Genomic DNA, 72089 nt, shown 5'->3' with positions numbered 1-72089 from the left:
TTATTAAGGAGATCTCCAAGATTTCTCTTCTTGGGAGGGGGTGCACAGACCTCTCCCGAATCATCTCCAGCAGTAGCAGCCTCCAAAGCACCACTGACTCCGCCTCCGTTTCCCTCATAAGCTGATATTAGTATTTAAACATTCTCTATGATTAAAAAAAAATTGTGAAAAAAATATTTTTATAACATGGTTTTGGCGGTTATAGAGTTCTAATGACGGTGTTCAACTATAACCGTCACACCCCTAGTTCCATGGGGGCATCCATCTTTGTAAATGTACAAAATCTGCTTCACCCTCGCTGTGCTGTCGTCATCGTGTAAAGCCCGCCCCAAAGTTTCTGATTGGTGCCGCGATTTCGACAGATTAGAAATGGGCTTGAATGAGCTCTTTGCCAGATTAACTTGCAGAGCAAATCTAAATTTGCAGGAAGTTGTCTGGGTTTTCCCAGGCTACAGAAACCGTGCAAATACCCTGAATAATTAAGACATGAGTATTTGCATGTTAAAACACAGATCTAGATGAGATGGGTAAAAATGCATATCTGTAGGACTTCAATAAATCTTTCTCTAGGTGGACTCATAGGTAAAGTATGAAAGGAATACAGCGCAACAACTCTCAGTAGCAGAGCCGGCCCGAGCCTTTTGGGGGCCCTAAGCAGAATTTGATTTGGGGGCCCCTCCCACTACGCGGAGTCACCTGTGCTTGACGATTATTGACACAAATATCACACAATAATGATACATTATAAATTAATACAGTGAGGTTATGTATAAATACAAAATAAATACTTAATAAAAAAATAGATAGCCTACTTATTTTTTTTTTTTACTTTTACTTCACTCTTTTACTAACTCTTTGAAACTTCTTAAAACAAACTGTCTCAAAGCCTAAATAATGACAACTGAGAAATCAAAAACATAATAAGAGCAAGGGTTCAACAATGACAATTATTGTTGAAAACTGTAAAAATATTATTATTTCTCAACTGTCTAAATACAGTGTAACTGTCCACAATTTTTTTTTTATTATTATTATTATTGTAACAGACTTTGTTAGATTGTACATGACAGAATCCAACAAAGTCTGTTACTATAATACCGGTAATGATGTACTGGCGCCCGTTGTATGTGTATGCAATGTATTTTTCCCCTCGGGGCTTGCCGTAGATAGGAATGGTTCAATTGCTGCACAAAACATACCGTAAGTAATCATGCAAACATACTTTTATCTTGCTCTTTTTTTCTCCTCCTGTGTCATTTTCTTCGTTCTATTTTTGGCACCAGAGGGATACGTCCTTTTTTGTGACATGGCTTAACATTACCGCGAGTCCGCGACTATGCGCAGTTGCGCACGAATTGTCTATGCACGCGCGAGGTGTCTAGATTATGCGCATGACTTAAACGCTGGCAGACACAGCAGCAGTTGTAGGGAGGTATATTGATCATGAAATCAGAATTTTCTTGTCTTTAATTATTCATTCATTCAATCATTCATTCATTCATTCATTCATATTAATTCATTCATTTATGTCACTTGTTTAAGTTATCTAAAAAAATATTTTTCGATTTTTCGACTCGATTGGGGGGCCCCCTGGTGGCCAAGGGGCCCCAAGCAGCCGCTTAGTTCGCTTATGCCTCGGGCCGGCCCTGCTCAGTAGACATCAACAAATCTATAACACTATAGCAGCTTAAGAATGATGACTGTCTAAGACATACAGCAGGACACACACTAGGCTATTCTTAATCTCTCATCATTCTCTCTTCTTCATTTCTCTTTCCCTTCTCTCTAATTTTCCTCTACTCTGCCTCATCCTCTCTGCTCTAGCCCGCTGTGGATAGCTCTGTGATGTTGGGCTTCGCTCATCATTGCAGCTCTCATAAAAACTTCAATAGGATCTGCTTTCCAGACAGACTTGGCATACTCTAAATTGGGTTCTTAAATTAGCTATGTTGTTATACTTATTTGCACATTCACTTCCTGTCTTTCAAAGTCACTGGTCTGTTTGCTTGGACTCATGCAAAAGCAATTCTACCCAAAGTGTGTTTTTCAACAATAAGCAGGGCTTGTTAATGGGGTGAAAGGTTAGAACGGTTTTAGAGCTGAGTTGACAGTAACAATTTCTCAATTTTGATCAATCTTCATTTTGAATGTTCAGTTGAAACATAATTTGTAGCACACCTGCCATCCAATAGTTTCTTTTGATAAGAAACAAAAACACAGCTATCAAATTCAGGCCATTTTAATCACAAAATCCAAACAATACATTTTGACGCTCTTTAATGTGGTTGACAGATCACTGTAGCCACCTCAGTTCAAGCAGCAGCAGCGCTGAGCGCATGTGAACCAAATCAAACTGAATTAAAACAAATGGAATCAAATTGATAATGATAATAATAATAAATGTTAACTAAACTGAAAACAAAACTGAAAGTGAACTTGACCGTCATGATCAATATGCATCAAAAAGCAGCTATGATATTTTGTTGTTTTGTGTTTCACAGGGGAAAAAATATTCTACAAATTTCAAGTAACAGTGACATCTTTTCAAATTTGGAAGAAAATTATCTGAAAATGTGTGACTTAAAGGGATACTCCACTTTTTTTGGAAATAGGCTCATTTTACAACTCCCCCAGAGTTAAACTGTTGAGTTTTACCGTTTTTGAATCCATTCAGCCGATCTCCGGTTCTGGCGGTACCACTTTTAGCATAGCTTAGCATACATCATTGAAGTGGACAAGACGATTAGCATTTCTAAAAAAAATGACCAAAGAGTTTCGATATTTTTCCTATTTAAAACTTGACTCTTCTGTAGTTACATCGTGCACTAAGACCGACGGAAAATGTAAAGTTGCGATTTTCTAGGCTGATATGGCTAGGAACTATACTCTCATTCCTGCGTAATAATCAAGAAACGTCACTGCCGTACCATGAGTGCAGCAGGCGTAATGATATGACGCAGCGCCTGAAAATAGTTCCGTTGTGTTGACAGAAGGTGGCCTATTTTCAGGCGCTGCGTCATATCATTACGCCTGCTGCACTCATGGTACGGCAGTGAAGTTTCTTGATTATTACGCAGGAATGAGAGTATAGTTCCTAGCCATATCAGCCTAGAAAATCGCAACTTTACATTTTCCGTCGGTCTTAGTTCACGATGTAACTACAGAAGAGTCAAGTTTTAAATAGGAAAAATATCGAAACTCTTTGGTCATTTTTTTTTTAGAAATGCTAATGGTCTTGTCCACTTCAATGATGTATGCTAAGCTATGCTAAAAGTGGTACCGCCAGAACCGGAGATCGGCTGAATGGATTCAAAAACGGTAAAACTGAACAGTTTAACTCTGGGGGAGTTGTAAAATGAGCCTATTTCCAAAAAAAGTGGAGTATCCCTTTAAGTCACTAAGTGTCTAAGTGACTTAGACTTAGATAATGGCATTGAAAAAGACAAATGGCTTTACCACTTAGTGAAAATTAAAAAACACATGCTTATGCTTATCGTTCCATAAAATCTAGAATTTTGATTTAAGTGACAAATGTAAGTTAAAATAGAGCAATTTATTACACAACACTGTCAGCAGCTTATCATATACATATTTGTCAAACTCAAGCTAAGATGCAAAACGCAGAGCATGACAAAATGAACAAATAAACCGTCATTGAATCGACTTAATTTACTACAGCCGTATGATCACTCAGTTCACATAATTCAGGTAAATGAAAAACAAATATAGAAATCATAGAAGAACAAAGATAAAAGCATAGAAATGAAATGGAAGAGCAAAAATAATTAAACTATTGAAAGAATGCACATACAACAAGGACTAAGATACAAACAGTTAAAACAATAACAAAGTAAATGTATTAATCACTGTAAAGAAAAAAGTTGCTACCTAAATATTAAGTACAATCAACTTGGCTGTATAAGTCATTTCAACTTAACGAGTTGAATCTTGTATAACTTATTAAAAAAAATAGAAAATTGCTTAACTTTTTTGTTGAGTTAAAGTAATGTAAAAACAAATGTTGTACTAATAATATTAAAAAGCACAGATCTACTCAAAACTGGCTGCTATGCAACGTTTGGGGAGACAGTTGTACAATCAATCTTCAAGGAAGCAAAGTTTTGTTACATTACCAGGTTGCTACAATTAACACTTCTAAAGAGAGACTGGTCACAAACTTTAGCATTGAAAAGTTTACCATAGCATTGAATCTTAGAAGAAATTCAAGAGTTTTGTTTGAAGCAGATTACCGAGACAATTGTATCACTGTTGAATTATAAACAACTCTGTGTAATGATGAATTATTTTCATTGATTTTTGTAGCACACTCTGTTCTGAGACCTAACAAAGTGTGTACAGCCCTGGAATGTGTGCAAGAACTCTCAAAAACTCACTGGGCAGCGTTTATGCTGAATCCAGCACTCTGACCATGTACTTTGTTCCACACTAACCCATTATTCTTGCACCAACTTTGTGCTGGTAACTGTTGCCTTTTGAACTGACTTTTAAAACCATGAAAGCAGGAACAACCTTAAAAGAACTGAGAGAGTGTTTTAGATTTAGAGAGCATTTTGTATTAGAGTGAGTTTGGATTTTCTCTCTTTCTCTGTCTTGTTACATTATTTCATTTGGCTGACATTTTTAACCTGTGAAAATCCATTTTAGGTGGTGTTTAGCAATTTTTTAGAAATGCACGGGAGGGAGTAAGAACACAGTTTCACCATTCCCCATGCATAATCAACTGGAAAGCTCTCTACTCTGAAGGTGCATGAGGTCAGAAATAGTACAGCCAAAATTAAGACAGTCACACACACGCTTTCACCATAGTGCCCTGGAGCAATACATGAAGGAAAAGTTGACTGATAAACAGAGATTATTCATGAAAACACAAGGAGAAAAGGGGAAAGCTTAAAAAATATGCAAATGACAAGTTATGGAATTTTTATGGTGCTTTTGCATCCATTTTTGAAGCTTCAATCCAACCTAGGCTCATTGGAAAAACCTTCTTCTACCTACATTTTTGCAGAACTCCTTAAACGTACTTATACAGTGCATACAATTGACTGCAAATGAACACATAGAGGCAGTAAAAAGGCAACAAATAATATTCCTTTTTATACAAATGATTATGCTCTATTATCGATTATTGAATAATAAAATAGTATTTTCATGCGGCTCTGTGCACAACACTGTTATGACCTCAAAACACTTTCAGTGCATGATTTGTAAACTAATACCTTTTGACATTTGCATCACATGAGCTCCCTAATGGCTTTGCTGATGTAGTAAACTTGCTCTGCTCACCTGATACTATACGCTCAAGTCCCGTGAAACATGATTCACCAGGAAAGAGCTCAAAGACTCAATGAAGCAAGCTAACCTGACATGTTTGCTTCAGAAAATGCATTTTTATCTCCTGTTTGTTTTTGTTAGGTGAGGGTAGGGTTTAGTGTAGGCGGTACATAATATTCAAACGCAATAGAGCATTAACCTTTAAGTTAAACTGCCTCGATACGCCATAAAACAGCCAGCATATAAAATGTTGCCATGATTCCCGTTCCCCTGTCATCCTAATCGCTGTTAATTTTAGAGAACAGTGAACAGCACCACCTCCTTTCTCTTTTTTTTTCATTCTTCAGATTTGCTATGATATGACGGTGAGTTGGGTTTGGACGGACTTTTGACTTGAGCTCGGCGACTTCTAAGGGCCCCCCCCCCCCTCCAGATTACTCAGATCATTAGGATCGCATCAGCTAGAAATAACAAGGGTTCACTCTAAGCAAGGAGAGTCTGCTTTTAGCTATTATGCCAGCCGCAGCTGGAACCAGCTTCCAGAAGAGATCAGATGTGCTCCTACAGTAGTCACATTCAAATCCAGACTCAAAACACATCTGTTTAGCCGTGCATTTACAGAATGAGCACTGTGCCACTGTTCGTCCGACTGTTTTTACTGTACTTTATTTTTTATTCTAAACTGTTTTAATTATTCTTATTTGTTTTGATTATTTTAATTTCTTCTATGTAAAGCACTTTGAATTACCATTGTGTATGAAATGTGCTATATAAATAAACTTGCCTTGCCTCTGTGACTTTACATTTTTTGACGCAGGTGTGTAAATGCGTTTTGCACCATATTCACTGCAGCAACTGTAGCAAAAATGTAAGTGTATGAGTTTCTCAATTTGTGATTTGTAGAATAGGATTTGTGTGCCTGCAATGAAGAATTTGAGAAGGTGTAACTGTTGTGTTGAGTTTGTGGAAGATAAAAAAAGTCTACAAGTTTGCAACTCTTAAAACATTTCTCTCCGTGATTTCCAATTTACTGATACACATGTGTGGCTATTCTCTACAACTACAAATTCCACTGTCACAGGCGTTCAATTGTTTTGCACCAAAAATACCTCCATAAGTAAATGACAGAATTTTATTTTTTGAGTTTGTTATATCATGACTTAGCCTACTCTCTACCTTTCTACCTTTTTCCTGCTGTCATGTTAAATATATTGTATATAACAGAAAAAAGAAGCGTGAAGTCTGCACACTGAAAATAGCTGCTCCAAATGAATTTATTAATAGCACAACGTTTCGACCATCAGGTCTTCATCAGGCACAACGTGCAGCATAAATCAAAACGGGATCCAACATAAAACAAAAGCATGTCATGAAACTCAAACCTTAACCATGAACATTAACATGGACTTACTAACAGTGGACACAGGAAACAATACTTGAGGAATAAGGCAAACATGAGGGTTTAAATACACAAGGACTAATGACAAGACAAGGAACATCTGCGTACAAATGAAACAATGAACCAATGACAACATGACAAGACAAGGAACATCTGCGAACAAATGAAACAATGAACCAATGACAACATGAAAACACAGAACACATGGCTGGATCACATGACTAGAACAGCGGATCACAGGACAGACATGAAACAGGAACATGAAATAAAATGACATATCCTCCCCTCTGGGCGGCTCCCGACGGCCAACATGAAACATAACAAACCAAAACATGATACAGCGTCAGCGACTCGGCGTGATACGGCGTGAACAGTCTCTGGCTCGGCAGGCAGGGCGTGAAGTGACTCAGGCTCGCTTGGCAGGCATGATGTGAAGAGACTCGGGCTTGGCAGGCATGACGTGAAGAGGCTCATGCTTGGACGATACTGTGGGATTGCGGGTCTCCTCGTCCGCAAAGCCCACAGTAAATGACGAGCCGCTCAACAAAAGGGCGAAGTCAATATATTCCTCTGCCGAGCCAGAGACTGTTCACGCCGTATCATGCCGACGCTGTATCATGTTTTTTGTTTTGTCCCCAGGCATCCGCATCTGTGAATGAATGGGTTCATTCAAACCCACTCGAAAAATGTATTTGACCACCACATCATTAAAGTTCACCAAGTAACAGAGTTGACAAAAATCTTCTACATAATGATGTTTTATTAACAAAGTTCGGGAGAAGCACGTTCAGATAATTAACACGGGTGGAGAGCACTCAGCAATCATGATTAAAATGTTTCATTAACAAAGTTCGGGAGAAGCACGTTCAGATAATTAACACGGGTGGAGAGCACTCAGCAATCATGATTAAAACGTGTACATATAGACTCAGCAGTCTCACCTCATTTCTCTGACAGTTAGCAGCGTCCCTCCACCACCCCTTCTCCACTCTTCTAGTCCTAAACCACTTACATACGGGGGGGAGTACTCTGGGTTCGGGCCGAATTCCGAGCTCGGAGCCCTCCCCCCGGACAGCACGCCAAATACGCATTATACTTTATTCCCCTTAATTGTATGTAAGTGTGAACTCGTGAAATCCTTTATGGCGCGATTGCCTTGAAAGAGGCGAACTGCTGTTCACTGTTAAGGTCAAGTATTCTGTAATTATTAGTCCACTGGAGGCAAGTTTGAAGAGAACCCAAGTGCAGTTTATTTACAAATCAAAACGTGATCCAACATAAAACAAAAGCATGGCACGGCATGAAACTCAAAACTTAACCGTGGACTAACATAAACATGGACTAGAACATTGACATGGACTTAATAACAGTGGATACAGGAAACAATACTTGACAAGGAACAAAGCAAACATGAGGGTTTAAATACACAAGGACTAATGACAAGACAAGGGACACCTGTGAACAATAAACCAATGACAACACAGAACACATGGCTGGATCACATGACTAGAACAGGGGATCACATGACAGACATGAAACAGGAACATGAAACAAAACCAAATCGTGACATATAATTTTGATTTTGATTTCTTATGCATGGTATTTTTTATTTCTTATGCATATGTTGTGATTTGATAATTATTTTAATTCCTTTTCTATGTAAAGCACTTTGAATTAACCTTGTGTATGAAATTTGCTAAATAAACGTGGCTTGTTTGCCTAGTGTAATTTTGTACATTTAGCTATGCACATTAAATAAACTAAAATTAAAAGAAAAATATATGAATTAAAAAATATTAAAATATTTGCAAGAATAGGAAACAGCATTCCAAGTTTCATCCAGAGTTGCAAATGTAGCCAAAATGAATATCTCATTCAGTAGGGACCAAATGATGTATCATAGTTATTGATCAACTTTCCCATACAAATTAAAGTATTTGTTCCTTTTTTTTTTCTACAATAGCTTGGTAACAGTGTTGGAGGGTTAAACTTGAATAATATCTGTTCATATTGCACAAAATGAAAATAGGTTTAATGAGATCCAATTTTAAACATTTTTGAAATGGGGAAAAACAGTGCGAAAACATTTAAAATGTGGGACAAGCCAAAATATATGAACAGAGTTTTTTTACTATAATGAATTAAGTATGAATTCAACAGAATACATACATTTGGTGTATTTTTTTCATGCTAGGTTACTTTGTTGTTATAGTTTAAGATATCTAATAAACCTGGATATCTAAAAAGATAATATCTTTATACTAAGAAAACAGGAGTGTGCCGTATAGTGTCCAGAGTGTACCATATTGTTGGTAAGTGCCATTAGATGTGTGTTTTGTGTATATGAGAGAGGGAGAGATGAAAAGTGCTCTGACAGCAGCTCTGTCAAAATGTTATTGAGTGTCCCTCTCAGTGTGTGTCAGCATTTGACTCTCTCAGGGCTATTTAGAAATACTCTGATTAATTTTTATTAATTTAGCAGAATTGTTTTGAAAATACTCTGCCTTGGAGGGTTTTAGTAAGGAAATATGAAATGCTATGAATGTGTTAACAAGGATAAAATTGGTGGCATGACCCACATTTCTGCCAATTTAGGTGTAAGATTACCACAGCGCACACTTCAAAAGGAAGACCGTCACACCAGTATCTGGAGCCCTGAGCTAGTCAGTTGCTAATACACGTGTGTTTGACACAATGCACTGCACACACACATATACCTGAACACACTGTCTACTGCACATCTATCTATCTATCTATCTATCTATCTATCTATCTATCTATCTATCTATCTATCTATCTATCTATCTATCTATCTATCTATCTATCTATCTATCTAACTATAAATAATGTTAGCTATTTTATACCTTGTTTATTGAATTTTCGAATCATTGTCAAATTCAGCATGACTATGAGTATAATATTACTTTTTAGAGTTATAATAGAATTTAATATTGAAGTGCTGTGATACTTTCATTAAATAGCTAACTTCAACTGTATTTTTCTTTCACATACAAATTTTTCTTTTTCTAGACATGTCTATCTGCATTTCAGGGGAGTAGTTAAAGGGTCACTTCACCCATTTGCATTAAGGTTTGTATTGTTAGAAACCCAGTCATATATTATAATGATGGTGGAATTTTGCTTGTTTTTTTTCTGAGATGGGAGAAAAAAGGATTTAAGTGTTTTACTTCCGTCCTATCGTGACGTAAATATCGTCATTTTGCGTCACGATAGGACGGAAGATAAATTTCATTGCATATTAAGAAAACTACAGCCTTTAGCTCATTATTATTCAAAGGCGTGGGACCCACTCACCCCACCGGCCTATTACAGATCAGTGGGTGGGACTAAACCTGAAGAAACTAAACTATTAATCCGCCATCTTGCTTGGAAGACAGCAAGCTAAGCTAACAAGCGCTCAAGGAGTTAGATTTACCATAATGCCTGAATTTACGACACACGATATGGAAGACGAGGATTTTGAAAATCTTTTGCTCGAAACTGATGTTCGTGGCTATTTATACGAGCCACAATATAGCGAAGAGCAGCTGAGGCTGATGGAGGAACAAGAGGCGGCGGCGTCGGCTGCGGCAGCGGCCGCCGCAGGAGACCAGCCCGGCGCAGACGAGAAGCCCGGGCTTGCTCGCGCTGTAGCGAATTGGTGGTGCTCGTGCTTTAACTGTGCGCCTATGGACACCGAGCTAGAGTCTGTCTGCTGCAAAGAATCTCTAAAATGCCAATTCCTTCTAGAAGAAATGTCAGAGGCAGACACGGACATGGAGTTTTGTGCACACGGACGTTTGTGTTGTGATGTGAACCATCCTAGTGTCGCACCGCATATGTTCTGACTGGAACATCCAGGTATCATGCAATAATTCACCATATAGAAAGAAATACAAACGAGGAGTAGCTGCTAATTCGCTAATGAGTTTGCCAATGTAACGGGGTTCGTTGTTGTGGGAAGAATGAGACGGGAATCGGAGAACATTTAAACATTTTAATAGTAAAATAAACAAATACAAAACAAAAGTATAAGCCAGCAGCCCCTCAATGCTGGCCACACACAACAGAAACAAAACACACCATAAAATCAGGCCTGTTCCTCTCTCGATCTGCCCTGTCACTCCTCGTTTTATGCGTCCGCTCCTCGGTGAGAGACGCGAGAGAGACCAGTGCGTCTCACAGGTGTCGTTCATTATCACTCACGCCACCGGCCTCGCGCCGCTCTCACGTCCCTCGTCCTGCTCGCCACAGCCAACTAACTATACATTTTGTGTGAAATGAATTTCTAACTCTGGTGGCAGCTAACGTTAGCCCTGTAGAGTAGACGGAAGAGTGATTTCTCTGATGTTTGCGACTTTGCGCTGTTCTGGATTAGTGGGAGTGGCTTGCGGAGCTGTGCAACGTGGTGCATTCTGGGAGTTGTGGTCTTACACACAAATGCGCCCTAAAGTTATTTTCTGTCTTTTCTCGGTCAAGAGGGCACCAAATTCAAAATTTCTTTTACATTTCGACTACATATATGACCCACTTTCAATAAAGATTAATGTTGAAATGGGTGAAGTGCTCCTTTAAGCAGGTTCCAGGGAATAAATATATTTGAAACATTCTAAAGAAAATGTTTTTTTCTTTCCTTACAAATATTTTTTTTTATTTGTAAGGAAAGAAAAAACATTTTCTAAATTTTAAAATATGAGAGAAACTTAAATAATAGATTTTTAAGATTTAAGTCATATGGTATGTCCAAATCATACACTTACTGTAAGTGATATTCAGAGATTTTATTAAGGTAGCATATAGCTATTATTACAGTGATATTTGCAAAGCCACTGTATTGTTATAGAGTCTGAGTTCTAGAGTTACAATGTTTCTACCAGAGATATTGCATCTTGATAAACATGTGAGTTATTGCCGTGTCAAGACTTGGAGTTTGCCAGAGGGTCCAGTGCATATGCTTTGCATGTGCATTCATGTGCCTGGTGCCTTTAATTGTGGAGATTGTGTCTCTGTTCATGAGCAAATACAGTAAAAGAGGAACAACACCACCCCTCTGTGCTCAGAAGACATCACTGCATGCATCCCTTTTATATTCAGTGTTAAAACAGTTACAACTCTCACCAATATCATTCTTAACAACGTTATTACTCCTTTACCAGCTGTAGTGTCACAATTCACAACAATTAATTTGGATTGGATGGAACAGTTTTTCATTAACAATCTGAGCATAACAACTGTAAGTCACATTACGGGTGCTATAATAACAGCAAGTTTGTTGGCAGGCAGGGATAAAATGTACAGCTGAATCTATTTTCCTCCACAGGAGACTCTTATTTTAGCCTTGTTTTCATTTCTACTCTAAGATGGAAGACGTAAGTGGTCATATACAGTACATCGAGGCGTCATACATGTGACGCTTTGGACATTTCGTCGAAATACGCACATGGCATAGCGTCAATATGAGACGCAGAACCCAAGGCGTCATTCAGGTGACACTCGTCTAAATCCGACGCACATGGCATCCTTTAGCGTCAATATGAGACGCAGATCCCAAGGCGTCATAACCGTAACTCTACCCCAGACCAAAACCTACCCATAACAGTGCGTGTTATATTGACGCTCTCAGGGGCCCATGGAAAATTTTAGATAAAAAATAAAAAATAAAGTTTAAAAAGAAGTAATAAAAAACAAATATGCATATTGGTTTGCAGAATGTTTTTTTTTAAATATCCATCTCTCCATTTTCATTCTTCTACATACTGTTCAATAGTTTGTATAGCCTACTATTTGTTTAGCAAACTACAAAATACTCATCACTGTCATCCTTTGTTAACTATATATATATATATATATATATATATATATATAGTTAACTTTTTCAAAAAGAAATGTATGTATGTATGATAAAAAAAACAGTAGGAGGCCTAACGTTACTTGACTTTGGCCAGTGTGTTGGCTCTCAAAATGGCTCTTCGACAATAAATAAAAGTAATATTGCTTTGTAGGAACAATATGAAATGAATAACTTACCACAAAATAAAAATCCTGTCATTACCTCTCCTTCATGTCGCTCCAAACTTGTTCTTGTCCCGGGATAAGAGCTTGACGATTCTGAATACCAACATCTCAAAAAACAAAAAGCACTTAAGCAGTCCATGTGATATGTCGGTCTGTGTGTTATTCCAAGTCTTCTGCAGTCATTTTTGTGCGAAAAAGACCAAAACCTAAGTCATTATTCACTCACAATCTTGTTTAGCCTTCTTTGAATTTGCTTGTGCTTGATGTCATAGGAGAAGGCGGCAGGGTCAGAGCTATTAATATAGAGATCTATGCTGCCCTACAAAGGCAAAAGACCTTAACTCACCAGAGTGTGAAACTGAGAAAAATGACTTTAAAGTTGTTTTGTTGTCCAGCCAATTGTATGATAGGTAGGACAATGAAAATTTGCCAAGTAGTTGTCATAATGAATATATTTATCTACATAAAAAAAAAATTGAGCTCAAACTTGACCTTTGACCCTTATTCGGAAGTTACCGTATTCTGCCTTTGCATTATCTGCAAAACAAAAATGGGTCATACAAAGGCAAAATACCTTAACTTCTAATTTATTGACCATTTTGACTTTTATCACTCTATACAAACATTTCTATGATAACAATGATAGCCTTAAAATAACATTTAGTAAGTTCTGTCTAGTAAGGGTTAATATTACATCAATAGTTACAAAATATTACAAAATAAAAAAATTATGAGAAAGACCTTAACTCGCTAGAGTGTGGAACTGAGAAAAATGACTTTAAAGATTTTCAGTTGTCCCTCCAAATTAATTATAGGTAGGACACTCTGTAAATCTGGCAAGTAGATGTTTTAGTAATGAAAATTATCTACATAAAAAAATCTTGAGGTCAAACTTTTGACCACTATTTTAAAGTTACTGTACTCTGCCTTTGTATTGTCAGCAAAAAGTGAGAAGTCATGCCAAGGCAAAAGGCAGTAACTTCCACATTATCAATATTTGGTTGCTGATCACCATTAACAAATCATTATAGTAACACCTGTATAAAATCTAGTGATCATGGCATTTATTTTGTATGATTTACACTTATAGACATCTACTTATTGCTATCCTGTGCTTTGGTTGCATTCTGGTGGCATTATTAATACACGAGACATGGCAAAATACCTCCATAGCGGTAAGATCTTCAATTGGTACCGAGTGGCATAAGACTTGATAAACGCGCGTTCAAAATGATCACGATAAAACAGGTCCTCGCGCACATTCGACCCGGGGACTCGTTTATAGTATATTCGTGTTCGAAGGTGTCATGCTCCTCGTACGTTCACGAATAGTACGAACGCAGTGCTTTCCATCTTGAGACTCGGTGGGGAGCGCGCTCTGGACTACCTAGACGACTAATGCATTTATAGCACAACCTTCTGTGTTCTGCGTCTTTTCAGTAGCGGTGGTTTCAGCTGTCTGCCCTATTATTGTAGCCTAGAAATCTAGACGCACCCTAGCGGCAGCGAAAATTATTTCGCAGCCAGTGTGGTCTAGCAACTCTCCATAGGCTTTTGAGCTGTAAAAACCAAAAACTGGTCAGGCCAATCACATCGTGTATAGAGTCGGCGGCCGGTTTAACACAATGACGGCACAGTTCATGACGTTCCTCCGCGTGATTTCCATAGGTGATTTTCCTGCTACTTGAAAACAATGAAGATGCAGCGGTCTTTCGAATCGGCTTTGGCCGCGACTCTGGAGGACTTGGAGTTAAGAGAATGTCACTTAAGTCATTCTTAAAAAAGGAAGATGTGTTCGGAGTTTTACCGACCTGATACGGCAAAAGTTTAATATATCAATTAGCTCCGCTGGTGGAAAAACGCATGGGACTCACTCATCCACAACCGTTCGTTGCTCTGGTTGGTTGTAGCGCTATCCTATTGCGTGCAGAGGGATTTTGAAAGGTAACCGTTTATCCCGCCCCTCGGATTGAGGCATGTCAATGGAGAGTTCCCAGACCTAACATCTTGATGTAGGTCTGGCATGCTAGGCTACTATTATTGTGCAGTGCAGTTCGCTCGTCCCGCGGATTTATTCCGGACAGTGTGATTGTAGGTACAACCCGCTTGTAACAGCTTGTCTAGCTGATCTCGTATGCACCAGCAATTCTTGCTTCATTATGTTGTATGCACCAAATGTTGCTTCATTATTATCACTCCCTGTGACATCGCCGGCGAAGTTTTGGCACTCTGCCAGCTAGATGCATGATTCTTTCAACCAGGTCCGGTACCCGATCTGGGTGAGGCGGGGCTTTAGTTCTTTGTTGTATTCACCTGCTACGGCGTGTGTGACATATTTTCTGTCAACTCTGCATATCATTCGCGATGGATAGCCTATCGCACGTATGTCGATGGAACGGGTTCAGACCATACTAAATGTTCTGACCGCATTTGTGCAGGACAAAGCTCTGAGGACATCAGAAATTACAGGGACTGATGGCAGCTGTACAAAGTCTACACCGGCTACATCGTAATTTCAATTTTAATGGTGAGCAAAACAAAGGCAGAACACCGTACAATCTGAAAGGTAGCATTATTTGATAGAACACCGGCACCGTAACTTCATATTGACGCGCGGCTAAACAAAGGCAGAGTACCGTAACTCAATATGAGCGTTCCAAAACAAAGCCAAAGAGCGGTAACTGGTGTTACGGTGTTCTGCCTTGGTTTCTCATGGGCTTTTGGAAGTTACTGTTAAGACAACCCATTATTTTCTCGAAAAAACAACGGAATTGACTCAAGATACTGTAGTGATAATCAGATCGGTAGGTGAGCCAGCTCTGGTATGTGGGAGGGAATTAACTAGATTCTAATGTAGTTAAGTTCCCCTTTAACTTCCATTCATGAAACAAAGGGGATAGTGTTTTGAATTGATTAAATCATTGACTCTGACTCGCACAATGCAGCATCTTTCTCTAATGAATGAACAACAAAGTGCTTTGCTTACGAGTCGAGCCGCTCTGGACATGTGACTCGAGATAAGACCTCATGGGTCTGACCGACGATCACGGGGTCTGCTTGATTTGATCACTTCACAATGCTGCCTGAACGCTGAAGGACAATCACACATTGATTGCACACACACACACAAATGTCCTATAATGTGTATATAAATGTATACTGTATAACACAGAAATTGGATCCAACCTTCCGGTATGCATGCATATCTAATTAGTCTTGTCTTATTCTACAGATGTAATTTTAACTGTTCTGTAACTTCGAACCTTAAAGTGTATTTCTAAAGAAAGATTCTATAACTCTCCCTTCTTGCTAGGTCATAAAACTTTATGACTCCCAAAAGGAATTCCAAGGGAAATCACAGCTCCCACTTGAATTCTGATGAAGAAAGGGGAATAGCCTCTGCAATCTTATATTGTCTATAAGTATAACCACTTAAGAAATGCATAAACATGAATTTGATATTTCCTAGGTCACAGTAGCCGGTATTATGGCTTTATAATCGTGTGAAGGAACATTAAATGCTTATAAAATGCATATCTTATGTAACTCTGTATTCCGATAATCTTCATGCGACGTGTCTGATATGTCTGTAATTCGCTCAATCATACGGAGCCGAATTCCGATAGCATGATGAAGTAAGGTGCATTATTTTACACATTTCATATTTCAGGAGCCGAACGGCTCAAATGCAATCTCCACATGAAGTGGGCATCCCCCACAGGACAAAGGGAACTGTGTCTGCTTCAAAAAAAACGCTTCTGAAAGCTTCCTGAAAACTCTCTGCCAAAACTCCCTGGCTCTTCCTGCTCTTTGTGGCTTCATCATGTGACTCCTCGTGCGTCTGGACATCGCCTTAGTGTGATGATCCATCGTTTCTCTCTTTGTTTTCTTCAAGTTTATTTTATCTTTTTCGAAGTCTCCTCTGTTCATGTCTTCTCGCGAAGAAAATGAACACAACCAGACTGGCAAGCTTCACCTACAAGGACATTCAAACACGCCGCGCTCGCTGGACGAACCCGAACGCTCGGCATCCACCTGACAGAGATACACGCACACGCCGTTTTCAGATCGGTCACACCCAAGAGCGGTACCTCTGCAAGTATCCGTTTTACTATGCTTATTTGAGATCTGTTGATCCTTGGTGTCTAAAAAGGTTCTGTCTGTGATGAATGTTGCCAAACCAGAAGATATCTCATCTTCTCACTCTCTCTCTCTCTCTCTCTCTCTCTCTCTCTCTCTCACACTCCCAATCTTGCGCTCTCGCAATCTCTCTCTCTCACTCCTGTTTGTTGTTCGTCTGTCTCGTTAGTTTTACTGTTTAACTGTACATACATGTATCCTGTGTTCAAATGTAGAATTCTGTATCCGTAGTTTCAATTATTAAAACCATATTCTTGATTGATCCTGAAGTGCTCATTTACAAGTCAATGAAATGAATATCTCGCTAAAAAGCTTTACAAGTGTTACTATATCAGTAACGTAAATTTTATAAACACGAGAAAATTAATGTTCACGGCCGGAACATTGAGATTTCTTGGAGTTTATAAAAAGGGATAACGTTGTTGAATTAATTGATGGGTTAATCTTACAGCCGTTTGCTGGACAAACCGATTGTTTGGTAGCCAATTGATTCCCTTAAAGTTATCCCATATAATCGATCTGTAATGAGACCATTGATATATGAATGAGGAATTATAATTCGTTATGATTGATCATTCATATATACAATCGATCTATTTTCAATTTCGATAATTTAACTGTAATATGCAATATATTAATCATATTCATGATTAATTATTAAAATTCCCTATGCATAATTTGAGCTAATTAAGGCACATCTCAATGTGGCTACAATATGGTGGAGGACGCTTAGCACATTTCAAACTTTGTTTTATGAGCAAATTCAGTTTCAATCTGTTTATATGGTTATTAATAATTTTGTGCACGCACGATAGGGAATTTTGAAATTGTGAGATAAGTCGCACTGCGAACTCACTCCTAACTGACAGGCAAAAACCCGACGTCAGTCAGTAACGTTACATGTTAACAGCTGCTAAAATATGCATAGACATGTTTTTATCACTGTTAAATGATTACACTGCAGTATTAATATCACGAATGTCCTGTTTTGAGATGAAGACAACTCTCTGCAGGTGATACATTTTAATATGTCTAAAACCGCCTATTAAGACGAAGCAATCTCTTACTAGTGTGAGACAATCTGATCAAAGCGAGAGTCCTTTGATTCAGTAGTAAAAGGCCTGATATTATAATCGTTATAGTAACGATGAACTCCTGGTTTGAAAAAACATTGACTTAGCTACTCAATTGTAAAAAAACGAAAAGCATATTATCACAAGTGCTATTTGATATATGCTTGGAGTCGAATACAGATGAATAATTCCTGTTTCCTTTTGCACGACGCAGCGAAGAAAACCTGCTAACGTGTTAAATAAATATAGCACCGATAAAAATCCAAAACTGAAAACATTTTTAATCAATGCCATTTGATAAATGTTATCGGGAGCCGAAGCAACAGATGAATAATTCCTGTTGTCCACAATTTACGTGTAGTGCAGTGTAGAAATCCTGCCACACACTTTTGTGAAATATAGCACCAAAAATCCGCCGAGATTTTGAAATAATTGTGATTTTTGCAGACAACTGACGCATAGAAACGCACTCAGAGTTAAATCACTCTGAAGCCGAGTGCTCAGTTCCGCTGACAAACACTAAAGACACCTTTTTAGTGCTTAATAGTGCAAGTTACTTCAACCCCATGACTTCAAATGGCGCCATCGTGTGGACGTTAGGAGAAAGAAATTCTCAGCGTAAAATCACACTGAATGTAATTCCGCTGACGAACACTGGAGGGCAGCCTTCCAGTATAGTCTGATTACTTCCGCTCCGTGACATCATTCTGCGCGAGCTAAATTGCGCCCCCGTGTGGGCATTACCAAACAGGTCACTTTGTTTTCAAATTCTCTCTTGTTTTTTTTTTCTCTGTTTCATTTTCCCTGTGATAATGAACTCTGCGGTCTAACTTCAATGTATATATGTGCATTAACAGCTCTGCTTGTGCTAAATATTATTGGATGTTAGATTTTCCTGCCCCTGACTGATTACAATTATTTTGAATTTGATTCAAACAAGATTTGAATTAAAATTTAAGTTAAGACTCTCAGCTCAGTCACTGATACCCACTTAACAAAGGGCGCCCCCTCGTGGCATCCCCGGCTAAGTCGGTTTATCACTCCCTTCCTGCTTTCATTCTGTGTTGAAGTGGTCAATTTCCAGGTGGTTTATTTGATGTGCTATCACTGATACCTTACAGTAATCGTGATTATCATCAGATATTATTCTGATCTTTAACTCGTCTTACACTTATTCAAATTTGGTTTGGAATATCAAATTCCTAATTTAAATTTGAATTAAGTTTCTCATGTCAGTTTTGTTTTCTCTCTTTTCTCTCTTTTCCATTCCGTTGTGAATTGTTTTATTTCTACCTTTCCCTTCTGATTATTGTATAATTATTGACGATACTTCACTGTTATCGTTAATTATTATAGGATATCATCTTGACTTTTCAATCCCCTTACACGCATATTTAAATTTGGTTCGAGACCAGTTTGAACTTAAAATTTAGATTGTGTTGGTCTGTCAGCCACTGATATCCACTTGGAGGAAACAGCGCCACTGTGTGGCCTTGTGGATACCAAATCTGTATCACTCTTTTCCCCTTTTCACTATCTGGGAGTGTTCATGTATATCACCTTTCTCTCCTGATTATTTTACAAATAGGACTGATACTTCAGTGTATCTGGACTATTGTAGGATATCATTTTGAGTGTTACATTTCCTTACACGTTTATTTAGATTTGATTTCAACTCCTTTGAATTTAAATTTAAATTAAGGTGGCTGACTCAACCAGGTTAACCACAAGTGCGCCCCCTGGTGGCAAAAACCCAGTACTACGGTTCACTTCCTCCTGTGTTCAGCCTGCTCTCTTTCGTTCTACCTTTCGTTTTGATTATCTAATAATTATGGATGATACTTCACTGCTATCATTAGTGATTATTTGATATTATTCTGATTTTCCTTTTAATTCTTCGTACATGCTTATTGTAATTTAATTTAACCCTCTTTGAATTAAATTTGAATTAAGTTTGTCTAATTCTTGTGGCACTAACACGCTACTACCTGCCTCCTCCTTTGTGCCTCTGGCTTTCGTTATTTTCTATTTTCTCTTTTGGGTTAGGTCATTTTGATAATTACCAACATTATCATAATTTCCTTTAGTTTACTATTATTTAATAAAGCCTTTGCCTTTATTTCTACATACATAATTACCCCATTGGGTTAAACAAGAAAACCTTAATTCACTTTGAGTTTCGCTTGCTAAATCCTGTTCTGTATTTGTTCGTAGAATTCCCCAGGTGGTGATTTGACGATCATCTCTGGCTGGTTTCCGGCAAGCTGGTTTGTCTGACTGGCGTTACCGGCGCGGACCGTGAGTGAGCCTCGGGCTTCCCTGTCTCTTTCCATTGGTGCAACACATAAAACTGTGTCATCAGAAATCTGGCACTCCAAAGTCGCAGATTGTTTGAGAGGAATGCACCTTGGTAGAGATGAACGGGGAGGCCCGGGGACACGGCGGTTGAGCGTGGGGACGACGGAAGGATTAACCACGACGCTGGCTCCAACCAGAGTGACCTCAATTCACCCAGGCAAACTAAATAAGGCTTTCCACCGGTAAACCCACTAGCCCGTGGGCCCGGCTATAAATCCAGCTGAATAGCAGGCACCAGGCCTCCCTATCCCCTGTAACACTCTCTGTGTTAGTATATCTCCCATTTTTATTACAGACCTATTCATTTGTTCTGTTTAATTTTACTGCAATCTTTTCTATCACACTATTTTTTTTTTGTTCTGTTGTGATTTGTTTCTTTCAGTTCACCTAGAGACAGAACCTATGACATAAAGGACAGCTAAATAACAGATCGACCACTGAGCAGCTAGCGTCACCATGTGACCCACTAGGCTGCCGCCCTGTCAAAATCTTTATTTAGGCCTTGCGCTGACCTACGCAAATTGTCCCAATCTAACTGTCTGCATCAGTTAGCCAAAATTCTCATAGACGGCATAGCCCGTATTAGCATAATTCATTAGCTCGTAAACGAACTTGCAGTGGTTTTGCTTTCTTGTGTGTGTGCTGTGCTCCTCTCGCCCGCAGTGAGCCAGTATTGTTCCGGTCTTCCTGTCCCGCAGCCCGCTGGGACAACCTGGAGACATGGCCGAGATCCACAACACCTCCACTCCTGCCCAAGGTCGCCAGTGACTCAGAGCCCCCGAGCCAAGAGCAGCTGGACGCCGACTTGGACAAGCTGATGGCTCACAAACCGAGCCAAAGCTACAACGACAAAGACTGGGCCCGACACGCCGGAAACCTCGCTCACAAGCTCATCGCACAAGCACGCCTCCACGAAAGGAGCCGCATCGCCCTGGAGCATGAAGGAGCAACGCTAAAGATGCAAGCGGAGGAGGCCCAGTTCGTCAATCGTCTAGATCAACTACTCCTCGAAACCGAGGAAGAGGATGACACCGACCCCAAGCTACAGAAGGAGGTGGAAAGACTTCAAACTGCCCTGTCTGATCTTCGTCTACACACAGACCGAAAAGAGCAGTCAGAGAAAGAAACCAGAGAGGAGCTCAACATGAAACTCCAAAACGGTGAAGCTCTCCTTGCAAGAGCAGAGACTGAACTAAAAGAAATAGACACTAAAGCCAAGGCCTGCGAAAAACACTTGCAAGCGGCCCAAGCTGAAATCCATGAACTCATTCAGCACAAAGACAATATCATATACAAAATTGACATTGTTCACAGAGAGCTGAAACACTATTATAGACTACAAAGCGACCGGAAAGGGGAAACGCATACCACAAAGTTTCCCCTGACCAGCCATCCGCACCTTTCAGCCAACAACACAGAGCTGAAAAGAGGGGCGAAAGTCCACCGTTCAATACACCACCAGCCAGCCCACAAGAACCCCCAGTCAGCGAAAGGGGGAGAGCCTTTCCAAAGAACCCTGCAAGAGGCCACGACGTGCACGCCTACCTGCAAGACATTGACTCTCACTTACAGACTGTTACCAACAACCGCGTGGGACAGACTTTACCTGATAAGGATTACGTCCAGCCGTGAGGTGCGCAGCCTCCTAAATCGTCAAAAAGACACTGTCAAAACTGACTACCAGCAGCTGCAACAAGCTTTGATCCGTGAATTCTCTGATCCAGAATCAGGCCAAGGGTTATTCACCGCCATGGACCTCAAGCAGGCCCGACTTGAAATCCCACAGACCCTCAACAACCAACTCCGACAAGCCTATTTCGGAGCCCAAAATCACCCAGGTATAGAAGAAGATTTCAACTTCAGAACTCTGTTTCCCCGAAATCTGCATCCCACGGTGAGTCATCACCTAGGTGTCCTGGCCTGTCCCCGTAGCATGTCTACCCAACAGCTACGAGACTTGGCCCACAAAGCTCACATTAAGCAAAAGACTGTGTCCAAAAGACTTTGAAAACCCAACAATCTACTCTGTCTCTGAACACTACTCAGAGCTGCCCATAGAGGGCGCCCCACAACACCCAGCCACGTCACAGATCCTGAAGGTGCTGAAAGAGCTTCTTCACGGAAGATCTCCCAAGAGAAACAAGAGGTACGAGCCCGACATCCTGTGTCTAAGCACCCTGAACACTGCTCGTCGGCCCCAGGCGTCACACCACAAAGTGACAGCATCACCCAGCCACCACAGCTGACCGCTGCACAGCCTGAGCATGACAGCACAGTGTCACACAACTGGGACCAAAGTCCCGAAAGACCAAGCAATGCTGTTTTGGCTACCTGCCTCCGCAGCGACCCACACAAGGCCGGCCCTAACCGCCCATCGATCAACACACCAGCCCCAACGCCAAGACCCCTGGGAAACCTGATCCAAAAGGGGGTGGCCCGAAAGCTCTACCTAGCCATCACGATAGACCTTGATTTCAGCATTAAAGCCCTGCTAGGCACAGGCTAAGACCTCATTTTGATATCAGCTGAACTTTTTGAAAGACTCAAAGCTAAGAGACAAGATCGAACTCTTACATCTCAAACGTGTGAGCTGAGCGTACAGTTGTACAGCCAGAACAACATCTGGCTAGAACAGGTAGCTCACATCCACCTGACAATTGGTCTTTCGAGTCTAGTCCATCCCGTGCTCATCTCACAAATGAACACTTTTCCACTTCGAATTGGCAAAGATCTGCTAGATCGATTTGAGCCTTTAATAGACTTCAAACAACTGCAAGTTTGGGCTCAAGTGCGAGAACCTGACCCCCGCCAGTCACACAGGTCACCAGAGCCAGACTGGCAGGCCACAGAGGTCACGGGAACTCCCACAGCCAGCCATGAAAAGACACAGACTCAACACCAGGTCAAGGTTCAACTGTGCTACCCTGCACCTTACAGCTCACTAAAGACTTTGACACCTGCTGCCCAAGGTCATGACTGACCTGCAGCTATATGATCAAACACGTGCCCTTGCCAAACCTGGCACCTTAAACAACAAGCTGGGGCCACTTTCAACCCTCAAGGTTGAGGTGAATAAACACTGCTTGGCAACTTTACGAACTAAACTGCCTACCTCAGAGCCACTTCCGCTGGCTCCGCTGTTTACAACAACCAAAATAGCGGATGCGGGCTTCTGACACAATAAAGACTTTGCTTAACCACCTCTTGACCCCCCTCCCTCTTGGTTTCACTTTCACTTTCACTTTCAAATTGAAACCCAGATACTTTTGTTTTCATTTGTTATTTATTTTATTTTGACTTAAGGCGACCCCTATTTTATTTGTGAGTGTTTACACCTGTTGAGCCTGAACATTCCCACTCAGTTCAGTTGAATTAAATTAAATTTGGGATTTAATTAAATCAACTTGCTTAGTCGATTTCCATTCTAGTTACTAGAGCTATGAGAACACTCGATGTTTACCCTTTTATTTTGATTTTATTTCAATTTATTTACTTCAGGTTTCAGCCTGAATCCTTATTCAGCTCAATAAAGCTTAACTAGATTTGAAATTTAATTACATTGCCTGATACGCTCTCCCTTTAGTCTCATAGAGCTATAAGGACGCCCTAACTGTACCTTTACTTTATTTTAGATAAAGTCACTATCACTAGTCACTATCCTCATCTTCTTTCTCTCTATAGGATTACGATATCTAGCGACTGTTGTTTCCTTAGCGAGTTACACAGATCAGTAATATTCTACTTCCTGTTTGTGTTTTACCCCTCCTCACTCCTTAGCACCAAGCTAAGTACATGAAGTACGGATAACACAAATGCACAGTAGGCCCCAGACAGAACTGCAAACAATTCCCGTGGTTTCTTCTTCTGTTGACCTTGATGTTTGAGGTGTCCCTGCCAGTTTAGTCTAAAACAGCAGCTTACCCATAAGGAACAACAGTCTACTTATGTCTCCTAGCTAAACTTAAATAGGTAAAACACTCCTTTCTTCCTCTTCATTTCCGGTTTCATCCTATCTCTTATTTTTGTTTTTACTCTATTTTGTTACTCTCGAAGTATAACGTCTGAAAAGAACCAACATGCGATTTTTTTGTTTTGTTTTTTTTGTTTTGAGTAATAGGTTATGACATGTAAGAAACCAGTCATCAGTCGACGCTGCTTAATGCACATCTACTAAGATAATCAAAACCTTTTGTGTGTGTGCTCACCAAAACCTAAATTTTTGCTGCATCTACAAGCAGAGTGATACCTAGCGGTCAAAACTGTTCACTGCCTGAAAAGTCTGCTTTTATGCATAACAGGGACGTAACTATATAGGCTTAGACAAGCTTTGACGTACAGCTAATCTATTTTCTTACTCTGTAAACAAATAGAATAAGTTGTTTAAAGTAAAGAGAAGAGTTCCATGAGTAAAAGTAACAAATGCCACAACACATTTGCATTTTACTGAATGTAACGCCAAGTTCTTGAAAAACAAAGTATAGGCGCCTCCTGTTAACCCGTTAAAACGTGTGTGATTCATGTAAAATGTACAAACATTCTTCAAGTACTGTTGAATTGTTCTGACATGCTCTGGTTCCCATGACAACAACTTGCCACAGGAAGTGTTAACTCGTAATGTCACTTTTGTAAACAAACCAGCCTGGGTGGCTAAGCTAAATCTAGCCTAGCATCCAGCTAACTTAGGCTAAGCTAACCTAGCCTAGCATCAAGCTAACTTAGGCTAAGCTAACCTAGCTTAGCATCAAGCTAACTTAGGCTAAGCTAACCTAACCTAGCTCCCGTACAGCATAGGCTAAGCTAAATAACTTCCACAGTTAGCAGCTAGCATCATTTACTTGAACCCTTAATCACCGCCTGTGTTCCACAGGGCAAAGTATTCTAGAATACTTTCCTCAACACCAGTTAGGGTTTCTAATTATCCACTTTCCGTGTTTGCAATTCTTATTAGCTAAAGTTCACCTTCACTGGTTTAGGAATACTCCTTGCTAACCGTTGAAGACTAACTTCGCAGATCCCCTGTCAATTAAACTTAAGTTTAACTACATGTTAACTGTGCAGCTAGAGAAGAATTCGTATAGTAATGAGAATTTCCATCAGCATGTTGACTTAACATTTGGAGGGACACACAGAGTGTGGCCTTGAACACGCAACCGCTGTAACCCACTGTGGAGTGTTGGTCTGGGCAAATCCAAAGTTAGTCACTAGTGCTACTGATTATTATCACATTCAGATCATTACCGCTGTTTTGATTACTTACTTTATGTTTATTTATTCTTTTAAATTTTTGTTTTCATTATTTATTTATTTATTTACTTTTCCCACTTTGATAATAATAGCAGTCAGCTATTCCCCGGTCTATTTGGTCATCTATATGATTTAATTTAATATACTCTCTTGTTTGTATGTGGTTCCATTTCCCATTGGGCCCAGAAAGGAAACAGAGACACCTCTATTTGTGATTGTGCTTACTTTCAACAAGTGCACTCATTTTGTGACCCTGCAACACAGGTAATTTCAACAATTTACTAGGGCACAACTATAGTCCAAAGGATTGATAATAAGCATAATTGGAATAGGAAAGCTGTCCTTTTTCTCCCCATCATTCACTTCGTCAAGCCGTAGTGAACCACTACTTAAGTCCAGAGAAATAATTAAGTCGTAAGAGCCATCTTAAGTCATTTATTTAATCTCGGCTATGCCCTTTCCAGGAAATACTCTCGGAACCACATAAGTCTTAACATCCACAGCCAAGATGATAAAGATAAAAGAGACACATCACTAGCTAGATACACATCACTAGCTAGATACACATGAAACACCTAACTTTATGCTACATATCTAGCGAACCCATTAAACCGTGGTTCTGAACTTTTAGGGTCATGCATTAGCCTCTCACCACAAGTATGACCAAATGTCACAGAGCCCCTGCTTCACCTGACCGTAACCTTATAGCTACCACAGACTGTGACAAAACAATGGACACTATGAGAAACCACCTCTCTACCCCGCCAACCACCCACGAACACCGTCTGCACCCAGCGACAACCAGTGCCCCTGACACCCTACGTCAACAAGCACATGCTGCGTGCACAGGACAACATTCAGCGTTCTGCACCTGATGCCATCACTGCACCAAAGCTTGTGATGCCACAGTGCAAAAGGGGGGGTCATGCCAACGTACGCCCTGGACGCACCACGTGCTGCTCAGCACCAGAGACACTTGCAAGACACCGAAGCAAGTGGCATACCGGCATCCTCAAAGCGAAAAGACTGTCCGAGCCAACCGAGGACGACACTCGCTGAAATTTTTCCTCCCTTTCTCTTTCTCTCTCCCTTTCACTTTTACCAGGATGATGCTGTGGTTCGCGATGCCTGTGCCTCCAGCCAACCAGAGGACAGCCGCAATCGGACATCTCACCAGGTCCGACAGCAGGCATCGTCCGGAGAGGACAACAACTCCTGATCACCAACTGCAGGAACCACACCCAGAAAGTGTGTGTTCGACGCAACCCCCGCAACGTCTACAGAGCACCTCACCCCAGCACAGCAGCCAGCTGTACAGCTGGACCCGTGCCCGATGGACAGAGGACTCCCTCGCTCACGCCAAGGCCAAGGCCGAGCACAGGCTCAACCAACTTGATAAAATGACTGTCACACAAGCGGACTTAGGTGGACACAACCACTGTTTCAAACGGTTCCTGGGAGCTTTGCTCGGAGTCGCCGCTGCTGTCAGAACTCTGTTAAGCATTGGTATGCCCAGTGCCAACGCAGCGAACCATGTGACTGAAATTCGGACTGAGGTCCCACAGCTAAGACTGCAACTCACAACACAGAGTGCATCCCTGCAGACCATCGGAAAGACATTGATGGGAACTGTGGTAATTCTCAACATTCACAGCGTTCTGCTGAACCAGACAGTAAAATCCATGAAACAGCTGTTTACTGTCTTCCAGAAAGACTTTGCTCAAACTCCGCTGGTCACAGCCCCGGACGGGGTGGCCTACCACATGACCAGCGACACACCGCTGCACCTGGCCCCACATGTGCAGCCCACGACCAAAGACATTCACTATCTCTGCCCTAGTAAACCCTTCCTCAAAGACAACACTAACGGAATCTGCGGTTTGCAACCCATGATCAGGCTGCCTTGCAGAAGCCAAGCCTCGCACGCAAGTCACCGAGATACAAGCAGAGACTGTAGGTGACAGATGGCTCGTCAACACTCCCGTGCGAACAGCTACGCTCACTTACAACCAACATGACACTGCCACCCGTGTCACCTTGCTCAAACAGAGCGTGTGGTTTCAAGTACCGAAAGGTGCCATCCTCCACCTGGATGACCTGACATAGTTCCATCTTCCAAGCAAAGAGTACAGATTAGAACTGGAAACCCCATCCTTCGTCAGGAACCACACTGTCACCCTAACTCCAGAACGGGAATTGTGGTTTGCAAAAGGGGGTCCCAGTGAATTGACATTGCTCCTATCGACACAGCCCTCCAAGCTGTGTCTCGACTGCCAGTCTTGACTCCCGCACCTGTTGTCCAAGCCTGGACCGCAGCCGACACTGCGCGTTGCATCTCTACGGTAACCGGCCACACTCTGACACTAGGTTTGGCCTCCACTCTGCAAAGGAGACTCAACGAGATGCAAACATCTTCAGCCAAGCTCACGAAAGCCGTGCCTGAAGGTCTCAGACAGCATCCCCGGAAAAGGGGGTGCCAAGCCAGAGACCACGCCGAACCCCATCGAGCTGAGCCCTCAGCTCTAAGCTCCACCTGCCATCCTACTTTCCTGACTTACCTACCATCTGACCAATGTGACGGTTTAACGAGGCCGCCCACACGGGTCCTGCCAAACCGCCAAAAGGGGGAATGTAGTGATAATCAGATCGGTAGGTGAGCCAGCTCTGGTATGTGGGAGGGAATTAACTAGATTCTAATGTAGTTAAGTTCCCCTTTAACTTCCATTCATGAAACAAAGGGGATAGTGTTTTGAATTGATTAAATCATTGACTCTGACTCGCACAATGCAGCATCTTTCTCTAATGAATGAACAACGAAGTGCTTTGCTTACGAGTCGAGCCGCTCTGGACATGTGACTCGAGATAAGACCTCATGGGTCTGACCGACGATCACGGGGTCTGCTTGATTTGATCACTTCACAATGCTGCCTGAACGCTGAAGGACAATCACACATTGATTGCACACACACACACACACAAATGTCCTATAATGTGTATATAAATGTATACTGTATAACACAGAAATTGGATCCAACCTTCCGGTATGCATGCATATCTAATTAGTCTTGTCTTATTCTACAGATGTAATTTTAACTGTTCTGTAACTTCGAACCTTAAAGTGTATTTCTAAAGAAAGATTCTATAACTCTCCCTTCTTGCTAGGTCATAAAACTTTATGACTCCCAAAAGGAATTCCAAGGGAAATCACAGCTCCCACTTGAATTCTGATGAAGAAAGGGGAATAGCCTCTGCAATCTTATATTGTCTATAAGTATAACCACTTAAGAAATGCATAAACATGAATTTGATATTTCCTAGGTCACGGTAGCCGGTATTATGGCTTTATAATCGTGTGAAGGAACATTAAATGCTTATAAAATGCATATCTTATGTAACTCTGTATTCCGATAATCTTCATGCGACGTGTCTGATATGTCTGTAATTCGCTCAATCTAACGGAGCCGAATTCCGATAGCATGATGAAGTAAGGTGCATTATTTTACACATTTCATATTTCAGGAGCCGAACGGCTCAAATGCAATCTCCACATGAAGTGGGCATCCCCCACAGGACAAAGGGAACTGTGTCTGCTTCAAAAAAAACGCTTCTGAAAACTCTCTGCCAAAACTCCCTGGCTCTTCCTGCTCTTTGTGGCTTCATCATGTGACTCCTCGTGCGTCTGGACATCGCCTTAGTGTGATGATCCATCGTTTCTCTCTTTGTTTTCTTCAAGTTTATTTTATCTTTTTCGAAGTCTCCTCTGTTCATGTCTTCTCGCGAAGAAAATGAACACAACCAGACTGGCAAGCTTCACCTACAAGGACATTCAAACACGCCGCGCTCGCTGGACGAACCCGAACGCTCGGCATCCACCTGACAGAGATACACGCACACGCCGTTTTCAGATCGGTCACACCCAAGAGCGGTACCTCTGCAAGTATCCGTTTTACTATGCTTATTTGAGATCTGTTGATCCTTGGTGTCTAAAAAGGTTCTGTCTGTGATGAATGTTGCCAAACCAGAAGATATCTCATCTTCTCTCTCTCTCTCTCTCTCTCTCTCTCTCTCTCTCTCACACACTCCCAATCTTGCGCTCTCGCAATCTCTCTCTCTCACTCCTGTTTGTTGTTCGTCTGTCTCGTTAGTTTTACTGTTTAACTGTACATACATGTATCCTGTGTTCAAATGTAGAATTCTGTATCCGTAGTTTCAATTATTAAAACCATATTCTTGATTGATCCTGAAGTGCTCATTTACAAGTCAATAAAATGAATATCTCGCTAAAAAGCTTTACAAGTGTTACTATATCAGTAACGTAAATTTTATAAACACGAGAAAATTAATGTTCACGGCCGGAACATTGAGATTTCTTGGAGTTTATAAAAAGGGATAACGTTGTTGAATTAATTGATGGGTTAATCTTACAGCCGTTTGCTGGACAAACCGATTGTTTGGTAGCCAATTGATTCCCTTAAAGTTATCCCATATAATCGATCTGTAATGAGACCATTGATATATGAATGAGGAATTATAATTCGTTATGATTGATCATTCATATATACAATCGATCTATTTTCAATTTCGATAATTTAACTGTAATATGCAATATATTAATCATATTCATGATTAATTATTAAAATTCCCTATGCATAATTTGAGCTAATTAAGGCACATCTCAATGTGGCTACAATACTTATCCACATGATAAAGGAGGTCTTGAATGTGCCAAAAATATAAAAAACTCATTTTCGACCAAACACGAAGTTACGGTCTTTTGCCTTTGCATGGAAGTATGGCTCTTGGCATGGAAAACTAAACTGCAATCAAACTTAATTGGTTGATTCGCACATATTTAATCGTCTGGGGTATATTTGAATGTGTGTAAGAGAACACGATTTCAGAACTGGTTAGGGAAGTAAAAAATAATATTTCATCTTAACAGATTTTTTTTAATGCCATCAATTCTGGAAAGATATGTCCTTTGCAGCCAAATGTTAAAGGGATAGTTCAGGCAAAAATGAAAATTCTGTCATCATTTACTCACCCTAATGTCGTTCCAAACCCTTTTGTTCTTCTTCGGTACACGAATAAAGATATTTTTAATAAAATCTGAGCGATTTCTGTCCCTCATATTGACAGCTATACGCAACCACTTTGACGCTTCAAAAAGTTAATAAAGACATTGTAAACTAATCCATGAATTGAGCAGTTTAGTCCAAATTTTCGGAAGAAACACGATCACTTTATATGCTGAACAGATTTAAGTTTTTATACAGATAAACATTCACCCATGCACACATCATTTGTGGTAAACGGAAGTTCAAGCATGCTTGCTTGACATGCGAGAACCAATAAAGTTCATTCTCATGTTACGCAGCACATTTGAGCTTCCGCAAGAACCAATGAGGTTTGTTCTTGCAAGTCAAGCAGGTTCAGCTGAGCTTCTGTTTATGTTCGCTGATCAATGTTTATATGTGAATAAAAGCCTAAATTCAATCTGTTCATAAAGCGATCATGAAAATCGAATCATTTGGACTAAACCTCTCAATTATTTCATTCGTTTTTCGATCACTTTATGAACTTTTTGAAGCGTCAAAGTGGTAGAAGCGCAGCTGTCAATGGAGTACAGAACTTTCTCAGATTTGATTTCAAATATCGGTAATACTTTACAATAAGGTTTCATTAGTTAACTACTTTAGTTAACATGAACTAAGAACGAACGATACTTCTACGGCATTTTAATTTGAATACATGTTAGTTACATAATACATAACATTTAATAACACATTATTAAAATCAAAAGTTGTATATTTTAACATTAGTTAATGAACTGTGAACTGACATGAATAAATGAAAGACTGTATTTTTATTAACCAAGATTAACAAAGATGAATAAATACTGTAACAAATGTATTGCTCATTGTTCATGTTAATACATTACTGTAACTAACAAATGAGACCTTAAAGTGGAACCAAAATATCTTAAATGTGTTCCGAAGATGAACAAAAGTCTTATGGGTTTGGAACAACACAAAGGTGAGTAAATGATGACAGAATTTTCATTTTTGGGTGAATATCCTTTTAAGGAATCAAGCAGCAGAAGCTATGCTAAACATCAATATATAGGCCTACCTCTGGAAATCGACTCTATGTTTTCCCTTTTTTTTTTTTTTTTTTGATAAAGCTCATATGAGTGCATCTTTAATTGCTAATTCACTCATATTTCGATATGTTGATGTGAATTATTATATGATTTTTTAGGCAGTAATTCATTTTTGAACACTGAATAATTATTCATTAATTGAAGACAGCGCCGGGTGACATTAATTCCCAAACTCTTGTCTCTCCCTAATGACTTTTATAAAACCATTGATCTTTTTCAACACAAGTCATTAACGTCTCCATCATTTATTCTGAAGCTGTCCCATAATTGCAAACTTTTTCATGCTGACTTCACTGACCTATAGAATGAGGTATAAGCATTCATGTATGTGAATCTGACATTCTTTAGCCTTATGTTGCATGTGCCATGGTGTGTGTTTGAGTAATTATTTGTGTTGATTATCCTTACAGCTATAAGTGCAAAAGGCTAAACCAACCAAATTGTGCATGAGACCTCAAAGCTGAAAATGAAAAAGAGACACTAAAGACGCTTTAATAGTATTAATAGTATTTTTTATAATTAGTTCTCAAAATATTTCTACATCTTTAGTTATTACAAGTAGAAAGAGAAGACTAAAAAAATATCTGCTAACATTAATCCCAAGTTAGAATTTTACTCATTGTCATTGTTGTTTTTGTAAAACTTTTTAAATTACACAAATGATACAGTATATTATAGTATATTTTGTCAATTCCTAAATCGTTTTGTAGTACTTTCAGTTACAGAACAGTTTCACTGCTGAAAATCAACATGTGTATGTGAGTGTTGTAATTGTGTCAACACACTCTTCTGACAATAATTTGCACAAGATGGCAAAATCTTATACAAAAATGTATAGAACAATAATAGGTAGACTATTACATTTAGGTTTGAATCATACGCTCTACATTTTTACCATTTCATACGGACTCTCATGACACTGTTAGCTATGTGTGTTTTAGTGTTTTCTGCGCTCCAATGTGATCCAGATGCCTTGCTCTGGTCGCAGCACCAGTTCACCCAGTGGCCGGAGTTCCTCCCTCTTCTGACATGCCACTATGTTAAAGTAGCGCAGAATATAAGCCAGAATAACCTTCTCCTCCATTATAGCAAACCGCTGACCTGAATACACAGAAACATAAAAAAATGTTGGGAGCTAGAATAATAAATCAATGAAAAGTATAATGTTTGTGTGTAGGTCTCACCGATGCAGTTGCGAAGACCGGCAGAGAAAGGAATGAAGGAATAAGGATGTCGACCGACACAATTCTCTGGCAGAAAGCGCTCAGGACGGAACTCTTCAGGGTCAGGGAAGAAGCGTGGGTCACGGTGAAGGGCATAAGTTATGACGATGGCATTTGCTCCTTTAGGGACTTTATAGCCATCTACAGAAGGCATATGACACACACACACATACACACACAAATATCATGTCAGATGTCCATCCTTATAGTTTCTCAGAATAGGAAGGAATAGCTCACCAAGAGATTGTCATTATTTAAAAAAAAATCTTCTATCTATAAATTAGGAACGTCTGTCTGTCTGTCTGTGTGTGTGTCTGTTATTCGCATATCTCTCGAACCGTTATTCTGATGGATTTCAAACTTGACAGGTGTCCTGCTACGGGCACGAGTAAGTGCAGTGCCAAGTTTGACGTTGTTTGGATTAGAAATGCAAAAGATATCGGTAAATATATCGGTAAAAGAAGCACACATTGAAGATGTTTAGATGATGTTTAGATGATGTTTAGAAGGTTGTGGTTTAAAAATAAACATTCTGACATAAACACTCTGTCAGCTAAACATTAAGTCAGCTACACTGTTTACTTCTGAATATTATATTTTCTTCACGGCTAACATTTGTAGTAGCCTATTCACAAACTGTTTGTTCAAGCGTAGAGTTTTTTTACGAAGTTCACTGTTACCTCGTTTCCACCAAAAAAGAACTGGTTCGGAACTGGTGCTGGTTCAAAGTTGGTTCATATTGATCCTATATTGGGGTCAGAAGAAGACTCTTTCTTCAATCGTTGTACTATCTTTCTTTTAGCGCTACGTTTTAAGCAATGGCGGTCACAACCTTTCCCGTCGTGTTGTTGGTCACAATAACTCCGCCCCCAGCCCCCGACGTAAGCATGAAGTGGTAAAAGAATGGTTCTAGTCCAGCAAAGAGTTGGTGCCGCTTTGGAACCAATTTTCCTGGCCGAGAACCTGTTCTTTGGCTGTCGAAACACAAAGAACTGGTTCGCGAGTAGGCACCGGCTCTGAACCGGATCTTAAAATGCTTTGGTGGGAAAGGGGTATCTGTAGCCTGCTCCCTGAATCCTCATTCATTTGTGGATGTTAACTGAATCTGTAAGGCAGCTACGCTGTTTACTCCTGAATATTATATTTCATTCTGGTGTGTTTTCGCTGTAGCCTATGCTATTCACCAATTAAACATATCCTATTCAATGCGTTCACAGTCTCCTTCACGGCCATCATTTGTAGTAATCTATTCACAAACTGATTGCTCAAGCATAGCCTGGTCTCAATGCTAAGTTATTACTGTGTCATGCGCGCTGAAGTTAGCCTGTAACTATGTGATGTTGAATATGCTATGCTAAATAGTTGCCCTGCCTATTCAACAGGATAGCTCATGTAGGCTATGCAGGCTTAAACGAGGTTAACTCTCCTCTTACCGATCGTGACGGCAAATCCCCATCTTTCCAGTGTAAGCCATCGTTACTTTTCATCATTGAAACAACCAAGTTAGCTGTTTATGTGTTCTCCTTTGTTGTGCTTAACGTTGTTTTATCGGTCGTTAACTGGATAGTAGTAGTAAACATGTCAAACATAGCCTGATCTCAATGCTAAAACTGGCTATTATGGCTACAATATGTTCTATGAAAAAATTTGGAGTTAAAAAACTTCAGTACATGTTGAATGCCGTATCTCCGGAAACGTCACGCTTATTCATTTGTGGATGTTAACTGAATCTGTTATAATGTTACACCATACCACTTCATTAACTGTATACTACTACTGTATCTACCCTGCACTATATGTCATATACTGTTTATACTGCACTACCTGTCTCATCTATACGGTTCACATTGCACTTTTCTGCATTTTTGCACTTCTGGTTAGACGCAAACTGCCTTTCATTGTCTCTATAATTGTAATCTGCACAATGACAACAAAATTCAAACTCATGTAAATCTAATCTAATCTAATCTAAACTCCCGCTACCTGTACACATATACCCAGGGCTGGACTGGCCATCGGGCATACCGGGCATTTGCCTGGTGGGCCGACGTGCTTTGTGGGCCGATACATCTCATACTTCTTTTTTTTTTTTGTCTGAACGGCCCATAAAACTCGTATATCGGCGGCCCTTGCGTTTAGTTTTGTTTAATTGGCGGCTCTGGGATCTTTGTGCCGGTGTAATGCATTGGACAAAAAAGTCAGCGTAGGTTTTTCTTTTTCACACAGACCGGCGCATGATGAAACGCGTAGATCAGCAGCCCATTGGTTATTTTCTTGATTGACACTGGGCTGGTCCAATCACATCTTTAAACTCCTCCCCCTTTGAGCTCTGAGTGAGCGAGCAGTGTCAGTGTGTATCTGTCAAAATAGTCAGAGCGATGGAGAAGAAACGCAAGGAATGTGCAGAGAAATAGCGTGAAAAAGAAACTTCAAAGGCCCTTCAAGTGTCTGATGAGGATAGCGAGGAGGATAAGGAGAGAGATGAGTGAGTGCAGAGAACTGTGTTAAGCAGAACTAGGCTACTGTCACAACAACACTTATGGTGTGTTCACACCGAACGCGAATAGAGCGTCAAATACGCGTCTATCGCGTTTAGTTAGACGCTTGAACATTCGCTCGAGTTCAAATTTTTCAACTTGCAACGTGTCGCCCAATTCGCGTCATTCGCAACGCCCGGCGCGAATGATGTGTCTATTCGTGTCTTTGCATTGACTTTGTATGTAATCTACTCGCCCAAATAATTAAATTCGCGTTCGGTGTGAACACACCATTAGGCTATGTAGGAAGCCACTACCCAGTTACGCATTATTTACACATCTGCATATTTGACGATTACGCATTTTATTAGAATTGTAATGAGACAATAATGAGTAATCAGTTTGTAAACCATATTTTTCTTCAAAATAAAAGCTACATGCCGTTTCCGTCAAAATAAAAGATCATGTGCTTATCTCTGTATAGAAATTAGTACGAAACTAATTATAAAAGTTGCTTTTATTTTTCAGTGCATTTGTTTTACAACATATGGCTATTACTGCCATGGGATTAATATTATAACTATTATTATGTAGTGTAATATAGACAGACACTATATCACAACTAAAAGAGTTTTGAGTTTTTCTTTGTTCAATTTGCACACTGAATATGGGTTGGAGCTCTTTATTTTTAACTCTCAAAGTGCACCAGACTGATGAATTTAACATTAAAAAGCACAACATTTTCTATAGTTATATAGTGGGCCAGTCTGGGCCAAAATGCCCGGGCCGATTTTTTGTCCCAGTCCAGCCCTGCATATACCCAAATACATGTCACCTAATATCACCATTATAAATTGTTATGCAACCATGTAGTTCAATTTTCCATATTTATTGTATGTCATTATGTCAGTATCAGTATTTGCTTTCTACCATGCACGTATGCAACTTGCAACTTTTGCTGTGTAATTGTAACAATGAGCACTCAAACACACCAAACCAACAATTACTAAAAACACACACAAAAACTGATTTTGCACGGGCACTGCACTAGTTATAAATAATTACAATATAATAATGATGACATTAATGTTGCTTCTGTCATGAAACTGCACAAGGAACATGGACAGAGGTGATCCAAACGCAGGCTTTAATGAGAGGAAGATCCAGGGACAGGTACAGGGAAACATGCAGGGGTCAAAACCAGGTAAGCAGTCCAGATCAGCAAACATATAATGCAAGGATGAGGCAAACGGGAAGACCAGAAACAGGCAGGGAGTCCAGGAACCGTGAAACTAGGAAACACTAAGGAACTAGGAAACACTAAGGAACTAGGAAACACTAAGGAACTAGGAAACACTAAGGAACTAGGAAAACGCTTAGGATGCAGTGAGACACATACAATACTGAGCAATGAACCAAGGGAAAACTCAGGCTTAAGACAGATGCGCTAAACAAGATAATCAAACACAGGTGCATGAAATCAACCATAATCAGTCCAGGGTAAAACCTAAAGGAAACAATAAACTAGGAAGGAGTGCCCCCCAGCGGCTCAAGCAGGCACTCCAGGCGCAGATCGTCACAGCTTCAAACACGTATGCTATTATTTCTTCAGTGGAAAGAAAAAGATTATGCCCTCATAATCTTTAATCAAAATAACTTTTGTCTACTTCTTGCAATTGCATCTCTTTTCTGATGCGTTTACTGGCGCTAGTGTGGGACAACCTTTCACTCACATGAGATCACAGCAATAGCAAACCACAACAATCCAGTCAATTCCAGATGGACAAAATCAAGTCCTGCACTACATTTTGTCTTGTTTGAGAAGCCATTTCACTCCGATATATGTCACAATAGAGAAGAAAAGACTATCACAACGTCTGTTTCATATTGAATTTGTTTTATTAAAGGGCCCCTATTATGCTATTTTAAAGTTTCCTAATGTTGTTGTGGAGTCTCCTACAACATGTTTACATGCATCAAAGGTAAAAAAAAAACCCTGTTTAATTTCCTCATAATATACATATGCACATCATCACATTTTCAATGATTCTCAAACGACTCGTCAAATGCCTCTAAATCAATCCCTCTAAATCCCTCCTTTCCGCGAGCTACTCTGCTTTGATTGGCCAGACAGCTCAGTCTGTTGTAATTGGCTTACCGTGTACAGAGCTTTGAAAATGAAACCGCCCATTGCCATAACAACGTAAGCTCTACTTGTCCTGAGGCTTCCTACACCGTAAACTAAACACAGTAACGAACAATGACGTCGATTTGACCATATCAATGCGAGCGCAAGTCCGATGATGAAACACTGGAAGAGCTAGTTAGTTATTCAACCCGAACCATCGCAAGGACGACTCGAGCAGGATGTTTCACAGTGATACGCTACTCAGTTTGAGGTACATAATAAGATGTTGCAACTGTAATTCCTCACCATCAGCATTAACAAGTGCATGTGCATCAACAAACCGATTAGTTTACTTGTACTAATTTATTTACCGAGTATTTTTCTAATATATTGCGGTGAATACGTGGAAACTGTATCAATAACAGTGCATGTATGCAATGTACATTAGCCGAGCTCTAGAGTGAATGATATGATGTAACATAAACGTTGGTAAAACAAATATTTCTTCAAAGTAGTGAGAACGATAGACAATCTGCATTAATAGACACAGTTATAGGTAATAGTGGCCCACAGCTGATCAGCAGAAGTATTTCAGTAAGACAGTGATAACATGAGTTAGCCAGGAGACCAACACAATATAAAACTCAAAACTAAGTTTTTTTAACACAATCTTTCAAGAGCAAGCGGTGTGCGAATCCTGCAATAAACTGGCTTTACCTTCACATTGTAAAGCACAGCGCCGTCTTCTCGACATGATGCTTTCCAGTATCCACAGGAATCAGCTGCAGTGTTTGAGGTTCAAGTTTTCCCTGGTGTCTGCGCGTGCAATAAGTGGGCGGGCAATATACTAATGTTTCGTCTTGACGTCACAACGAAACAGCTTATGATTCGCTTGAAAAACGATTAATTTAATTGACTCAGAGTCGACTCTTACTTTTGAAAGACAATAACTTAATATACGGTGCACTTTCAGATTTAAAACTTTGCAGGATGTTTTCATTCACTTAGAGCTTTGTTATTACACACTACATGAAAGGTCATTTTCAAAAATCCATAATAGGGGCCCTTTAACTGATGAATAGACAGAGCAAAATGGACACAAAAATATACTAAAAGGTGTAAATTAATGAAATTCCTCATTACTCAATGCATACATGACTTAAAGAATGAATGAATATGAAGAGAAGACTAATAAAAGGAACTCACTTATCTGTGTATCCTCGCAGATGGTTCGGGCAAAAAATGGAACAGAGGGGAAGAGACGCAGAGACTCCTTTATCACACACTCCAGATAACGCAGTTTCTTCAGATCCTCTGTGTTAACAGGCCTCTCAGACTCGCCTGACACACACACATTGCAAAAATGATTAAAATGAGTTTCAGGCTCTTTTAGCTCACAACAATGTTTCAACTATACTAGGTGTTTAACTGCATAATATGAACCACAAGTGGGCTTAACACACCAAAAACCTCAAATAGTTCTTGTTGGGCCTTTCTTTGGATTTCAGGATGGGAACCTAACAAGTGTATGGCCCAGTTCACGGCAGCCGCTGTAGTGTCATGACCCTGCAAAATATTGCAAAAATGCTAATTGAAATAAAGCCATCAGGATATAACAGCACTCTAACATGAAGTTATTGTAACAGTTCCTGCCTCAAACATAAAGGTGTCCACTTCCTCCTGGATATCTTTGTGAGTTAACTTTTTCCCATCCTCATCGGTTGTTTTCAACAGCATGTCCAAAAAAGCCCGTCTTTTCTTCATCCCCTGATCTGATTCGCTGTCGGACTCAATGTAGGTGATGTACTCTGCCCTTTCATAAATCACCTGTGTCAGAAAAAAAAACAGGTGATCAGAATGCAGCCTTGACTAGATTGAATGTGGATGGATACCATAGGCACTCACACTCTCTGTGAAGGAGTGAAGAACCTTCAGACTACGGTTGTGTTCTCTGCCTTCGCCAAAATAGTTATACACAAAATCAGGCCAGTACCAGGGCATCCTCTGGCGCCTAGTGATGATGTCACTCATTCTGCACCAAAAAGAGAAAAAAGGTACTTGCAAGTAATTGACTGTGATGATGTGTTTCCACAATTATCAACATCACAAATCTATAACCCTTTTTCATATTTTCATTTCTGTTAATTAATATACATTTATCGCAGTAAACTTTGTGTTAAATTACCGTGGCAGTAAATTACAAACACGAATTAACACTGCTGCGAGGGTGTTTCTAATATAACGGCTAAGGGAGTGATGGCAAATATCACATTATTCTCTCTTGTGACCAACATAATCAATCTCTCAATATTTTTCACTCTTTTGGAAAATTGTAGAAACACTATCATGGATTTTTCTTTTGATATTGGAGCAAATGGGAATACAAAAATTAGATTTGCTGTCATCTCACGTTCACCGCTTTAGAAGTTTACCCAACTATGACAACTTCTGAAATGTGAAAAGGGTCCATGGACTGTTTAGAATATAGCATGCTATATATATTTAATTTTTTAATTTCTTTTCTTAACTTCAGGCTAGAATTATTTTAAGTATTTTGAAACTTTCAGAGCACTGACTACAACTCCAGACTATCTGTGACCCTGGACCACAAAACCAGTCTTATCTGTCTTTTTTTTTTAAATGGATATTTATACATCATCTGAAAGCTGAATAAAGAAGCTTTCCATTGATGTATGGTTTGATAGGATAGTACAACTATTTGAAAATCTGGAATCTGAGGGTGCAAATAAAAAATCTAAATATTGAAAAAATCGCCTTTAAAGTTGTCCATTTCTGTTGGCGATTTTGCTGCGTCCACTCACAAAAATATTTTTTTTATATATTTAAGGTAGGAAATTTACAAAATATCTTCATGGATCATGATCTTTACTTAATATCCTATTGATTTTTGGCATAAAAGAAAAATAATTTTGACCCATAGAATGTTTTGTTGGCTATTGCCACAAATATACCCGTGCGACTTATGACTGGTTTTGTGGTCCATTTGATAAAGACACAATCATTGCATGGCCTTCACCCTATTCAAACAAACATGACACGGAATAAAAACTAACTCGCCAACCCAGATAAATACACACAGTCATTTGCACAGTTACAAACCAGCATTGATTTGTACTCAGATGCACAGTCCAATCTGTCTAATATCCACCCTAAATATCCCTGCCATATTAACACTAATGTATAAAAAAAAAAAAACACTTACCTGTACACACTGCGCACATACTCAGAGTCATAGTTGCTCTGTGCATAGATCTTCTTCCCCATAGCAGTCTCTGAAATGCAAACCAGATCTGTTTTTAAGTTTGACATTTGCTCCACATCCTCAAAGTACTTTCTATTGTCATTAGCACTAAAAATTAAAACCACCATTAACACACAAAACCGTGTACCTTTAACATCAGCCCAAAATGTATAAATTGTCTATACCCTGAAGCATACATATTAGACTATCAGTACCTATCCTGTTAACAGTCAGTGTCCTAGCTTGACACTTGGCGCCCTTTTTTTTTTTTGACTATCACATATTTGATTAATCATCATAAATATAATTTGAAACCTTACTTAAAATTCATAACTTGAAATTGGACATTGCATTACCATGGAACCGGTAATTTATAACCTTTTAGCAGGCTCAAGTTCCCTTTCGAGAGGTTCCTCCTATTGCGTAAGTAGCTTACGCTATGGGAAAACTCCTTTTCTCGAGAAATATTGAAGTCTTTATGTAAAACGCATTGCAGCGACACAGCATACAGCAATGAGCGAGGCAGCTCGGTCATTGGCTGTGCTGCGGCAACTGCACGAACCTATGACGGGGCGACTCTGAACCCGCTTCCAATGAGCGTGCTTCGCGCCCGCGCGCGTCAGAACCCGCCAAGATGGGCGTGGCCAAGGGCTATATATTGTGCGCCCCGTCGTCTGAGTTCTTTAGATTTAATCTCCTTCAGCAAAGACCTTCTCTTCGCTGGATCCTCCGGATTTTTGGAGTCTCTTTGCCGCCGCCGTCGACAAGCCTACAGCAGGACTGCTTCGAGGACGCCGGCGCCTTCAGCCGCCTTCGATCGCCTTCTGCTAAGCCATCCGGCGCGCATCACCTATATCCTTTTCAAAGCTACCAGTGTTCGCCCCCGCGACACTTTCTAAAAGAGCAAATTAACTGGGCGTTATTTCAAATGTCTTCCTGCGCCTCGTGTCGAGGCCCTCTTCAGGACGGGGATCGTCACATCATTTGCACCCGCTGCCTGGGACCGAACCACGCAGAGGCTGCCCTTACTCGAGGCGGATGCCCCGTGTGTGACGCCCTGGGCCTCACCGAGCTGCGCGCTCGCTTTGCCGCTTTCGCTGCGAAAGAGCCCACCTCCACCGTGCTACCATCCCCTCTGGTCGAGCCGCGCAAGAAGAAGCGCCGCTCACAGAGGCCGCCAGAGCACGCGGTTTGCAGTGACGTCACGCCGGGCCAATCCCCGCGTGCTTCACCACCACCCGAAGACTCCCCGCCGCCAGTCCAGTTCACACAGGCCGACCAGCACCCCTCCAGTAGAGCGATGGGTCTCGTCTCGTTTGGCGCGTCAGGGGATGACGACGAAAAGGATGACAGCCTTTCCTTTGATGCTGCATGGCTCGTCCTTCGACCCCGAGCCATCGACGTTAGCGGGCACGAGCGTGGGCTCCAGCATGGACTCGGAAATCGTCCGCATCCTGTCTAAGGCCGTGGAAGACCTCGGGCTCGATTGGTCTTCCCCGAAAGAACCCGCCCGCAGCCGACTGGACGAGTGGTTCCTGCAGGGGCGCCGGCAGGCTCCTCGGCAAAGGCCCTCCCCTTTCTTCCCGGAAGTTCACGACGAACTCACGAAGTCGTGGAAAGCCCCGCACTCTGCTCGCCTGAAGCCTTCTTTCTCTTTGTCGCTCTCCTCTGTGGACGGCGCGAAAGAAAGAGGCTACGAGGGGACTCCGCCCCTCGAGGAGGCTGTGGCCAATCACCTGTGTCCACCCTCCACCGCTGGATGGAAAGCCAAAGCTTCTCATCCCTCGAAGCCTTGCCGATCTACTTCAGCTCTCGCCGGTCGCGCATACGCCGCCGCCGGAAAAGCTGCGTCAGCGCTTCACTCCATGGCTGTCCTCCAAGTGTTTCAAGCTAAACTTCTCCGCACCATGGACGAGTCTGGACCTGATCCTGAGGCATTCAAGGATCTGCGCAGCGCCACTGACATAGCACTGCGAGCCACAAAAGCCACCGCCCAATCCATCGGCCGTGCTATGGCTAACCTGACTGTCCTTGAGCGCCATCTGTGGCTGACGCTAACAGAGATGAAGGATGCAGATAAGGCGTCGTTCCTCGATGCGCCTATCTCCCAAAGCGGCCTGTTCGGACCAGCGGTGAAGGAGTTCGCTGAGCGCTTCACCGAAGCCCGTAAGGATTCGCAGGCTATGCGACACTTCCTGACCAAGCGATCTAGCTCATCGCAGAGCCGCCAAAAGCCGCCTCAGCAGCAGCGAGTCAAGACGGCGCCTCTCTCTCTCAGCCCAGACCTGAAACTGACTTTCGACGCCGCTCGCGCTCTGCCAACAGGAAGCAACCGCCCGAGCGACGGGGACCCCGGCCCAAGATTGTGCTGAACCCAGAGCCTCGTAAGTCTTCCTAGCTACAGGGAGAAAGAGAGAGAGCGCGTGTCTCGCAGAAGCCAGACCGCTCTCTCCAAAACGTCTAAAGCATTACCCAGTCCCCTTACAGGCGGCTGGAAATGTCTGTACAGCAGCCAATGGGCCAGCCGCACAGCTCGCTCACCTGCGAACAAACGCCGTTTTTACGGCGACACACAGAAATCACATAAAGAGCCATTTTCTGCCTGTGTCATTAAGGGGTCACGTGTCCACACTAAAGTGCGCATTCCCACATATCAAAACTGTCAAAGCAGTGCCAAATGCTTTCCCAGCTCAGGCTGGACGCCCCATAAATGTAGATTGTGTGCCCACTGTCATGTATGCACCACTACACATAAGCACTGTTCCCACAGTTATAAACACTTCCCCAGTAAAAGCGGGAAATTCTATAAGAGTAGCGTGTGTGCCCGCTGTTATGCATGCACCCCAACTCACAAACACTGTTTATATGGCCAAAAACCTCCCGCCACGAGCGGGAAGTTTTATGAAAGTGGCGCGCGTGCCAACACAGTCTATGCACCCCCACCCATAAGCACTGTCCATACAGTCTTAAACATTTCCCCAACTCACACTGTGAGCATTACAGATGTGGCGAGCGTGCCTGTAATCTCACACGCGCCCCTGCACTCGGCATTCAACAAAGCTGCTCAGCGCGCGCCCGCGCCTCTGAGAGCTGTAAGCTCAGTATTAGCACAGGGCGATTTGCCGGCGGGAGCCATACGTCACTGCGACACGCCCCCAGCCAGCATTCAGCCCATATCTGTGCGAGCGAAAGCTTGGGAAAATATCCCCGGCATGCCGAAATGGGTTTTGAACATAATAAAACACGGTTGCTCGCTTCAATTCGCTCGCAGACCGCCCCGCTTCACAGCGGTGGTCGAGACGAAAGTGAGAAAAGATGTTTCACATGTTCTACGCACCGAGGTGCTCAAACTGATAGAGAAGAGCGCTATAGAAACGGTCCCTCCCTCTATGAGCGAGGCAGGTTTTTACAGTCGCTATTTTCTCGTCCCGAAGAAGGATGGTGGTCTCTGCCCCATTCTAGATCTCAGACATCTGAACAAAGCTTTAATGATTCTCTCGTTCAGAATGTTAACAACCAAACATATCCTCGTGCAAGTTCGCCCAGGGGATTGGTTTCTATCTGTGGATCTGAAAGACGCTTACTTTCACATTCCGATAGCGCCTCATCACAGGCCATTTCTGAGATTCGCTTTCGAGGGACAGTCATACCAGTACACAGTACTACCATTCGGCCTGTCACTGGCACCCCGTACATTTACGAAATGCATGGATGCAGCACTTTCCCCCCTGAGACAGCGGGGAGTGCGAATACTGAATTATCTCGACGATTGGCTAGTCCTAGCACAATCAGAGAGCCCGTTAGTGACACAGGTCTTGGATTATCAGTCATCTAGAACGTCTGGGTCTAAGAATCAATTTTGCAAAGATCATGCTATCCCCCAGCCAGAATATTTATTTTCTGGGAATAGTGCTAGACTCAGTGCAGATGACGGCGCGCCTCTCATCAGAGCGCGCGCTCACTATCCGGCGCCTTGCAACATCGTTCAGAGCGGGCGCGCACGCCCCCGTCAAGCGATTTCAAAGGATGCTCGGTCTCATGGCCTCAGCATCAGCTGTACTCCAGCTAGGATTGTTGCACATGCGTCCTCTCCAACGCTGGCTCAAAAGCCGTGTCCCCACTCACGCGTGGCGCTCGGGCCACTTTTTAATCAGAGCGAATCACGGCTGCATAAAAGCCCTGACGCCCTGGAAAGCTGTCGACTGGTATCAGTCCGGTGTGAGTCTGGGCATGAACACAAGGAGAAAAATGATCACGACAGATGCCTCCGAAATAGGTTGGGGGGCCCTGTACGAGGGCAGGCCTGTCTCCGGCTTGTGGTCGAACCCGGAGAAGCGCCTACATATAAACTGTCTGGAATTGAAAGCGGTCGCTTTGGCTCTCAGAGCCCTGCTTCCGTACCTGAAGGACAAGCACGTCCTGGTCCGAACGGACAACATGACGGTAGTCTCGTACATAAATCGTCAGGGTGGACTCAGGTCGAGCTCCCTGCACTCGATGGCCAAGGAACTCATCCTATGGTCCCAGCACAACCTGCGCTCGCTGAGAGCAGCGCATGTGCCAGGTGTTCTGAACCAGGGAGCAGACATGCTGTCCAAAGACAAAGTTCTCCCAGGAGAATGGTCTCTCCGCCCCCGACGATTCAGTGGTTATGGCAAACCTTTGGCAGAGCAGAGGTCGACCTCTTTGCCTCCAAGGAAAATGCGCACTGCCCTCTCTTCTTTTCAAAGAGCACAGACGCGCTCGCCCAAATCTGGCAGAGCCGCCCGCTGTATGCCTTCCCTCCGGTCGCGATGCTACCTCAGGTCATCAGTCGGATCAGGGAGGAGAAATGTGCAGTGCTCCTGGTAGCCCCACTCTGGAAGAACCAGACGTGGTTTCCAGAACTGATGCAGATGATGCAATCTCCCCCATGGCCGATTCCGCTGAGGCTAGACCTCCTCAGGCAGGCCAACGTGATGATCCTCCATCCCCGCCCCGATCTGTGGGCCCTCCATGCATGGCCCCTCAACGGGTTCCCGGGAACCTCCCCAGTGGAGTGTTGAGAACCATCACTGAGGCGCGAGCGCCCTCTACGAGGCGCTTATATGCCCAGAAATGGAAGGTGTTCAGTGACTGGTGTGAATCCAGGAACCTGAACCCTGAGACATGCGAGGTACCGAGTGTGCTCGTTTTCTTACAAGAGCTGTTGGAGGCAGGACGCACCCCCTCCACGCTCAAAGTATATGTGGCTGCCATAGCGGCATCACACGACCCTGTAGAAGGACGCACACTAGGGAAAAACTACCTAGTTGTTCGTTTCCTGAGGGGCGTCAGGAGGATAAATCCCCCACGCCGCCCCTCAGTGCCGATCTGGGACCTGGCCACGGTCCTGGACGCACTCAAAAGTGCCCCGTTTGAACCCCTCCGAACTGTGTACCTTAAACAGCTCTCGCTCAAAACTGCTCTCTTGCTGGCTCTCGCCTCGGTCAAGAGAGTGGGCGACCTGCACGCGCTGTCATCAAGCGCTGCCTGCCTGGAGTTTGAACCTAACGACAGCAGAGTTGCCCTCAGGCCAAAACACGGGTATATTCCTAAGGTGCTCTCTACACCCTTCAGAGCACAGGTGATATCTCTGGCCGCGCTATCGTCTCCAGCAGACGAAAGCGACGCTAATTTACTCTGCCCGGTCAGGGCGCTCAGAGTATATTTGGAACGTTCTGCCCTGTTCAGACAGACAGAGCAATTGTTCGTATGCTTTGGCGGCCTCACCAAAGGTCTCGCTGTTTCAAAGCAGAGAATATCGCGCTGGATAGTTGATGCTATAGCGCTGGCTTATGAAGCCAAGGGCCTTCAGTGCCCCTTGGGCATCAGAGCTCACTCTACGAGAGGCATGGCCTCCTCGTGGGCGTGGTCGAGTGGGATACCCATTCAAGATATTTGTGCGGCAGCAGGCTGGGCCTCACCGTCAACATTTATCAGGTTTTATAACCTACAGGTCCCCTCATTGCACTCCAACATACTGTCGGTCTAACTATGCATAGGCTGGAGTGTGTACATGCTGAGCATTATCTCCTCCCTTATAGGATCCGTCTCTGACTGACTTAGAGGGTTTTTCATGCATATCAGTACATAAAAATGTGCTTGTGTGTTTTCTCTGGACGCCCATTGGGCCGTTCCACATTGTCCCTTATAAAGCCCGCCTTCGGCCGGCTCGTTGGATAATTACTTTGCTTAAAGGCTCAGGCATCTGCCTCCGGCTTAATAGAGCGAAGTCAGCACGCACGGCGTTTTACATGGTGTTCCCATAGCGTAAGCTACTTACGCAATAGGAGGAACCTCTCGAAAGGGAACGACTCGGTTACTAACGTAACCTCGGTTCCCTGAGAGGAGGGAACGAGTATTGCATAAGCTGCCGTGCTTGTGCTTGGTCAGTTCGCTTCAGTCGATTGAACCTAAAGAACTCAGACGACGGGGCGCCCAATATATAGCCCTTGGCCACGCCCATCTTGGCGGGCTCTGACGCGCGCGGGCGCGAAGTACGCTCATTGGAAGCGGGTTCAGAGTCGCCCCGTCATAGGTTTGTGCAGTTGCCGCAGCACAGCCAATGACCGAGCTGCCTCGCTCATTGCTGTATGCTGTGCAGCTGCAATGCGGTTTACATAAAGACTTCAATATTTCTCGAGAAAAGGAGTTTTCCCATAGCGTAAGCTACTTACGCAATACTCGTTCCCTCCTCTCAGGGAACCGAGGTTACGTTAGTAACCGAGTCGTTTTGTGTTATCAGCTACCAATTTGGAACACAACTTGGTTAGAAACGGCTTGATTTTCTAGCTATTTTAGAGTCCAAATTATTTATATATATATATATATATAAATTTATATATATATATATATATATTATTTGTATATATATATATATATATATATATATACTGTATATATAGTATACAATGAAAAATGTTTAGTTTAGTAGCTACATTTGTTTTACAGTAAACTGACACTTGAAGTGCTTTCATTTCTGCATTGATCTGTTGAGTATCTTCTTTAAAAATAGACCAACCATGAATTACAACAATTTAAGATCAGATCTATGCTCAAAAAGAGGGGTGGCAGTTAACATGTTAAGGTTAAAGTGTATTCAGAAAATCACACAAACCACAGATGATGTCAAGGGCGCAGAGAGTGATGTGATTAAAGCAGTTGAAAGGCCCTTTTCCAGCTTGCTTCTCTAGTTTCTCTATGAGCACCTCCGCCTGCTCATTCATCACCTCAAGGAACTCAGTTAGTATAGAGAAATGAAATGTTGGAGTTAGCATCTTACGTCTGCGTCTCCACTTATCCCCAGTACTAATAGAAAGGAAAATAGAAGGGTATAAGACAGATATCCTTTATATCAGTGTGGATATTATTCACATCTACTTTATGGATAATTTGATAATTATTTGCAAAGGGATAATACTAATATGTTTACTCTTGTATTAAGAGTAAGTTAGTAAACAGTTTACCTGGTGAGTAGTCCTGTTCCCAGCCAGGGGTGTAGAAATTTGTATGCGTAGGCCTTGTCCATGTGAACAGGGTTGTTCAGCACTGTCTGTATTGTGTGGTAGGATTTGCCAAGAGCAATATAAAACAGAGAAGTGAGGACTTGTAAAAAAACTGACAATTGTAAAACTAAACAAAATTTGACTATTAGGTTTCCTAAAGACTGCGTCATAACACTAGTTTCACAATCTTGTCTTTTTTCACAAGTGTGAGGCATCTTGTTGCTGATTTGTGTCTTTTGTACACAGTAAAAACTTGCACTTCTTTTTACCACATTGGACTTTAAAACTCCACTGAAAATTATCTTTGAATATTTTCTTCTAATCTTAAACATCGTATGTATTTCTTTGTACATAGATAACATACATACATTATCTTTTTAGTTATAGTTATCAACTTTGTTGTGCTGTCAGATAAGTTCACAAACCAAGGTTATCTTCATCTTCAAACATTCGCTCATATTGTGAAATATACTGATTAGGCCAGAGACCCTGGTCATAGGTGAGTATTTCTATCTACATGCAAGTGGACAATAGAGTACCTCGATAGTCTCAGCATGGTATAAGATGAGAAATGGGACAGGTCCAATCCATAATTTAAGCAGAGGAGAATTCCGGAATTCATTTGTGTAGCCAACCAACTGACAAAAGAAATCTGAAAGAAATGTTTTAACTTTTTTTATTTTAATGCATTTGAAGGGTTACTTTAAGTCAAGTGCAACTGGCGTTGTTGACAGTAACATGGAGATGGACTTTTTATGTTAAATTTAATAGAGACTGTGGGTAGTAGTCATATTGGTGAGGTGACACAACTATATATTTCAACTAAGGTTTGTGTAAGTAAAATGATTTCACAATCGCTTATGCAAAATATTTACTATAGATTAAACATGTGACGCCTAGTCCCAGGCTTAAAATATGGCGAGGGAAACTGTACATTTTAGGTGTTTTTAACTGTTCATGATTTATTTTACGTCTTCCTTTTTATAGTATTGAGAATCAGATTTAAGAACAAGTCTCCAAATAATCTCAAGAAAAACATTTTGAGAAAATAAAAGATCTCATTTGTAATTTCTCATCAGAAATATTTTTGAATTGGGAAAATGTGGCTGATTCATTTGCTACAAACACATGACCTGCCAGAACTGAAAGCGAATGAAGTTGATTTTTTAAATACAATAGTCTGCATTGATAAGAAGTACACATATTAGGAAAAAAGGTTTTCGAGGAATTATAGCATATTACAGTTCATTATAATCATCCTTTTATAATTTACTTTAAAATATTTTCATGTATAAATTATATTTTTATTGATCAGGTTATAGCAGATTAAAGTAGGACGACCTAAAGATGCTGGGGGAAAGGGAAATGGACCGATATAAAGCTCCTCTTACCTCCCGCGTTCGATTTAAACTGCAGCGCGTTCCCAATGAATGGATATGTGTTTCCAATGCTCGGGATGGGCTTCAGCTCTTTCCAGTTGTGCAGGTAGTTTTTCAGCAGCTGGTAAGTGATATATGTCAAGAGAATAACGCATACTGCCACGGCCACGAACCCAAAGGTATACACACCGACAAACACGACCATCTTGAAAGTGAGACGCACGGCAAGCGAGTTGTCTGTCTCTATCAGCTCTCCAGTGAATTTACTGGACTTTGGATCATCCTGACAATAATTCCACAAGTGCTGGTACAACCCACTGAAATAACTAAAGAATTGCAGAACTGTTCAAAATCAAAATGTACTTTGAAATTACACAATTTTAAATTAGAAAGTTTGGTGTGTTTATGTTGGGAAATTCCCAATGGGAATTATTGGAAGGACTATTAGGCTACAATAGGATGTTTGAAGCATAGATGCGGTTAGAGTGAATGTCGAAGTGTCCCGAAAGAATAATTTGTATAGAGATCTGCCAGAAGAATCAGCCATGATGAATGGCATAACTGATTTGTACAGAGGCATCTGATGACCAAAATAAATTGCAATTCACAAATTTATAAATCGAGTGAGCCCAGAGCGATTTGTGTCCACAATGTACGTTTTAGCGAAATGTACTCAGACCACCTCCCAAGATGCTCTCGGGTTGGTTCAGTCTAGATCGTTTGGAGTGCTCACATATCGGCAAAAAGACCCCTAAAAAAGGACCAAGTGTGAAAACACTTAAGGATGTGTTCACACTTGTTGATAGCACGTAGGCTACAGTACATCACGCAGACATATTTGATGTCTGCAAGATGTATTTTTTTGTGTTTGCTCACCGGCAATATGTCTCTAAGATTTTCCTGTCAGATGTCAAATAGACATTTAGAAAATGTCTTTAAGATGTTTATGATTGTATGTAAAACTGAAGAATGTTTGTACACAGCAGATGCTTTCCAGACAGTGTGCTATGTAAGACATCTTGAAGATGTGCTATCTGGGTTGGTTATTTTGGTCCGGACCAAAAAAAAAAAAAAAAGATTCCTGGTTTGTTTAGCGTTCACACTGTAATTTTTAACACCGAACCTAAAGATTTTTTTTTTTTTTTTTACATATTTTCCGAGGGAACTTACAGAACATCCAAAACAATACTGTGTGCTGGGCTAAATGCACTCATTGTATGTGCAAACATTCAGTATATTGATATTTATACCAGCTGAGAACTCACAAAGAGCTTATAAAATGTGTAAAAGTGACAAAACAATGCCAGGAATTCCTCCGTTACACACAAACAAAGATTTGCTACAAGGAGACCAAACTCTATTGTCTGTACTGAACTGTAATGGGCAACGTAGCTCCTATCACAAGGAAAAACAGAATGCTTTATCATTCTGTTTAGAGTCACATCTGTGTGACATCCTGTTTTTTGGTTTGTTTAGATGCCTTTGGTCTGTGTTGAGTTCATATTTCAGTTGAACAGCACCAGAGTTTGTTTGTAAGCGGGCCTAAGTTGTAAGTCTCAGCCCACTTGTTTGGTGTGCACCATGGTTCGGATGGCAGCGGTCATGCATTCAAATGAGCCGCACTAACAAAGTAATCGAACAAAACAAAGAACATACCCGTCACCCATAAAAATGTTTGTAATTAAAGAGAACCATATCTTACATATTGTGCCTTTAATAAATTATAAAATGCTTTAGGATCATTGCAAAGACATTGTTGGCTACAATATATCCTGGAGTAAAATTCGCTTACGGAAAGGTGCGTTCAAGCCATGTCGTAATTACCGTAATGATTCTGAACTGTAAAAAGTATTCACGTGCTTGCAGAACTTGTAATTACAACATGTTAACTCGTAATTTTCTGAGAGCTACAATTTGTACAATGTGGCCACTGTGGAACCTGACCAGTGCAGATTTTAGTGTGAGTTTGACTTGAAGTAGTGCTGTGCAGACCGATCAGTGTATGTCATCAAAGTACAGCAAGAGCGATTCGTAAGCATATGGAGCTTTATTTATGGTAATTACGACATGGTGTGAATGCAGCAATACTCTGCCATGCCACTCCTGAATTTGTATGACTTCCAAGTTGGCCTATTCTTGTGTCTGCTAATATTTCTAGTTTCTAGGCATACCTTTTTAAAAATAAAGGCAAAATGAACAGCTATAATGATTAGGTAATCACAAAACTGTGCACATGCTTTTTCTTGATCGTTAATGCATGGTAAAAAGGTAGGCAATTGACTTTATTACAAATTTTACATACTGAGCTCATGGATTAAGATAAAGATCGTGTTCTAAGGGGTTAGAATTGTTGCATTATTCCAAATAAATAGATTGAGATTCACAAATAAATGTAAAGAGTTTCACAAAATTAATAAAATTCACAAATAAATTAAAAGAGATTTCCAAATAAATAAATAAAATATTTGCAAATGTATTTTATGACACAAACACAACTCTGCCTGGCATTCATTTGGGAATTGCTTTCTTTGCGTTTGTGAATTGCTTTCTGTGGATTTGTAGATCCCCACACGCATTTGTGGATTTAGAAATACTTCTAGCGTCAAGACGTGCAGGTGCAGGCAAATCCACAAATAAGTGGAATCCACCCACCATCTAGCCTACTTAAGCCAATCAGATAATAGTCATTTGCACTGACCATTCATATCACTCTCATGCTCCAACCAATTTTTTTAAATCAGGGTGGTCTTGCCCCAAAATAAAGGTGCGTTCACGCCATGTTGTACTTACTGCAATTACGATTTCAACTTGTAAGAAGCGTTCACATCCTCGTAGAGATACAGCTTGTAACTTAAGATGGGAATTGTCTAAGAGCTCCTAGTTGTACCACATGACTGCTGTATCACCTGACTGCTGCGGGTTCATTTAGGTTTTGATAGTGGTGCCATAGAATCAAATAAGTTTCTATTCTCAACAGCTCAGAATATAACGTAACGTGTTGTCATCTTCAGACTACGGTAATTACGACATTGCGTGAATGCAGCATAACTTTGCTCATTCATCTGCATTGGCTCAAATAGGAAGCATACGGCCCATTCAATTGGTACAGGAAAAGATGTTCAAAAAATTTGGATTGCATTAGACCATTAGACTGTGTATCAAGCCAGGTCGGTATTATATTTTATGAGCCTTTGAAAATGCCAGAAAAACAACGCTTAACATCTCCGTTGTGGGAGCAACGCAACGGTTTATGGAAGCCACACGTTATTCAAGAACAGAAAAGCATCTAGCACTTTATTTCACAGTCATGTTCCATGTATGTACTTATATCGCAATAACTGGGTATAACTACGATTACAATTTCCACATAAATTTCGTATTAAGACACAATTGTGAAATTTTTACATCGGTGAAAATTGTGGCTGTAATTTAGGGTGTCTGGATTTAAGAATGCTTATTGCATTAAAATGTTGCTATAGTTTGTTTTATCTGCCTGCGTGCATGTAAAGCATAGGCCTAACGTGAAGGTTTTTTTTATTTTATTATTAAAGATTCATATATCAAACATACAACAAGGCACATTGCAATCATATTCAGTCAATCTACAACATGAATTGAACATGGAGTACAACATTGTAAAAAAAAAAAAACAATGAGGCCTAACGTGAAGTTTGGCTAGGTTATGACATAAGCTTCCTCCGTCATTAAAGCATGACAAAAGAAATGTCTAGGTTGCCAGGATACGGTGATCAGAGTTGCAGTTATTCAGCTCCGCGGGAGAGGGAGGCATTGTGCGCGTGAAAGACTTCTTGGGTCGCCAGGGACAGACAAAACACTGAAGCTCATTCGAGGACAGGTTATTGTTTTAAATGTTTTATTGCTGTCTTTATTAGTGTTAAGTTTAATGTAGTTAGATACTGTAAGCTTCTAATAAATCATGCACACGTTAATCATAAAACCAATAGTCTTATTATTTTTAAATGTAGCCTATCAATTTAAATAAAGTTGGTATAAACTAAAGTACCTAAATTATTTGGCCAATATCATACTTTATTTTATATTATGTTTTTATATTATATCCCGTAACGGTAGCCTAATAATCGTATTGTAACTTTGCACTTACCTCTTCTGTTAGACTTAAAATTGAGCGCGTTGCCTAGGAAAGGGTAAGTTGGACTAATCCCGGGAACAGGTTTTAGTTCTCTCCATTTGTGCAAGTAATCTTTAAAAAACTGATATGTTGTAAAAGTCAAAACAAGTAAAAGTAAGACAAAAATTAGAAATCCGTTTAACAGTTCACCAACTTCCACATGCATTTTGATGTTTTGTAAGCAGTGGTTTTCCAGAGCTCGCCTGTTAAATGACTACTTGAAAATGTTGTTGGCTACATCCCCCTATAAAGACATGGGACGTGCTTAGGTTTTCAAATACACAAAATGACTCTCCTTGTTTATTCTGCACAAGCATATGGAATGTTTTATTTAACATGGAATAGAAATGACAAAGACTGCCTTTTTATGGGCTGAAAATTCAACATGGCTGAATATTTAAGCTGTGAATATTTCAATTCAAAACATTTCAAACACATTTTCTTTATTAAAAAAATAAATAATCCATAGTCACCTTTCATATTTCACTTCCAAAATTTTCAAACTGTTTAAAAATACAACCTATAATATTCAACAGGCAATTAACAGGAATAAAATCGGTTTCCCTCAATACCTCAAGGATATCGTATAGCTTAATGGACTAATACAGGGATATAAAAGACCAAACTCGCACCTTATTGGGGATGTAGGCTGTACTATAGGCGACAGGCAAGCAGATGGACTCTGAGCGATTCCCAGTGATATTGGCATTAAATCACCACTTGATCAATTAATACACTTTCTCTTCCCTTGTATTCTATTCTATATATATATGCCTACATGTACTGCATTAGATTAAACTGGGAAGGGTCATAGCACTTGCATATTGTTGTCCTATGTACATTTTTATGACTATAAGTCGTTCTCTTCAAATGCTATTGAAGTTAGAAACGTGTATACAATGTCGTATGTAACTTTAGAGACGGTCCATGTGCGAATGTCCAGTGTCAAGCCAACTTTATGCCAGTATATTACTGGGAAACGCTCAGCATTAAACTTTGCACGTTAAGTTCATATTCTGAGTCCATCTGCTTGCCTGCGAGTTTGGTCTTTTATATCACTGTATAAGTCCATTAAGCTACGTTAAGCATTTTATTTGTCCAGCAGGGGGATCATGAAGTATTGAGGGAAACCCTAGTAGCTAGTGCATGCACCACATTGCCGCAGTATAAAGTTAAGGCAACTAAACAACCAAGAGAAATATATGTCTCCCTCAAATGTAACATTGGATCAGTACATCTGCATCAGGGGAATAACATAATCTCGTTCACGGTAGAGAAAGATGCATGTAGGCTACACAGGAAAAGTAACCGTGAAGACAACATAAAAGATTTAACATAAAACAGCCGTCATAATAATAATGATAAAATATACACAAATACACTTAAATTGCTGTAAATTAGTTTTTATGAATGAATGAATAGCTTGCTCTAACTGTTGCTCTGGTCTTCGTCAACAACACGTGCTTTTGCACCACCTGCTGGTGAGGACGACTAACAGCAGATGGAGAGTATGCTCGGTAATCTACTGCTTTTCCTGCAGTTCCTGGATCTCAACCATAGACTGTAAAAAAATATGGACGGAGTGTCCGTGACATCCATAGACAGTATAAGAAGTGGACAGAGCCATCTCATTGGAACTCAGTTGAGACAGTTGAAGCCCATTTTTAGCGATTTCTGAGCACTTCCGTTCCTGACGCGCAGACTCAAACCGACTCAAACTAAGCTTGATGACGTGAGCAACCTGTCTGACAGACGTTAATCTTCTAGTAGCTGTGCGTGAAAATGGCCAACGTTAATCTTGCAGAGACGGGGAACTTGAGCAAAGAGTTCTTTGGCGTGAGTGAGCAGGAGTAAGTATTCCGTTGCTTTTATGGACTCATTATCTATGGGCTTCTCCCTTGACGGGACATCCCCCCGATTGCCTGCGAGCTTCTCCTCCTGTCTGTACGGTAATTTCTGTACAGCGCTACAGAGAGTCGAGTGGTTATGACGCAATCGTTAGCCTATTTTTACAATATCTGTTTCTACGGGGCCATAATGTAACATAGAAGGTAATGGAGCTCTGTATACATTGTCGTGTTTCTTTAGAAATAAATAATGGACAAATGGAGTCTTTAAACGCCTCAGATGTAAAGTTATTCGCTGTCAAAGTGACGCCAAAATGAATGGGAGTCAATGGAAATGCTAACGCAAGTGAAGTTCTGCTACAAGATGGCAGCACCCGGCCGGCTTCAACTTCCGGTCGATGGATTACCCCCTTGGTGACATCACCCATAGGTTTCTGAAGAGCGTTTTTGAAGCCTTAAGTGGGCGGGGCCGGTCGTCGCCATCTTGGCAGCGCGTCACCCCTCGTCACTACCGGATAAAATAAAATGGGCAAAGAGGCGGGACGTGGGTGGAGCTGATGTGCTAATGCTATATGCTACTGGCCTTGCGCTAAAGTGACAGCTGATTGAAGAAGTAAAGCCAATAGTTAAAGTTCATGTTTTTGCCCTTCGAAATATTATAATAGTTAAAAGACGTAACTAAAAGCGAGACTATGTGTATCATGGTGTATTATTATTCTGCTATAAAAATGTATTATCATGCAGTAACTTACAATATTGCTCTGAGCTTGTGCATGTGACAGTGATACATGCTACATGTCAGTCAGCTTGGCATAGCACGTCAAGTTCGTAAAGAGCTTTATTCAGTCCATTTTAAAATCTGATTTTGTGCCGCCTCTCAATTTCTCAAATGGGTTAAACCAAAGATATTAGGTGTGTTCGACATCGGCTGTGGCTGGATGTAACCGATCGGCGAGAGTAGCCGCGTGCAGGCGGGGAGGAGCTGCAAATGGAGACGTGAAGTCGGACACTTTCTGGTTCCCGTAGTGACAGCTCACGTGGTGTTTGTATACTTTACCACAGCTGAAGTGAAATAAATTCCATATTTGCCGCTGCAAATGGAGACGTGAAGTCGGACACTTTCTGGTTCCCGTAGTGACAGCTCACGTGGTGTTTGTATACTTTACCACAGCTGAAGTGAAATAAATTCCATATTTGCCAAATGCACAGATGTTTCAGACACATTTTCATTCAATACTTTATGTACTGCTTCATACTGCATCTGTTTGAACAAGAATAAAGTTAAAAATAGCCACTATCAATGAAGTGCAGTCGACGTTTTTAATCACTTTTATTTTGATAAACATAACACAATATAGCCTAACATCACGACTACATGAAAAGAGTGTTTACTGTTATAAAAAACTGATTTGTGAGCTTTAGTGGAACTAAAGGTGTGAGAATAAACACGAAACGCACGTGATCGTTGTCATGCGGTGAATCCGGCCAATCGTGGAACAGCTGTGTCGTCATCAGAGCTCGTGCAGCCCCGAGCAGCCGCTCTTCAGAAGCTGCGCTGGCTGAGTTCTCCGGCTGCTCTCGAATCGCTCTCGCGGTATTTTGATGGCATACGTCACAGTCACGTGGCGTCGGCGCTGTATCAAGTCGGACAACATTTCTAACCGGCATGCACTGCTTCAAGTCAGCCGCCGATCGGTCTGCGCAGAGCTGCATGAAGTCGAACAAGCCTATTACCTCAGAAGTTCAATTAAATGCACTAGAAATCTGCGCTCATTCAAGGGTGTGCATCTACTGCATGGACGGAGAGAATTAAGGCACTGTCACTTGCAGAATTCCATCTGCGGTACTTTTTATTTAACACTAAAAAGTTAAATAAGCATATCTGTTCCGTGAGAGCAATACCGCATAACGAGTGTGGCCTCTATATCTATAGACGTTTTTAGCAACGAAATTGTCAGACATCCATTAACGTTAGTGCTTGCGAGGAAAACAAATGGAAATAAAGCGCTGGTTGTTCTCTCCATACTCGACATTCGACAACAACGGAATCCAACGGCGTGGGCGAAGGTATAATGCGTGTATTAAATTGTATGAAATAATCCCGAAAAAAGCACAAACACGGCAGAGATGGCAAGTACAGCAGCTGCTGGAATTAGCTCAGAGTGACGCTAACAGACAGCAGACAAATGGCTAGCAGTGACAGCAGCCGCAATCCACCTGTTACTCAAGTGGCCACGCCCGTAATTTTGCAGGCTTAATATAATTTAAACGGATGAGATGTAAAAAAATTCACCCCCCTCACAGTTGTCATGAAGGGCAAAATAAGCTATAAAGACCAAAAACACTTTTTGCTCCAGGCTGTAAACATGTTTTTTTCTGCTGTAATGTTGGGCATTTTAACATGGGGGAGATGCAGATTTGACTCACTTTTACAGCCTGCCTCAAGCGGTCAGTAGATGAATAGCAGTTTACGGTAATTCACTTCTGTGTTGGTTTCAAGAGAGAGACAGGGAGGTTGCCGCTTGATGTCAACATTGAATTTACGGTCGAATTTGAACCTTCCTTTACTGTCTTTGATTTGAACCACTGAATTTGTGGAAGCGAATAATGGAACGAAAATTGCTTGCTGAATATTATAGGTTGTATTTTTAAAGTTTGAATATTTTGGAAGTGAAATATGAAAGGTGAATATGATTTATTGCATTTTTAATAATGAAAATGTGTTTGAAATGTTTTGAATTTAACAGCTTAAATATTCAACCATGCTGAATTTCAGCCCATAAAAATACAATGCATTAAAATGCAAGCATGGTTAGGCTAATGCAATCCATATTTTTTTCAAGAAGTGCAATTCAAACTTAGACTTAAACTTTAAAACAGAAACTTACCAACGCTGTCCCGTGACTTTAGGTCAGTGGCGTGCACAGGGGGCTCAAGCCCCTGCCCCTTTAGTCTCAAAATGTATTGTGCCCTTTTCTGATCATTGTAAATAATAATTATTATTATTATAAATATTATAATAAATAACAATACACTTACACACCCTTGCCACTAACAATAATAATACAAACAAATATTATATTAAAAAAAAATTGGCGGAGAAGTGGTAGGCGGAGTTTCCTTTGCAGCTTCTCGTACGCATTTAACGGTTCTGGTAGCTACGCACTACGCAGCAGTTCGCGCGAGTCTTCAAACGAGCAGCAGGTAACGTTAAAGCTAATACGGAAAATTACATTTATCCTACGATCATGCTACTCTAAAAGTTGCGGCAGCAAGCGAGTTATTCTTAACTATAATAAAAGTATAACTCGATTTCAGACGCATTCTGAGTGACAATGTTTTTCGTTTTTATCCAAGGAATAAAAGTGCAAGGGGAAATACATCTAGTTAAATGAAATCTTAAGTCAATGTCCAACTCTAAATTGTAAGGAACTTATATCTTTGATTTCATAGTAACGCTTTACAATAAGGTTAATTTGTTCATTACTCATTGTAAAGACTCTGCTTGGGTCTGATCAAAGGGGAATTTGCATGTCATAATTAATAATTAATAACTAATAATTATTCATACAGATTTGGATCAGCCCAGTCTTACATGTTAATAAATCTCCCATTAAGGGAGGCTTTGTCATTTTACCTGCACAGGTGTATCCCCACAATTAATCACAAATGAATTGTAACTAATTATACAGACCACGTTTTACAAGACAGGTAAAATTAATTAGCTCAATTACTTTATAGAGTTGTGAAAACAAATTCTGTGGCCACAAGAATTAGCTTTCTTACTCTATAAAGTTTACACATACCCGTCTGAGGTATTTCTGTAAAGAGCACGTAACGTTATCGAAAGCATATCAGTGACTTGGGTTATGAGCAACAGGCAATGAGTCAATCAAAAGGATATAATGTATTTAATGAAGCTGAACTACTTAAGCATTTACTACAATGATACATGTATTTACAAACATTAAACACAAACTAAGACGACGCAGGGCGTTTAGACAATTGATACCCATGTGAACATGAGTGGAGAGAGAGAGAGAAAGGGGGAAAGTTGGTGAGAGAGAGAGACAGAGCTTTAGCATCTCGACCTCAACCCTTCTGAAACAACACGAAAACACCATTGTAAGGCTTCTTAGAAGCTGTAACGGGAATGATACTTGCAAGGAATATGAGTTCTGTGTATGTCGCGGGCTCCTTGCGCGGTCCGGTCGGCCCGCATGTTGAACGAAGGTCCTGTCCTGCTTGCGCGCGTCGTGTGGAGCGCAGCCGCAGCGTTTTTGCACGGCCCGTCCCGGCGCGTGCATGGTTGGCCGCTTGCGCGTGAGTGTTTGAAAGGCTTAAAGTCTTTGAGGTGACGTTACCCGAGGAAATAGTTCGGTAAAGTCCATTTCCTTTCCTGGGAGACGAACTCGGGAGTAAGTTAAAGAAGAGACGAACTTTAGACGAACAAAAGAAAAGATCCATGGTGGGATCAGATCTCCATGAGGAGATCGCTTGCATCACATGTTTCTCTGAGACGGTCAGACTGCAAGAGAGAGCTTGGGCGGAGCCGCGCTCCTACATTTATCACCTCGGAGGAATCCAGCCTCTTCCTGTTGGCTTGGCCAATTAGAGGGTTGGAAGTTTACAGGCGGGACTTTGGGTTTATGGCCCTTTGTCTCCAGAGAGAGACATCTGAAACCCTAATCTCGTCGGTTGTTTAAGAGAAGAATCTTCACAATTCTTATAATACTAATGTGTCACAAAGTTTAGCAAAATGTAATGTCAATTAACAAATGGGGAACGAAGATTGGAGTTTATCGAGACCAAACTTGCCACCAATGGATTTGGTTAAACATTAGTTGGCAAAGTTTGAACATTATCCAATTAAGAGTTGTCGAGAAACATAGACCAAACCACAGAAAGGCAACTCATGAAATAGGGAACTTAGATACATCGTTCATACAATTCTCAAGTGGATATATAATAGCATATATATATGAATACAGGATTCATTTCTCCTCCTTGGTTAGAATTCAGAGAGAGAGATACTTCTCTGACATTCCTGGTGCGGTCGTAAATGCTGTTATCTAAGGCCCCAGGCTCTGACAGCATGTTAAGTTTTGGTTCTTACTGTCCCCAAAAGCTGGTGCACATAGAATCATAACTTTTACTGTAATTTCTTGTATCTGATTAATTCCGCTGGATCATGAGAATTAAAACAAGACCAAGAACGACGTATAACAATACTGGGAATAGACAGTTAAATGTAAAAATGCATAATGATAAAGTCACAGTTATTCCAATGTGACATGGGCAAATGGACACACATAAAAACACATCAAATATATCTGGTTGAATGTCTTTTAAAGAAAAGAAGTTCCTTTGAGACATTCCAAAAATGTCATAAAGTGTCTTAATGTCTTGTAAGCGGACACCACGCTCTGTCCTGAGTGTGGGTGTCAGCTGTGGGGGAGGTGTGTGTGTGTGTGTGTGTGTGTGTGTGTGTGTGTTTTTTCAAGTTCCAGGCCTTTTGGGGCTAAAGGCTTTGGGATTTTAGCACGAAGGTATTTAGTTATTCAGATTCACCCTGGCCCAGTCCTTACAGTCCCCCTTTTTGTCTGATGAAGTCCCTGTGTGGACTTAATCGGACAACAATCATCACAATGGACGGATGGCAGGTGAATCATGACTCATGCAGCAGGTGGTTATTAGGGCTGAGGATTCAGCTCTATGAGGTTCGAAGCTGCCTCTGGCCTGGTCTCTGACTTGGCACCCCCTTTTTGCGGGTTTCGTCCGAAACCTTTCGTGAGCTTGGCTGAAGATGTTTGTATCTCGTTGAGTCTCCTGTATAGGATGAAGGTCCAGCCCAGTGTCAGGGTGTGTCTGACTACCATAGAGGTACACCGTGCAGTGTCGGCTGCAGTTCAGGCTTGGACAACAGGTGAGGTAGTCAGAATGGGTAGTAGAGACAAAGCTTGGAGAGCTGTGTCGATAGGAGCAATGTCAATTAGCTGGGATCACCCCCCTTTCGCAAACCACAACTCCCGTTCTGGAGTTAGGGTGAAAGTGTGGTACCTGGAGAAGGATGGGATTTCCAGTTTTAATTTGTACTCTTTGCATGGAAGATGGTATCATGCCAGGTCGTCAAGGTGAAGGATGGCACTTTCCGGTGCTTGGATTCACAGGCTCTAGTGGAGCGAGGTGACACAGGTGTCAGTGTCATTCTGGTCGTAAGTGAGTGCAGCTGTGAGCACAGGAGTGTTAGCGAGCCGCCTGTCACTTACACTCTCTGCTTGGGTCTTGATGCCTTGAGTGCGTAGCTTGGCTTCGGCAGGGCAGCGGTTGTCGCTGATCTGCAGCCCGCAGATTCCGTCAGTGTTGTCTCTGAGGAAAGGCTTGTTAGGGCAGAGATAGTGAATTTCTTTGGTCAATGTGCACACGTACGGGTTCGGAGCTTAGGACGGCTTTGTGTTGCTGTCGTTGCAGTCAACCCCGTCCGGCGTGTGGATCTTGATGTGAATGTTATTTTTCAAAATCTGACCTTGACAATGTTCTTGAGCCGGTAGATTCGGCTTGACTATGATGGGCAAGTTCGAGAGAAAGCCCCCCCCCCTTCTCTGCTTGTAGTCGACGCAGAGAGGGATGGCACTACCCAGAGAGTAGGAAAGGTGTATTTGTAAAGAGTCAGTTGGCGTGGTGATGGCGGACGCCAGCACGGTTTTCACGAGGCTTAAGGGTATCAGGTGCGGTGGAATTCTACCCCTGGCGAGGCTGTCGATGGAGGAGTTCACCCCCTGCAGCAGGTTTGTCATCAGGGCTGTTACCAGCTGAGTTTGAGCACAGTCATTCTGGAAGACAGTAAACAGCTGTTTCATGGAGTGAGTGTTGGAGTGCATGGGGTTCAACGCTGTGAGTGTTGAAAGTTACCACAGTTCCCTTCAGTGTCTTGTCGATGGTCTGCAGGGATGCACTCTGTTGTGGGTGCTCGTGACAGTCATTTTCTCAAGTTGCTTGAGCATGTGTTCAACCACGGTCTCAGCGTGAGTGCGGGAGTCCTTTGTCCATCGGCACCTACCCAGCTGTATTGTGTTGTTACGCTGGGGTAGTGTGTTCTGTAGGCGTTGTAAGGATCAGGTGGCACATCCACTTTCTGAGTGCGGGTCCGGCAGAAGATGTCCGAGTGCGGTTGCCCTCTGGTTGGCTGGAGGCACAGCAGCATCCTGGTAAAAGTGAAAGGGAGAGAGAAAGAGAGAAAGGGAGGAAAAAGTGTCTTGCAAGTGTCTCTGGTGCTGCGGCGTGCAGCGGCATACATTGGCATTACCCCCCTTTTGCACTGTGGCATCACAAGCTGTGGCGCGGTGATGGCATCAGGTGCAGAACGCTGAATGTTGTTTAGTGCACGCAGCATGTGCTTGTCGACGCAGGTTGGCTGAAGGCACCGGTTGTCGGTGGGTGCAGATGGCGGTCGTGGGTGGTTGGAGGGGTAGAGAGGTGGTTGTCTCAAAGTTCATTTGGTTAGTCACAGTCTTTGGTGAGCTGAAAGGTGCAGGGTAGCAAGTTCACATCTCCATTTGGTGCTGAGGCTGTGCCTTTATGGCTGTCTGAGGGAGTTCTTGTGACCTCTGTGACCTGCCAGTTAGGTTCTCTTGACCTGTGTGACTGGAGGGGGAGGGGTTTTTGAACTTGAGCTCAGACATTCAGTTGTTTAGGGTCTATTAAAGGCTCAAAGCGATTTAACAGAACTTGGCCAATCAGAAGTGGGTACGTGATCGGTACACTGGGTGAACGGAAGCTACCTGTTTTGAGCCAAATGTTGTTTTGGCTGTAGGATTGCACGTTCAGCTCACATGTTTGGGACTTGAGAGTTCGTTTTGATGCTCAGCTGTAGCACTGAGTCTTTCAGAGAGTTGGGCTGACATTAGCGTGGTGTTCGAGCTAGTGTCTAGCAGGCCTTCAAGGCTCAAATCAATGTCTCTGGTGGTGGTTAGGTAGAGTTTTCGTGCCACCCCCTTTTTGATTAGGCTTTACAGAAGTCTTGGCGTCTGGGCTGGTGTCGTGACTGATGAGCGGTTAGGCAGGGGCTCTGTGGCATTCTGGCACACTTGTTGTGAGTGATTAATGCGTGGCCCTAAAAGTGCAGAACTACTGCTTAATAGGTAAGTTAAGCATTTAGCATAAAGCTAAGTGTCTCTTGTGTCCTTATCTTAGCTGTGACTGTTAGGCTAAGTTTTGTGTGGTTCCGATGGTATTTCCTGGAAAGGACATAGCCGAGATGAAATAAATGACGTAAGGTGGATCTTATGACTAAATTATTTCTCTGGACTTAGAGATGGTTCGACGAAGTGAACGATAATAGGGAAAAGGACAGCTTTCTTATTTAAATTCTGCTTATTGTCAATCCTCAGGACTCTAGTAGTGGTGTTGAAGGGTCACAAAACGAGTGCACTGGTTGAAATTAAGCCAAAATAACAAATAAGGGGGTCTGTTTCCTTTCTAGGCCCTATAGGAGATGGAACCACACTCGGACAAGAGAGGCAAACAAAAAAAATTAAATCATATAGATGACCTAATAGACCAGGGAATAGCTGCTTGCTATTATTATCAAGGTCAAAGGAATGAAATAATTAATGAGGAAAATAAAATAAAAATTAAAGCAAAATGGAATAAAATGATCAAACACAGGAATGATCTGAAGTCGAGAATAATCAGTGGCATTAGTGACTAAACTTTGGATTTGCTTTGATCAACACTTTATAGTGGGTTGTAGCGGTTGCATGTTCAAAACCACATCGTGTGTGTCCCTCCAAAGGTTTAGTCAACATGCAGATGAAAATTCCTATGGTTATACAAATTCTTCTGTAGTTAGTTACGCAGTTTACATGTAGTTAAACTTAAGTTTAATTGACAGGGGATCTGCGAAGTTAGTCTTCAACGGTTAGCAAGGAGTATTCCTAAACCAGTGAAGGTGAACTTTAGCTAATAAGAATTGCAAACACGGAAAGTGGATAATTAGAAACCCTAACTGGTGTTGAGGAAAGTATTCTAGAATACTTTGCCCTGTGGAACACAGGCGGTGATCAAGGGTTCAAGTAAATGATGCTAGCTGCTAACTGTGGAAGTTATTTAGCTTAGCCTATGCTGTACGGGAGCTAGGTTAGATTTAGCTTAGCCTAAGTTAGCTGGATGCTAGGCTAGATTTAGCTTAGCCACCCAGGCTGGTTTGTTTACAAAAGTGACATTACGAGTTAACACTTCCTGTGGCAAGTGGTTGTCATGGGAACCAGAGCATGTCAGAACAATTCAACAGTACTTGAAGAATGTCTGTACACTTTACATGACTTATTCTATTTGTTTACAAAGTAAGGAAATAGAATTGCTGCAAGTCAACGCTTGTCTAAGCGTATGTAGTTACGTTTCTTCTCGTGCATAAATGCTGATTTTCCAGCACGTGACTTGGTTTGATCGCTTAGTAGCTTTCTGCTTGTAGATGCAGCCAAAATTTAGGTGAATTACATCAATCTAGCAACAAATTTATTTTTCTGAGGGCCTTTACATCGTAGAAAGGGGAGCATCACCCGGGTCTACATAGATAACACTGTTCTGAGTTTTCTTTGTCAGAAACAGGTTTTAGTCATACCGCGATTTGGATTTCTTTTTAACCAAAGCGGAATGGATATCGGAACAGATTACAAGCTGCTGAGATGATACCTTTTTCACACAGACTTACGCTTTAATGCTGAAGTTACTGATACCAGTTGAGAATCTAAGGCTCTTTTACTTGAAGTAGAGATGTCAATTCCAGCTATTGTTTTATCGGCATTTAGACAAGCCAGCGATCGAAACACGTATTGCACGTTTTGTTTTAGTTGGATCGCGATGATCAAGTGCACGCCCGTGGGTTAACGGTAGTTTAGAACTCAGGGGATTTTACTACACTCTGGTGTCAAGGTAACGTATACCCTATTTGGAGCTGGTGTTCTATGTAACTCTTCACTGTCACGGAACCTAATGTTTAGCGGTGCCGATTTACTCAACATCTAGAAACCGTTTGTTTCAAAAGAGTCGTGCATAGTCTGTCGGCCGTTGAGGCTTACATGTCCGTCTAAGATTCCTTTAAATCAGTAAAATTCTAATTTTACAGACGCAGAGTCTTGCAACTCTTTGAGCACACTTTCATCTACTTTTAAAAGTTTTATGTCCGATGTTGATCAAGGACCTTTTAGCTGAGTCTTGCACGGTGTTCGTGCAGTGTGTCTTCTGGTTTTGCAGTTCAGGAATTTGGGGTTTTAGGAATTCTTACTGAGGGGACCTTCACGCATCGTTGAGTGGGCATTGCGTGGGGGCAGGCCGTGCGCTTTCGAGTCTCTTTCAGTTCGGTCTCTGCTCTTTGCAAGAGGCTTCACTTTGTCGGAGTTTCTCGTCGAGTTCCTCTCTGGTTCTTTTCTCTGACTATTCACTTCGGTCTGTGTCGATGAAGGTTAGCCAGGGCGGTTTGAAGTCTTTCCACTTCCTTCTTGTAGCTAGGGGTCGTTGTCATCCTCGGCTTGCATCCTTAGCGTTGCCACTTTGTGCTCCAGGGCGATGCGGCTCCTTTCGTGGAGACGTTCTTGTGTGATGAGCTGGCAAGTGAGGTTGACGTGTCTGACCGGTCTTTGTCGTGGGAGCTTTGGCTTGGTTTGTGCGCCGTCAGCTTGTCCACGTCTGCGATGCTCTTGGCTCGAGGCTCTGAGTCACTAGCGCCCTCGGGCAGGAAGTTAGCCGTCATGGCCGTCAGCCATGTGTCGAGGTTGTCCCAGCGGGTTGTGGGACCGGAACAAACTGGCTTCACTGTGGGCGAGAGGAACACAACACACACAGAGAGACCAATGCAAGTTCGTCTATGTCTAACGAGCTATAATACCGGCTATGCCGTGTATGAAAATTTTGGTTAACTGATGCAGACAGTTAAATCATTCGGTGGGACAATTTAGGTGGGTCGGTATGGGCCTGAATAAAATTTAACAGGGCGTAAATTCAGCGTTCCTTGTGGTCTCAGATAGGTTCTGTCTTCTAGGTGAACTGAAAGGAACAGAGCACAACAGAAAAGAGCAGTGGCAAGATAGCAAAGTTCGAAGTAACATGCAACCATCAGAGATGGAAAGGTCTGTAATGAAATGGCATTAATAGTACACGAGAAGTGTTAAAAAGGGGAAAAAGGAGGCTTAAGCCTGCAGTTTGTGGCTTTGAGAGGGAGCCCAACACTCCCATGACCGGGGAATCTCTAGATTCTGTGGCCAATATTAAGTGGATGGGTTTAATACCTTTTTCTAGTTTGCCTGGGGTGAGATGAGGTCATTCTGCTCGAAGTCCGCATCGTGGCTGGTCCCTCTGTCGCCCCAAACACTTGACAGCAGTGTCCCGGGCCTTTCGGTGCATCTGTACCTAGGTGCGCCCTCTCAAGCAACTTGACCTGGAACACAACCGGCGGTGCCGCATTGGTAATGTCGTGTTGCGGGCCGCACGAAGGGAAAGATACAGGAAAGTCCGAGACCCGTGCTCAGTCAGTGCTGGTGGCGCAGATCAGAAGAACCAGCCCGCCGGACCCCGAGCAGAGCTGACTGTCAAATCGCCCCAGCCCGAGAGAGATTTCTACCTACAAACCTAAAACAGGATGAAGAACAATTGAGCCTCAGCGTGAATTAAAGCTCTTTTATCTAAATCAAATTGAGTGTCTTTTTTTTTTTTTTTGAAAAATCAAAGGCAACGGCTTTACTAAAATTATGGTAAAAACAAAAGGGAATTATGACAATGTTAATTATCAGAATAACCTAGTCTCCCTTCGGAGGAGAGTTTTAGAGTCGCAGGAAGAGCACAGGAGGAAGCAAGCTGCAGTGGCGTGTTTGGGCCACTTCCTCCTAGTGGTCAACCTGGCTGACAGAGACCTTGATTTAAATTGCATTCAAACTGGTTTAACTACAATTCAAATCAAGCATATGCATAGATGTTAAGTAACTTCTAGAAAGTAAGGATACAGTTGTCACAACGTATCGAATCAAAATTACTAAAAATAATTTGAAAAAGGAAATATAGAAATAAAGCCATAAAACCATTCCCGACAGGAACGGAGACTTCCTTCAAATTAATTTGAAATTTGTTTGTTTCAAACCAAATTTGAATAAGTGTAGGAAATTGAAGGTTGGCATTATATTTGATTAGTCATCAGAAACTGCTAATACCTACTTTTGAATTTTAAATTCAAACGTGGTTTGAACTAAATTCAAAATAAATGTACACAGTCAGTAGTGAAATCATGTTATTAAAACTGGAACTTGCCCATGCATTGAAAGTTAGAAACACAATTTCAGGAATTCACTGGAACAATCTGAAATGGTGCTGAGAGAAAATTATTTAGGAAAGGATGACCTTGTTACCATTGTCCACACGATGGCGACATCTCGCTCATGGAGGGTAAAGTCAGGACGTGGAGGCCGTCTGATACTGGGAAACTCAAGGGCGCGCCCTAGCGTTTGGCAGTAGCATTGCAACCCGCCTGCTTTCACATGTGACTGTCTCAGAGGACGTGCAAAGAATTACACGCCTCAATTGCTGCATCAATCCGAAATAGTGCGGAATTTAAATATCGACGGATTTCTTTCCGGTTCTATATTTCACAAAACGGCGTGGCAGGATTTTTCCTACACACACACATAGGGACAACAGGAATTATACGTCTGTCGTTCGGATACAAATACATTTATCAAATAGCATTTTATGATTTACAATGTTTTTTTAGGTTTTGGATTTTTTTCGATGCTATATTTCACACAAGTGTGTGGCAGGATTTCTTGGCTGCACTACACGTAAATTGTGGACAACAGGAATTAGGCATCTGTTTTTCGGATCCAAATAACATTTATCAAATAGCATATATGATGAAAAATGCTTTCAGTGTTGGATTTTTTTTTTCGGTGCTATGTTTTACAAGCACATCTAGCAGGATTCGTCGCTGCGTTGTGCGAGAGAAAACAGGAATTATTCATCTGTTTTCAACTCCAAGCATATATCAAATAGCACTTGTGATAATATGCTTTTCGGTTTTTTACAATTGAGTAGCTAAGTCAATGTTTTAACCAGGAGTTTTTATCGTTAATCTAACGATTATAAAATAAGGCCTTTTTAAGAATAGTGAATGAGCATCGATTCACTAAATCTTGTCTTCACCCTGACCGAAGAACATCGTTCGGACAGGGGAGTTTAACATTAAAAATGTCGTCGTTCAAGAGAGGTTTCTTCGTCTTTTGTGGGACAAATTTAATACTATGAACTGCAGTTTACTTTTAGCGATTAAAAGTGACTAAGATGTTTGAACATTTAGCAGCTTGTTAAATCAGATCGGGAGTTCGCAAGCGTTCACTCCGATGCGCACGTGTAATATTAAATATTACATAAACAATATTAAATAACAATATACACATTAGATTGAATCTGAATTGCTCATAAACAAGTTTGAAATGTGCCCGCATTCTCCACCATTCTGTAAAGACTCTGCTTGGGTCTGATCAAAGGGGAATTTGCATGTCATAATTAATAATTAATAACTAATAATTATTCATACAGATTTGGATCAGCCCAGTCTTACATGTTAATAAATCTCCCATTAAGGGAGGCTTTGTCATTTTACCTGCACAGGTGTATCCCCACAATTAATCACAAATGAATTGTAACTAATTATACAGACCACGTTTTACAAGACAGGTAAAATTAATTAGCTCAATTACTTTATAGAGTTGTGAAAACAAATTCTGTGGCCACAAGAATTAGCTTTCTTACTCTATAAAGTTTACACATACCCGTCTGAGGTATTTCTGTAAAGAGCACGTAACGTTATCGAAAGCATATCAGTGACTTGGGTTATGAGCAACAGGCAATGAGTCAATCAAAAGGATATAATGTATTTAATGAAGCTGAACTACTTAAGCATTTACTACAATGATACATGTATTTACAAACATTAAACACAAACTAAGACGACGCAGGGCGTTTAGACAATTGATACCCATGTGAACATGAGTGGAGAGAGAGAGAGAAAGGGGGAAAGTTGGTGAGAGAGAGAGACAGAGCTTTAGCATCTCGACCTCAACCCTTCTGAAACAACACGAAAACACCATTGTAAGGCTTCTTAGAAGCTGTAACGGGAATGATACTTGCAAGGAATATGAGTTCTGTGTATGTCGCGGGCTCCTTGCGCGGTCCGGTCGGCCCGCATGTTGAACGAAGGTCCTGTCCTGCTTGCGCGCGTCGTGTGGAGCGCAGCCGCAGCGTTTTTGCACGGCCCGTCCCGGCGCGTGCATGGTTGGCCGCTTGCGCGTGAGTGTTTGAAAGGCTTAAAGTCTTTGAGGTGACGTTACCCGAGGAAATAGTTCGGTAAAGTCCATTTCCTTTCCTGGGAGACGAACTCGGGAGTAAGTTAAAGAAGAGACGAACTTTAGACGAACAAAAGAAAAGATCCATGGTGGGATCAGATCTCCATGAGGAGATCGCTTGCATCACATGTTTCTCTGAGACGGTCAGACTGCAAGAGAGAGCTTGGGCGGAGCCGCGCTCCTACATTTATCACCTCGGAGGAATCCAGCCTCTTCCTGTTGGCTTGGCCAATTAGAGGGTTGGAAGTTTACAGGCGGGACTTTGGGTTTATGGCCCTTTGTCTCCAGAGAGAGACATCTGAAACCCTAATCTCGTCGGTTGTTTAAGAGAAGAATCTTCACAATTCTTATAATACTAATGTGTCACAAAGTTTAGCAAAATGTAATGTCAATTAACAAATGGGGAACGAAGATTGGAGTTTATCGAGACCAAACTTGCCACCAATGGATTTGGTTAAACATTAGTTGGCAAAGTTTGAACATTATCCAATTAAGAGTTGTCGAGAAACATAGACCAAACCACAGAAAGGCAACTCATGAAATAGGGAACTTAGATACATCGTTCATACAATTCTCAAGTGGATATATAATAGCATATATATATGAATACAGGATTCATTTCTCCTCCTTGGTTAGAATTCAGAGAGAGAGATACTTCTCTGACATTCCTGGTGCGGTCGTAAATGCTGTTATCTAAGGCCCCAGGCTCTGACAGCATGTTAAGTTTTGGTTCTTACTGTCCCCAAAAGCTGGTGCACATAGAATCATAACTTTTACTGTAATTTCTTGTATCTGATTAATTCCGCTGGATCATGAGAATTAAAACAAGACCAAGAACGACGTATAACAATACTGGGAATAGACAGTTAAATGTAAAAATGCATAATGATAAAGTCACAGTTATTCCAATGTGACATGGGCAAATGGACACACATAAAAACACATCAAATATATCTGGTTGAATGTCTTTTAAAGAAAAGAAGTTCCTTTGAGACATTCCAAAAATGTCATAAAGTGTCTTAATGTCTTGTAAGCGGACACCACGCTCTGTCCTGAGTGTGGGTGTCAGCTGTGGGGGAGGTGTGTGTGTGTGTGTGTGTGTGTGTGTGTGTGTGTGTGTTTTTTCAAGTTCCAGGCCTTTTGGGGCTAAAGGCTTTGGGATTTTAGCACGAAGGTATTTAGTTATTCAGATTCACCCTGGCCCAGTCCTTACATCATGTATAGGGTTGGGTATCGTTTGGGTTTTATCCGATTCCAGTACCTACTCGGTATTTTTTAAACGGTTCCGGTGCTTAAACGGTTCTTAAATCGGTACTTAAGAAAATGAAACCGCACACACTTTATCAAAAAATAATACCCTTTAATTTACAGGGCCAAACTGGACACAATATTAACTTAAATCTTTAAACAATATAAATACAAGTAACATGGTAATAATAAAACCAATATAAAATAAAAATTCATATTTACATAATATCAAATGAAACAATATTGTATCAAACAATGTAATAATACTGGAGATTAATAGAGATTACTAGCAGGCAGAGCTGCCAACTCTCACGCATTGACCGTGAGACTCACGCAAATGACCCTTTTCACACAGAAAAATCGCGGACAAAGAGGACACTGACAGACAAGACAGAGAAGGTTACTTTTGATATGGAACAAATCCACAGCTGTCAGATTCTGTCAATATTTTTACGAGATTAACACAATAAATAACGTTTTGGCTCTTTGAAATGTGACAGATCGCTGTAGCGCGTCAGTTCAAACGGCACGTGATACAGCAGCCTACAAATCCACTGCTTCTTAGCTACGCAGCGTTGAGTGAACCTATGAAAGAGAACATCTCTGGTTACTGGTGTAACATCTCTCAATTGGGAACGGGACGCTGCCAAGCTCCTCGCGCTGCCGACCAGCTTCCTTTTTCGGCAGAGAAATCTGAGGACGGAGCAGATGGCGCGCGCGCGCCAACATAATATGACGACGTAAGTGCGTCGAGGCGGCGCCCGCGCCATCAGCCAAT

The 72089-nt window shown here is 41.5% G+C and overlaps 1 protein-coding gene across 2 annotated transcripts; it reads right to left on the bottom strand.

Annotated features, from left to right (window-relative positions):
* Positions 1-32569: 32569 nt before the first annotated feature.
* Positions 32570-54010, bottom strand: LOC130089493 (cytochrome P450 4V2). 2 transcript variants are annotated; one of them, XM_056256814.1, is made up of 11 exons: positions 53803-54010; positions 48840-48952; positions 48262-48347; positions 47913-48103; positions 40736-40805; positions 39418-39544; positions 39166-39339; positions 38976-39078; positions 38719-38853; positions 32869-33048; positions 32570-32785 (listed from the first exon to the last, which is right to left on the bottom strand). In XM_056256814.1, exons 1-11 carry the CDS (start codon positions 53993-53995, stop codon positions 32622-32624), a joined length of 1536 nt encoding a protein of 511 aa, XP_056112789.1. In that variant the 5' UTR covers positions 53996-54010; the 3' UTR covers positions 32570-32621. The 2 variants fall into 2 exon arrangements, with proteins under 2 accessions (XP_056112789.1, XP_056112788.1); XM_056256813.1 differs by lacking the exon at positions 53803-54010 and adding an exon at positions 49692-49919 and having other exon boundaries at positions 32571-32785.
* Positions 54011-72089: the final 18079 nt, after the last annotated feature.

This window comes from Rhinichthys klamathensis, unplaced genomic scaffold (genome assembly GCF_029890125.1).
Source record: "Rhinichthys klamathensis goyatoka isolate OS25496 unplaced genomic scaffold, OSU_Roscu_1.1 h1tg000133l_1, whole genome shotgun sequence".
Taxonomy (NCBI): domain Eukaryota; kingdom Metazoa; phylum Chordata; class Actinopteri; order Cypriniformes; family Leuciscidae; genus Rhinichthys; species Rhinichthys klamathensis.
This window is presented reverse-complemented; position numbering and strand designations above follow the sequence as displayed.

Excerpts from the sequence above, each read along its gene's own strand:
- LOC130089493 (XM_056256814.1), bottom strand. The coding sequence starts at position 53,995 with ATGCATGTGGAAGTTGGTGAACTGTTAAACGGATTTCTAATTTTTGTC. Across the intron at positions 39,340-39,417 it reads TTCACTCCTTCACAGAGAGT|GTGATTTATGAAAGGGCAGA; the intron begins GTGAGTGCCTAT and ends TTTCTGACACAG. Across the intron at positions 39,079-39,165 it reads TGGACACCTTTATGTTTGAG|GGTCATGACACTACAGCGGC; the intron begins GCAGGAACTGTT and ends AATATTTTGCAG.